Here is a 60,948-nt window from a genome sequence, read left to right on the forward strand (position 1 = left end):
CTGTCCACAGCCCAATTTTTGCATCCTCAGCATAAACTGCTGGCATGTTTGTATTCACCACTTTCTCTATTCTCTTCCCGTTTCCCCTTACATCTTCTCTGATAAGGGTTCAGTCTCTACAATGTCACTGAAACTTCATCAGGGTCACCAATGACTACCTCATGGCCAAACCAAAGATGGTCAGTTCTCACCTTGCTCGCCCAGTAATATTTGGTACTGCCGATCACTGTGCTTTTCTGCATTTTCTGAGATGATCATGTTTTTTCTCCTTTAGTCACTTAATATGGTGAATTTCATTAATTTTTCAAATGTGAAACTATCTTACATTCCTGAAACAATTCTCACCTGGTCATGAAATATGATCCTTTCCACATAACTGGATTCTGTTTGATATATTTTGTTTACAGTTTTTACATCTGTATTCATGAAAAAGACTGGCCTATAATTTTCCCTTCTTTTAATATTCTTGTCAGGTTTTGATACCAAGTTTATACTACATTTAGTAAAAAAAAGAGTTGGGAAATGTATCAAAACGCAATCAGAGAAGCAGAACTACTCACATACATATACACATAAACACATCCACAATTTGTTACAGGGATTTGATCACAGGCAGTTGTGGAAGCCAATTGAGTCTCCCTAAGACTGTTCCCTCTGATGCTGGAGCCCACGGGTCAGGGACTTGGGACGTAAAGATGGGTGCAAAGCAGGGGCGAGCAAGGACCACGGGAATCCACAAGCGTCAGTTGAAACCAATGAGGACAAACTCATAACCCATCTTCTGCATCTCATACTGATGGAATGGATGTCCTGCAGTACAGCTAATTCCCTTTATCAGAGAACAACGCACACGCACATGCCCTGGTAGCGAGAAAGATCGAAAGTGGATCCAAGGGAAAGTAGGGCAAGTGTAAGCCTGACTGCTGCCCGAAACCGCGCCGGGAAGCCAGCAAGTAAGTAATATCATGTGTGAGCTACAACATGGCTGCTGTTCCACACATCTGTCCTCCAATCTCATGCAAGAATGTCTCTTACAGTACACTCCAGCTGGAAACATACAGATAAAGAGAAGGAAATTTCAGAAAATGTCATTCAGCCCAGGCAAGTTGATATGTTACAAAGCTACCATAGAAACTGTTTCTTCTTTTTCTATTTTCTGATAAGAATTTTTGTAAGATTGGCATCAGTGCCTGAAAGAAATTACCAATGTAGCCAGTTGGGCCTGGAGTTTTCTTTGTGACAAAGGGTTTTAACTTACGGATTCAATTTCTTCAACAGATATAAAAATGTTTAGATTTCCTATTACTTCCTGCACTAGTCTTCCTGAGGCATTTTTTTTTTCTAAAACACTTCTCTGTCTCAGGGGTCAACAAACTATGACACCCAGGTTGTCCATAGTTGCAAGTAGTTTTATTGGGACAGAGCCATACCCAATCAATATAGAGGGTCTGTCCCAAATAATGAACATTTTACTACAAAATCATAAGCATATAATGTAACATAATATACTCAAGCACACCATATGACATTTTAGGTGAAATGTTCAAATGAAAACTATAAATTATTACACCCATATTATTACCCTGCCAACCACACTCAAGCAGGCCTTGCTTCTGCCAGACCCTGTACGTTCTGCATGGTTGCTCTTGTGCTGCGATGGTGGAGTTGAGTAGATGTGACTGTGTGATCCACAAAGCTTAAATTATTAACTATCTGGCCCTTTACAGAATAAGTTTGCCAATCCCTAATCCATCTCATCTACATTGTAAAATGTACGGACAAAAAGTTGTTCATAATATTCACTTATCTTTTTAATGTCTGTATCCATAGCAACGACCCCTTTTTACATTCCTGGTATTAGTAACTTGTGTTTTTTGGTCTTTCTTTCTCATCAGTCTTATTATAAGTCGTTAATTTATTAATCTGGCTTTGCAAAATTGTTTTATTGCATGGTTTCTTTCTATTTTATGTGTTCTTGTTCTCCCTCATATTTAGTAATTCCTTCCATTTTCTTTGCTGTTCTTTTACTAATTCCTTAAGATGTAAGCCAGAGCACTGATTTTTCAATCTTCTTCAATTTCTAAAATATGCATTTTAAAGCTATATAATTCCCTATGAGCACGACATTAAACCTACAAGATACATCATGTTTTCATTATCTTCACTTCAAAATATCTTCCAATTTCTATTGTGTTTGTTTTCTTCAACCACACATTATTCAAAAGTGTGTTGCTTAATCCCTAAACATTTATAATAGCCTTACCTATTTTTGTTATTAATTTCTAGTTTAATTCTCATGTGTAAGAAAATATACTCTTATGATTTCAAACATGAAATTTGTTGAGGTGGAGTATTGAAAGCCATCTTAAAAATGAACTACGTTGAGCCATTTACACTTTTGATTACAATATTATTATAAAACTACAGTAATCAAGATAATGTGGTACTGAGATAAGAATCAACAATTAGATTAGTTGAACAAAAGTAGGTCACTTAATTTTTGAAAAAGGCAACATTGAGGGAAGGGAAATCTTTTCAGGATATATAAAGAATTCCGACAACTTACTAATAAAAAGAAACAATCCTCTCTGCAAAAGAGCAAAAGATTTAAACAGATAATTCACAAAAGAAAATACATGAATAGCTAATAAACACATGAAAAAAGTGGTCAACATCATTAGTTATCATGGACATGCGCATTAAAACCACAATGAGATATCACTACTCATCTACCAAAAATGGCTAAATTAAGAAGACTTGACATCAAATATTTGTGAGGAGGACATAGAGCAACCAGAGCTCTAATACATTCAAATGGTATATCACTTTGAACAATAATCTGGCAATTTCTTATAAAATTAAAGATAAATCTACCTTATGACTCTGCAATTCCATTCCTAGGTATTTACCCAAGAGAAATAAAAACACAGGTCCATGAAAACACTGTATAAAAATGTTCATGGCAGCCTTATTCATAACAGCAAAACCTGAATAAAACTCAAGAGCTCATCAATAGAATGGATAAGAATGGAATAGCATGGAATAGAATGCAATGGAATTGTGATACATTTATACAAGGGCAAAAAAAAATGATAGAAACTATTGATTCATGCAATATCTCAGGTGACTGTCAAGCACGCTGAGTGAAAGAAGCCTTACACTAAAAGACTACAGACTGCATGATGCCAGGACAGGCAAAACTAATTCACGGTGGGAAAAAAACCAGAAGAGTGACTGCCTCAGAGCACAGGGTTGGGGCGAGGACTGGATGTGGGCAAGTGATGACAATCAACTATGAAGAGGCAAAAGATAACTGTCTGGGGCGATGGCAAAATCCGATCTTAAAAGAAATCTGGGTTACATAGGTGAGCATGTCTGTCAAAACTCAGCACATGTACTCTCATGATTTGTACATTTTTTAAATAACTTTTACCTTAAAAGAAAAAATCATATTAAATTCTGGTTAATTACATGCATGTTAAAGTATTTAGTGGAAAGTGTAGATGTATATATTTTGAAATGTATTAAAAGAACGTGATTAAAGGAAGGACAGAAAGATGGATAGATAATAAAAAAGTGTAGAAAAATGTGAAAAGCAGAATCTAGGTAAAGGTACGTGGGTTATTTATGGTATAAATTAGGGAAAAATTTCTGTATTTTCTTAGATCTTTTGATAGATAATATAAGTGAGCAATCATGGCTTATAGACTCATAAAATTAGCCATTAAGAAATTCAGATTTCTCGGTAAAACAAAAACCAATCCTATTTGATTTGCACTGAATTTGCTGGTATCACACTGCAAAGATATGTTATTTGGAAGACAGAATTTCAATTAAGTTATTTACAAATATGTGGTGTTGGTAGTGGGTCTTCAGAAAATGACGATCACATTTCTTATAAACCTTTTGCCTCTCCAAGGTTTTCTGGACCACCCAAGCCCATCTGGCAATAGTTTTTCTTCTTCCACCACTTGGGGACTCAATTTTCAGCATCAGTGAAAAAGAAATCTATGCTCCACTGCACATCAGAGTAACCAACATTAAAAAAAAAAAAGTTATCATTAAGAAAAACTGGAAAATATTTCTATAATTAAATGATTATGGGGGAACCTCATAATGTCCAGAGACTATGACAATTTAAGCAAAATAATAACAAAAATTAGCTAACTTTTTTAAACTGTCAAACTGATTGGGATTTGGTCCAAATTTTTGGTGAAAATCAGCCAAATTAGTTCATCCAGTGAAAGTTTAAAACAAAATACATAATTATTGATATTTATTATACTTTCAGACCAGCAGCTAAGGAAAAAAGCCACCATTGAAAAGCACGTTCATAAATTAAACAACCACCTCCAAAGCAGGCTCAAACCCTGGGAAACAAACCAGGGCACAACTAACAGCATTAAAAGGGCTTTTAAAAAGCCCTAAGAAAGAACAAAGAAGTCAGAGAGTTTCAAAGTCTTATAAGTACATTCTCAGAAAACATATGCCTAGTAAGATTTAAATAGTCCCCAAGAGAATCAACAGCCAACTACGCCCATCTCTGAAAATATACTTAAAGAAATCAGAAAATTAAACTACCATTTCAGGACTTAAAATATAGCGCTATAACATGAATTAAAAAGGAAATACTGTAATACGCAATACATACACATTTTGTAAAAATGGGTTGGAATTCCCTTACAGACAGAATTTTCCACTAAAGGATGAACTGAGACATCCATTTCCAGCAACATGGCCGACTCGTTGTGCAGGGAACACTTCTCAGTAAAAAACACTTTAAATGCTAGATGAAAACATATTTCATAGAGAGTATAGCTGAACTGGTAGTAAAATAAGGAAAACCACAAGAGGCCAGAAAAGAGAAAGTAGGATATTTCACAGGGGTTAACTAGGATTAGAAATAGCATGTGTTATTTCTATGAATTCCTGGTGACCTAGTGCCTGGTTTTAATGACCCACATGTGCTGGGACTAAAGGTAAAGCATAGGACCCATCTAAAATGAGAGATCAGATCAGAAACTCTTACATAAAGCTGGGAACCCCCATAAGGAAGTAAAATAGGAAAAATCCAGCTAGTCAAAGGAAACATGCCTGTGTCGAACTGGCTCTGGGAAGAAGGGGGAGAGTGGGGAAAAAAAGATATACTATATTGTCCTGAAAATTCCTAATGACAAAAGCATACTCACATAGCTGCTATTTGCATTAATTGTGGCCTGAAAGGCCTCAAGTACAAGTGTTAGTTTAAAGGGCCCCAGAGCAGCCGTGCCCCGGGTGCCCAGCTGAAGCAGACACAGGCATTTTAAGACTTCCTTTGGATACAGCGATCGTACATTAGTGAACTGGAACATAATTCTGAAGAAATAATTTTAAAATGCAGCACAGAATGAGAGAAAACAGAAAAGAGAGACTATAAGACAACGGAGAATAGCGGGAGCAGGCAAGCCCAGTGTATACCTATTGGGAATTCCAGAAGGAGGCATAGACCTGGAAAGAGGCCATAATCAGAGAAACAATAACTAATAATTTTCCAGAATTCAAGAGAAACACCAACCCTCAGATTCAAGAATCTAAGCTAGCTTACATTAAAAGAAATCTAGACACGTCACGTGAAACATCAAAGGCAAAGAAAGATTTTAAAAGCAGCTAGACGGAATACAGAGACTACCTATGAAGGAATCACTATTAAAACTGACCCTGAATTCTCAGCAGTAACAATGAAAGCCAGAAGAAATTGGAATAATAATAAAGTACTAAAGAAAAATTAATTGTAGACTGAAAAATTGTAGACACGAAAATATTTTTCAATAACAACAGCAAAATACATTTAATTAAAACAAAACAAAGTTTATTACTAACAGACCCTCACTAACCAAGTTAGCTTCTAACTTGGTGTACTTCAGAAAGACATACTTCAGAAAGTAGATAAATGTCTGTTAAAGAAAGATCTCAAATGTAAAAAAGGAATGATGAGAAAAAGATAGTAAACGTGTAGGTCAATCTAAAAAAGGTAACTGTATAAAACAAAATAACCTCTAATTTGTTTTATTAAACAATCAAGATAAAACTGAAATCTTAGAAAATAACACCATGTAAACTAGAAATAGTGGTGACTGGAATTAGGGATTCTGAGATCTTTACATTATTTGGGAGGAGGGCAAAAATACTGATTAATTTTAAATGTAAAAAACTGAAGATGTTAAAATGTTTAGGATACCCTTTAAAAGAATGAGAAGTAGGTTAAATGTAAACTAGAAGAAGGGAGGGGGGAACATATTAGAACAAATAAAATTCACAGAAATTCACTACTGTCCAGTAGTACTGAATCTCAGCATTTCAGTAGAGAATATAAATGGACAAAACTCTTAAAGATTGTCACACTAAAAATTACAGATTCAGCTATGTAATATTTATATTAGGCACATCTAAAACATAAAGACACAGAAAAAGTGATAGTAATAGACACATTATTAAAGCAAGAGAGTCATGATTCATAGTTTGGTTTATGTGGAAGCTGAAATAATTTCTGATATGAATATCCTAATAACATAAGCTCAAAATAAATAAAGAAAATAGTGCAAATTACAAAAAGAAAAAGATTTTAAGACAATATCATAGTGAAAGACAAGCAAATATCTCTCTCAGTAATTGATAATTCACAAGACAAAAAATCATCAAGACATATAAGTATGTTTTATTAAGGACACACACAGAACCCTGCTCTCAACAATAATGTATCCATATTTTTTCAAAAAATAAATAGAACTTTTTATGCAAAGTTAAGAAATAATAGGCCACAAGGCAAATTTCCATATGATGAGCCATAGGAAATAACTATTTGTAAATCAAAAACAGTTGAAAATCATCAATTACATATTATTCAATCTAATGCAGATTTCAAATACTTTATAGACTAAGATTTCTCACAACAATCCAATTTAATTGGAACTCAGTACCCTCTCTCACAAAATTTCAATACCCATTTCTTGGAAATGTTAAAAATACCTCTCTAAGTAACTGAAGGGTCAAAGAAGAAATTATAAGGAAAACTGTAAAACTTAAGACTAAACTTTGACTATTCTACCTAACAAAATTGTAGGACCTAGCAAAAATGATGTATAAAAGAAAACATATAGCCTTAAATGCTAATTTGTAAAAAAGCCTAAATATTAATGACTTATCTCTCCAACTTAAGTAGTTAGAAAAATAGAAAAATAAACCTCAAAAAGTAAGGTAATGAAAAGCAGAAATTGGTGAAAGAAAAATTATATAGTGAAGAATAACAAAGCCAAAAGTTAGTCATTTTTAACAAACCTGATAACCACAGGCAAGCCTGATCAAAAGACATATGTAGAGCCCTGGCCAGGTGGTTCAGTTGGTTACAGCATCGTCTCATACACCAAGATCGTAGGTTTGATTCCCAGTCAGGACACATACCCAGGTTGCCATTCGATTCCTGGTTGGGGTGTGTACGGGAGGCAATCCATCGATGTTTGTCTCACGTTGATGTTTCTCTCTCTCTCTTTCTCCTCCCCCCCTCCCCAAAGTCAATGAACATATTCTCGAGTGAGGATTAAAAAAGCAAAGACAGATAAAACAAGAGAGATAGACAGACAGACACACAGAGAAATGAAGAGGTCACAGATTTTAATTAGATTTTAATTAGTTACAGGTATAATTAGAACGAAATACAACTACAGATGTAGTAAGGCTTAAAATATTTAGAAGACAATATCATTAATAACTTTATACTGACAAATTGGAAAACAAATGAAATGGACACATTCTACAATAATTTAAATTCTTAAACTAAAATAAACAAACAAGAACAACAACAAAAACCCCAGAAGCTGAACATTTCTACAGCTACTCAAGAAAATGAATCAACCATTTGGGGAAAAATCTCACCAAGAAAACACCAAGCCCAAATAATTTTACAGGAGAGAAAAGGAATAAACCTTGATCCCCAGTTCATTTTATGAAGTTAGTACAATCTTAATGCCAAACCAGACGAAGGCAATATAATAAAGGGAAATTACAGATCAATCTCACTCATGATAATAAATACAAAATGTACTACATCACATAATACCAAACTGAATCCAGTAACATTTTTAAAAGGTTTCTGTCATAAACACATGGTTAGTTTAACATGAGAAAAATCTGTTCATTTCATTTACTAAATTAAAGAGTAAAGGAGGAAAATGGTATCATCATCACAATAGATGGAGAAAAAGTATTCAATAACATTCAACAACAATTCATGAGAAAAACTAATAATAAGCCAGAAATAGAAGAGAACATCCTGTAAGTTATAAAGAATGCCTATAAAAAACCTAGAGCCAACATCATACTCAATGGTGAAACAGTAAAAGCATTCTCTATAAAATCAGTCAATCTGCAAAGCTGTCTGTTATCTCCATTTCCAACACTTACTGGAAGTTTGGTCAGCTTGTATGTACGCATGGATAGACAAAGATAAACACACACATAAACATACAGGACTTGCAAGAAGGAAGTAAAATTCCATTACTCTATTATTTATATCAATTGTCTTCATGGAATACCCCAAAGAATCAATACAATTATAAACTACTTGGAATTAGAAAGAGTTTAGAAAGTTTTTATATAAGAGCACTGCGCAGAAGCCAACTACATGTGTACAAAGCCAGCAATAATGTTAGAAAAGGTAAATTTTTTTGAGATATCATTTACAACCCTGGCTGGTGTGACTCAGTTTGTTCAAGCATCGTCCCATAAACTGAAAGGTAGCAGGTTTGATTCCTGGTCAGGGCACATACCAGGGTTGCGGGTTCAGTCACAGGTTGGGCGCACAGTGGACAACCGATCGATGTTTCTCTCCCTCCCTTCCCCCTCTCTCTAAAATCACTAAGTTTGTCCTTGGGAAAGGATAAAAAAAAGATACCATTTACAGTAACTAAAAATAAGAAATTTAACTATAATTAAATTATAAATAATTAAAATACTTCCAACAAAAGATATATGACCTTTATGAAAAAAAAACCCAGTATATTATTAAAAGATTGAAGATCTAAATAAATATGGAAAAGTACCACATTTATGGATGAGAAAATTATCCTAAGGGCATTAATTCCCCTCGGGATTCAATCTGTTGAACCAAACAATTCCCTTCATAAGCCCATCAAGGTTGCTCAAAAAAACTTGAAAAGCTGATATTAATATTTATATGGGAAAGAAATGGACAATAGCCAAGTTACTGCTGTAGAAGAAAAACTGATGGATGAGTTGGGGGCTGAGAAACTTGCCCTACCAAATATCAAAATTATTTAAAAGTTATAATTATTAAGGCCATCAATGTGGCATTGTAATAAAGAGTTTGGAAAGGAACCCACACGTATATAGACACCGGATATACTGTAGAGATGGCAGTTAAGACTAGTGGGGATGGGATAAATTATTCAAGGAATGTAAGGACTTTTAGATAAAATAAAATTGCATATCTTGTGTCATAAACAAAATTCCAGATAAATTAAGAATTTAAATGTGAAAGTAACATTTAAACTTTTAGAATATATAGACATATATTAATGATCTGAGGATACATATAACTAACAAAGAATTAATATCCAGGATATATGTATAAAGAATTCCCATGAATCAATAAGAAAAATACAAACCACCCATCAGAAAATGGACACATTTTTTTTTTTAAAGGCATCTTATGTACGAGAAAAGATAAATGGCTCCTAAACATATGAAAAGACATTCAACCTCTTTGGTAATTAGGGAAATACAAATTAAAAGGAAAATAAAATACCCAAGTGTTGGCTAGGACATAGAGAAATGGGGACTCTGATAGTCTGCTGGTGGTAGCTTATTGGTTGCTGCTATTCTGTAAACACGGTGCCATCAGTAAAGCGGACCATGCCCATACTCCATAACCTGGCAATTCAATACCTAGAAATATACCCTAGAAAAACTCTTGCACATATGTACCAGAAGACATGTACAAAAATGTGTTCTCTTACTTGGTATGATCAAAATTAGACATCATAAAATGTTTAATTCAAAATCATACAATATATTCCTCATCCAAAATTAATATTTAAAGAGCACATAAATATTCTCTTCACGAACTTCTTATTCACTAATTGCTAAATTCACTAACAAATATCGAGTAATATCCTTTTGCAAATGTGGAGATAAAACATACCTGACAGGCCAATTCTAGGTATAGCATGAATGACTTTGTTCACACTGACAGGCATATGCACTTTAATCATCAAAGACTGTATCAAGCATTTATGAAAGAAAATCCTTTTTGAAGTTTATTTCAATTTAATTAGGATTAAAAGTAAGTAAAACTTTTATCCTTATAATCACTGAGTGAAATAACTTTGATTTTAATACCTTACTTAATCAGAAAATATACAGAATGAAACAATAAGACTGTGGAGAGCCTGATGTCCTGTGGTCTTCTTTAATAACCACCCATTTTCAAGAGACTATAATCTGCTCCACGGGAAGCATTCTACCAAGGATCTTAATCAGATTCTGAGAAAATTCACACTCGAAGTAAACAATATGCCATAAAACCAAAACAATGTAGGTATTAGCAGCTATACAAAATGTTAAGCTCTACCTGATGAGTCATTTCTAAAGTGATGAAAGTCTGTGTTTGAAGTGCTTTCTATTCAAGCTGGAAAATATATAAAGGTAGGAATCATTTACATAGCAGGTTGAGACATTTTCTTCCTCTTATACATCCTTGTTTGACTCTATGCAAACATCGAACTAATGGCAAAAATGAGTCTTTCTTCCTACATATTAATACTAACTTTTTCTTTGCTTTCTCAAGGCATTAAACTTTCAGCATCCAAGTCCATAAGAAATTTAGAAGATGACATGGTATTTAATACACTGAGGCTGGGGAAAGCCTTTCAGAAGGAAGATACTGCAGAAAAATCAGTCATTGCTCCTTCCCTGGAACAATACAAAAATGATGAGAGCGGTTTCATGAATGATGAGGAAAACAAAAATTCAAAGGTAAGTGGCAATACGACTTGTCCTTTATTTCAATGGATACATGAATGATGTTTATGAATCTTTTAAAAGTCGATACTTTATTTTATAATCAGAAGTATATGCAAATAGGCACAATATGCATTAGGACAACTGATGAAATTTTATACATACAAGATTGTTCTTTCATCCTGAACAATTCTTATCCAAAAGATATTTTTTCCATAAAACCTTGCATGTAAGATACTGCATCTTTGAATTAATCAGTAAGAATATTATGCAATTGTATTATATTGCCATTCCCAATAAGACAGCTAAAATGCAAATCAACCTTTTCTTTGCAGAACTCAGGCTCCAAACATAATTTCTTAAATCATGGTCTGCCACTGAATCTGGCTATAAAACCTTACCTTGCACTAAAAGGATCTGTAGCTTTTCCAGCTGAGAATGGAGTTCAGAATACTGAATCAACACAAGAAAAGAGAGAAATTGGGGATGAAGAAAATGCAGCTAAATTTCCTATAGGAAGGAGAGATTTTGACAGTGAGTAGTCCTTTAAAATTCAGTTCTTATATCTTAGTACTATAAAATAGAACTCTGAGTTTAACTAAATTTGCATCCAACCATACCAAAATTAAATAAGACCATGGTTCAATTACATTTGATATTAAGTGACCCCTGCAAAATACATGGAATTATAAAGCATTTAATTAGTTATTATAATTTTGACTTACACAGATTTAGCTATACTTGATCCAATGTTTTTATTTCTAATAAATTTTGTGTGATAATAAGTCTTGTAAACAATTTGAACTTTTTTTTTCCCTTCAGTGCTCAGATGTATGCTGGGAAGAGTCTATCGCCCATGTTGGCAAGTCTAATACCTGTTGGGCCACATCAGCTTTTCAGAAGAAAACAAAATCATTTCATTGCCTGTGGAGGAAAAGCCCTTAATGTTACTATGACTTATATTATTTTAAATGCCTGCTGTAAAAGAAAGTAGTATTAAGAGATATCAGTAACCTAAATGATATGCTTTATCTGTGCATTAAACTTTGTGAATATTCTGCATTATTATGACTTATAGTATTTTTTTTAAACAATGCTTCATATACTAACCTTACATACACTTCACACCAAAATAATAACGCATCATAATTTACACCCTGATCTCTTAAAAAATAAGTAAATGCTTTCGAATGGTTTTATATATACATAAATCTAAAGCACATAAAAGACAGATTCACAGTCTAAAAAACTGAGTTAACTTTGTCTGGCCAGTAATCAATTTGTCCTTGGCAGTACACTTGTTGCTTTTTGCTACTCTGGCTGGTTTGCCATGCAATTTATTCTGCAAATCGTTTGATGTCTTAGGTATCTTCACATTTTTATGTTGGGGTGGTTCATTTCCATTATCACAGAGAATGTTTTCATCATCTAAATCCACCTGTTTCCTTTTTGAGCTTTTATTTCCTGTCTGACTACTTGATTTTCTCTCTACTTTTTCATTTTTACTTCTGTCCAGATGAACATTTCCAGAACTTGTTCCAATTGTTGGTCTTCCAACAGATGAATTTACACCTTCTGTTATGCAAGATGAAAAGAGGAAAGGAATTATATAATACTTAGTATTATTACATATGAGAATTTTACAATAAATTTTAAAAATGGCTAAAGAATATTAAAAAGTTTATGATTTACAATCAAATAATGCTATAAATTACGTGATTAACAAATACGACTATAACTCTGGCTGGTATGGCTCAGTGGATTGAATGCTGGCCTGCACACCAAAGGGTTACTGGTTCGATTCCCAGTTAGGGCCCATGCCTAGGTTGCGGGCCAGGTACCCAGTAGGTGGCACGCAAGAGACAACTATACACTGATGTTTCTCTCCCTCTCTTTCTCCCTCCCCTCCCCCTCTCTAAAAATAAATAAATAAATAAATTTAAAAAATAAAAAAATACAACTATATTATCACATTACTTTTAATTTTACCATATCACTTTTCATCCTACAAACAACAAATATCTGCTTTGTTTTAGTGCATGATATGTAATCTTTAAATGCTACAAGTTATTCCTTAAATAAATTTAGTTAAATCAAACTATATCCTATTCATATCCATAAATTTGTACTTAGATTTCATTTCTTAAATAAACCTAAGTCTTTAAAAAAAATACACCATTATGTTTCACATTTTATACTTTGCAAAACAAAAATCTACTTTTACTTAAAACCAATTAGTGCACTGGAATGAAACTGTTATTTAATTGATCAAATAAGGTCAATTACCAGAAAGGTCATTTTCCATGTGAAGAACACAGGATGGCTTTGATGCTGAGTTAACGTTATTCCATGTATTCCTGCTTATCAGGCAGTCATCTTTATAAGTACAAGAAAACTGGGATCTAATTAAGGTTTGCTTCATCTGGTAATGGGAAAAAGGAAGAAAATATGCAATTTATTCTTTATTTCTATTCATTTTTGTCATCTAGACTGAAATATACTTAATGGTAATCAAGGATCATAAATTTTCCCTTAAAAATTCCATTATTCATTGAGAACTTTTAACACTTGATGTTTCATAGTTTGCAAATTCATTCATTGTTATAACTAGCATTTTTATGCATATAATTACCAGTTTTATGTATTCTTTTCATACTTTTTTAACAGTTTAGGAAGATTAATTTTAGATTCCTCAGAGGTCTTTCTTACACATTCCTGTGTCTGAGCTGCTTTGGAAAGTAAATTTTATGGTAAGTTTAATAATAATATACATGATAAATATAATCCTAGAAAAATACAAGTTCTTCATCCTAAGAATTGCAGCATACAACTTTTTTAGGGAAAAAAACCAGCATATGTAATTCAATAAATTGAGAAACTGAGGAAGGGAGAAATGCTCAGATGAAAAAGAACTAAGAGAGTGAAAGAAACAAATAGAACTAACAAAACTAAACAAATAGAGAACTAACAAAGAAAAACACTTTAAGAAAACAAAAATAGTGACTGAGAGGCATTATTTCTTGATTAAAAACTTGAATATTTAAGAAAGCAAGAAAGATGATTCAAATATATCATTCTAGGAAAATCTGATCAAGTAATTCACTGGTTGAATATTCAAAATACACTCTTGCATTTATCTTCAAATGTCATAAATGAAAAAATTAGAAAGCTAAATTTAATTCTTAGTCACTAAAAAGGATTCCAGGAAAGTAGTTTTGGAAATGTATTCTGCAAACATAAAACCAGTGGCTGCGTTAGGGATAGAAATAAACTGCAGAACAATGTAATATATACAGATAATGCAAATTTCAACAATTACATCTGATGCCACTTAGTTATGAAGCGATTTCTCCAAACCCAAAATCATCCCAAATCCTTTTCAGAAATAAACAGTTTCAATTTCAAATAAATGATTAAATAAAGAGTACTGCACTTCAAAGTATAACTACATTATGCTGAGGGTTACTTACAGAACATTTATTGATACAGTTCTTAAAGTCTAAAACAGTACATCTTTGCACTATGTACTCAGTAGTTATATAGTATGTTATATATTCAGAGAGATCACTGACTTAACCCGCTCAGATGTTTGCAAAGGTAATGGCAGTGAAATCCACTGACTATGGTTCAGAAGTTAGAATAGTGACCGGTCCAGCTGCTTCACAAAATCAAGTTTTCTCAAAGTGACAAATTTTGTATCTTTTTTACTAATGGCATCTATGAGAGCTGACAGCTCCTAGATTACTAAAAGTTATAATTAAGATTTAGACCATTGGAATTTATCTTCCATTTAAGCACAAAAACACACAAAATTGAAAAAAATGTGAAAATGTAAAAGGTCAAAACTATTTTTTTAATCTTAAATAGAACTAATAGAACTACAAGGCATATCTTCATGAATCCACATGAATGCAACTACCATTATATAGTTTCCCCCATGAGATGCCCTAAGATATAAGTAAAGATTTTAACTAGGCCTTTCTGGACTTTATTAATTCCATAAATACAGAATTAAAGCAACTGACAAAGCTATTAAATGAATTTTGTTAATTAAATAAACTTTATATTATATCACATCATTATTATAGCATCATTATTTAAAAACTTATTTCCATCCGTAAAACTAGTACTGTTGACGTTATCTTTTTACACAACTTTCCTTTCATTTCACCAGAGTTATTGCTTATAGAGAATGGTAAACTTACTGCTTATAGAGAGTTACAGAGTATGGTAAGCCCATGAAGGCAAATGAGTGCTAAGTGACTGGCTCAGGTCACTCCCATAGTACCCAGATGTGATGAGTAGGTTGGGAGGCTTCAGCCTCCCACCACAAAGTCTTCATCAGCACCATCCACTCTTAACAAAAATATAATTATATTATTTAGTACAGCCTAAATAAAAATTTCTTTAGAAAGCTGTTATTTTTATTTTTATTAATTTTTAACATACATTGAAGTAAAAAATCTTTCTTTGCTATGTAAATACAGTCCCAAATAAGTGCCACAGACCTCCTTACTATAACTAGACTTCCTCTCCTCAGGCCCCCCACTGAGAAATTCTGGAGCCCTTAGTAACATCAGGGCAATTTCAGAAAACTAGAGTTGCAAGGCAGCAGATTCTTAAAATCCTGAGAATGGGTTCAAGTATGAAAGGAAACTAGTTAACCCCTTTTTCTGCAATGAAAAATATTTATAAACATATCAAAACACAGGAGAAAACCACAATAGTTCGACAGTAATCCAGTAATCCTTGAGTACTTATGTCCAAAAGAAATAACCTAGAGAAGTATCTTGAGGGTCATTTTTTCTTTTTATAAAAGATTACATATATGTTTTCTTTTCTCTCTCTTATACAAAAAAATCTTTTTTATTAATTACTACTCATTAAGTTCCAACTATATGATAGGTACATAGTATATTAAAAGAGAGTACTAAGATGGCTTCTATAATCACACAGACATTCTACTTATAAAATTTGCTGTTGACACACAGCTGGAAGGAATAATAAATAAATTGGATAACAAAATCAAGATTGAAAAGATCTCAGACGACTAGAACCATAAGTAGAAAATAATAAGATGAAAATGAATGAGGATAAACAAAGTTCTGTATTTAAGTTCAAAATATCAATTACAGATGTACAGGATGAGGAGAGCCTAACTTAAAAACAACATATGAAAAAGATCTAGAAATTTTAATTGATCATGAACTTGATTGGAGCCAACAATGTTAAGGTCCAGCTAAGAAATCAGCACGAAAAGCAATGATGTGATGGGAAAGGCACCAGATTTGCAGTCAAAACACCTGGCTTCTAATACTGGCTCTATCACTTATTAACTAGAGGATGTTGCGTACACGAAACTTCTCACTTATCCACATATTTAACTCACAAAATTGTCAGATTAAATGAAGTTAAAAAATATGAAAGGGCTACACAACTCTAGAGAGCTACATAGATACTATGCAGTTATTAATGTAATATCATATATGAAGACAGTATTTCTACAGAGTGATCAATCTGTTGAATTAGATTTCTTAGGACCAGGCCAACTCTAAAATGATTCTAGGAATGCAGCTCAAAAAATGAGCCTACAATCAGCGTCTTCATTTTAGTTATTAAAACAATACAAGCTACATTGGCTTGTATTTATAACTTAAAAGAGAATGCTTTTCCTTTGTTCATAAAAGTTGAATTTTTCTGCACAAGATTAGTGGCTACATAGAATTGAGATTACTTCCTGTTGCAAATCTTCCAAATCTCCCTGTGTATTTGATTTGGAATCACAAATAAGCAAAACAATTCCCCCTTGAAAGTGCTTTTGAAGTACTAAACAACTAAGAATAATGTCCAGATTCATACATGGCTGTTAAAACCATTTTATGTTCAAGTCACATGAGAGAAAAGGATTGTGAGTTTTCCTTTGTAGAGTGATTTCCCCCCTTTGGAAAGATTTCTATCCACAGTAAAATTGCAATGAACTTCAAACTTGCCAAGAATTGGAAAAGTCCTTTTGCCACAAGCTCTTTTTAAATTGAAATTATTAGTAGGTTCCCAGTTTGAGGAAAATAGTACTTCACATAGGAAAGCCTGACTCCAGTTGAAACGAATGAGTCAAAATATTGAAAAGTTGCAGACACTCTCAGAGTATTATTAAGAAAAATAAAGCTCTAAGCCATTACACCGATAAATAGATCAACAAGTTTGAAAAAGGAAATTATTCTCAACATACCTTTTAAATATGTAACTAAAAATAAATACTCTAAATTTATCTTTTTATTCTTACATTATCACATTTTCAAAAGAACAGATTTGCTACCCTTATGGCATATGAATTTATAAATATAGGGAATGATCCATTTATTCTTCAGTGAAATTTCATTTACTTTGCTAAATAGAAGAAAGATAATATTTTCAACCCAAGTAGAAGCATTATCTTTTTATGACTCCTCATTATAATTACTATGCCTTTATTTACTCTTTAGGAATAGCATAAACTTTGAAGCCTTATACCTGAATACAAACCCTTGCTCTGTTACTTACTAGCTGTGTGGCCTGGAAAATGATGCCTCCTAGAGATGAGCAAGGATTAATTAGGTCGAAAGATAAAAAATGTCTAGTATAGCATTTGACACTTAGCAGGTACTCAGTAAATCCCACCTTCATTACTTCAGCCAAAGCAAATTCCATTTCTAATTGAATTTCTAGTTCAGTCCAATACAAAAATTCCACCTTCAAGCTAATGAAAAATGCTGCTCACTCCCTTAATGGCTTTGCTTAATGTCGCCTTCTCAAAGGGACCTGTACTAATCATCCTACTTAAAACCAAATCACACAGAAAGGAACACAATTCTCCTTACTCTCCTCCTCCAGCTATATTTCACTCTGTAACACTGATAACCTCCTAACATACTGTATAATTCACTGGCTTGTTTTGCTTATTGTCTGCCTGTCCCAACTAAAATGTAAAGGTCCATGAACAAAACCCTTAGTCTGGCAATTAACTGGTGGCCCACTCTGGCCCTCCCCTCCCCAAAGGGAAAGGGGGCAATGGGCCCTCAGATACGCCCACCAGGAGACCACGACTCCCTTTTTAGATCTTGTTGCAAGGACCTGGGACCCCAGAATTCCCTGCTCAAACTGTCCTAGGCACTGGGCTGCCATTGGCCTCTTCCCCTGGGCTCAAGGACTGACTGTTTATGGCAAAGGTGACGGGGCCTGGGGTGTGTATACTTCTTGGCGGAGTGTCCCTAAGAATATGGAATAGAGCCAGGGATGAAGGGGTGGAGGGGTAGGTCAGGGGCTTCCTTTTAAATTCTTACACCCCAGACCCACACATATCTGAGGAAGACTTGTCCATAGAAGCTTTTTTCTGTTTTGTTCGTTGATGTTTCTCCAGTGTCTAGGACAGAGCCTGGTATCCAGGAAGCATTTAATGCATTAGTTAAATGAATTAAGTAAAATTTTAACAGACTTGCAAACAGGTGTATGCAAGTGGAAGGTATGAGGAAACAGAAACATGAGTAAGCCAAAGCTTGGACGTACAAAAAGATGTGCAGAATAGATTCTACTCTTTAAAAGAGAGTAAAGAAACCACATGATAGAGAAATGGGAAAAGTAGACTGGCAAAGAACAGCCAAATCACCCTAAAGACAAAAGCTTTGAGATAGAAAAATATGTACTGAGTAAACTCCCCTCTGTTCAATAAAGTAATGAAACCGTTTGGTACAGAAACAAGAGAGAAGTAACATGCAAAGAAAAGCTAAATCACATTTCAGCACCGAGAACCGTGCAGCTGAAGTCCTTAAACTCCATTATATCAACCATCCCTTTCAAGTTATTAAAATATTCCGCCTTTCTCTGGTTCTCATGCACATATCCTTACAGTAAGCCCCACAAAAAAATAGCTTCCTTAAAACCACAAAAGCCAAACTTTCCTTAACCTTGTCCCACATTATTTATTTACTTATTTTGTACAACTACCCAATGCAGTCACTTTACACCTGTAAGGCGATCTAATGCTTTCCTCAGGTTGTTTGCTCAGCCTGTAATGCTCTCTTACATTCTCTCTGCCTATTTAAATCCTACTTATTCTAATTTCCCATGCTCAGAGCACCATTTCCTCTACTTATTCTGGGTTTCTATTTATTGCATTCAGAGGTATCTCTAATCTACTAGAACCACAATTGTTTTAATATGCTAGCAACATGTATTTAATTAACTTAAATAAAATTAAAAATCCAGTTCCTCAATTGCAGTAGCCCCACTTCAAGCACTCAGTAGACAAATGTGGCTACCTCCTACAGTATTAGCACAAATACAGAACATTTCCATAGAAAGTTCTATTGAAAAGCATTGCTCTAGAAAAAAGCTTTACAATCTAAGCCCTGTGGCACTGTCACATGCTGCAAATGGATTCCCACGGGACCCTGGGACATTTTTGCTTGCTGGATGCATAATACTAGAACCCCTCTGCAACTCTGTATTAGTAAAGGGAACCTGACGTGTGTTGCCCATGTTTTCTAAGTGCTACCTGGTGTGAAGCCAATTAAGCTTTGGGAAAAATCACAATGATTATATCTTCAAACATTGCTTCCATTTTCTCCTCTTGTTCTGGAGCTCCAAATAGGCAAATGGCAGACTTTTTCTCTGTGTCCAGCTCTTCTCTTTTGCTTTTTCATTCTGTATGCTCTCTTTGCTTTAGTTTGAAGGTTTTTCTGATGACCTATTTTTAAGTCCACTTACGCTACCTAATGTTATGTCCAATCTACTATTAAACTCATCTAATGAGTTCCTAATTTTAGATGTTTTTATAGTTCTGAAATGACTATATGGTTATATCTTATGGATTTTAATTCTGTTAGAATTCCCCAATTTGACAACCATTCTGTCCATCTTTTACATGTTGAAAAATTTTTAACTACTTGTCTGTTAATTCTAATATCTGCACCATTTGTTAGTTTTTTCTCCTAAGAGACAAACCTTCCTTCTTTTCATGTCCAGTATGTTTTATTTCAGCTGGATATTGTTTACAAAGGAACTGTACAGGCTCCAGGTGAAGAGTCTTCTTCTATCAAGAAGGGTTTCCCTCGTAACCTGCGGGGCGGACACAGCGCAGGACTGACAACCTCAGAGCAGTCAGGGCTGTGCCGGGTTGAGCTCTGGCTCTCATGGCTTCCTCGGGAATGTCCCTCCCAGGCTTTCAGCTGGGAGCCTTGTGTATCTCTGTGACCTCTGACCTGAAAGTCTGGAGGCTTCCGTCTGCCCTTCTGAGGTTTTTAACGTTGGGCTCTTTGGCCCTCCACCTGGCCTTCCTGTCTAAATGTGGTAAGTATCTTGGGGAGACAGCCGCGTGTTTCAGGCAGGCCTTGCTCTTCAAGCACAGTGCTGTCTTCTAGCTGCCTCAAGGCCACAGCCAACGTTAGGAACTGGGTTGAGGCTCCGTAGCCTTACTCTCAGCTCCAGAAATTTGGCATATGAGTGCTAAGTAAAAATAAGTGTGCATTTAGGGCTCCTGAAGTTTCCAAATTGCCAGCCCTCCAAGACACTCAAGATCTTTGTTGATTCCTCTTTTCCTCTAGATCTCCCTTATGTGGGCCAACACCAGTCCGTGGGCCACACCCAAAACTGGCAAATAATCCCCGGGGAAGAAACAGTTGATACCAGTCGGCTACTCTCAGAACTATACTCTCCCCAGATTTTTAGTTTATTTAAACTGCTTTGATTACACAGCTTTCCTATGTCTTTAAAATATACTCCCCCATTTTTCTACCTTTTATTGTTATTGCAGCAGAAATGGTATACTGCTATGACCTACTCTATCCTCACTAGAAACAGAAGACTCCAAGTCTGTGATTTCTTGATTCTGTTCCTTCCTTATCTGAGGGCATTATATTTTCTCCTGTTACATTTTGAAGGGGGCATAGCTTGTTGTCCCTCACTTTTCTCTGGCCTGAGGAATTATAGAGACAGGGTTCAGCTGAGAAGAGACACAGTTTGAAAAAAAAAGGTCTGGGTTCTGCACTCTCTTCTAAGAGTTTGTTACACATTGTATGTACTCTAAGAAGGCCTGTTCCTCCTACTCAGGGGCTGTTTTTCATTCAAATGAAAGGGGATCATTTAGATATTTTCCTGAATTCAGTATGTCACACGAGAGTATGTGTGTGTGTCCCAGGATTCATTTTCCACATTTTATCCACATTACTATCCAGTTACCACTTCTACTACTTCTCTGACAGAAAAGGAAAGCAAAACAAAACAGGAACACACACACACACACTTAGTTGGCTCATCAGATGTGGATATAACAGTGATAATTCTCAGGAGTTTGTCAACTCATTAGTATGATATCTGGGTACTGAAGCTAGACTAAGCCACTAAGCCATGCTGTGCCCCTTCACTCTGCAATCTTCAGTTTCTTTCCTTGGCCATAGTTATTGAAGGTTATTATATCTAAACACATTATTCTTTGTTGTTTGTTCTTGGTGAATATTTTTGCTAGGTCTCACTAGTCTTTATTCACTTTAAGTATCATTTTAAGGGGAGGGAAATTCTATGAGTTAAACTAAGTCCACCATTTTAATTTGGAAATACTCAAGAGTTTTCTAATACCCTAAAGGTTAAACTCAGATATCTAATAAACAATTTCCTAACACTGTGAGCATTGGCCTGCCTGGCAGCTTGAAAGTACCAGTTATAGCAGTCAATTTTTTCACATTACCTGAGTTCAAATTTTCACTCTCCTGATTACTTCATGGTTTAAAGATCCAGTATTTTCTTGATCAGCTCACTTAAGTTATTAAGTCAGCTAACACTGACGATTATTTTGACATACATATAATATAGGGGAATAAGGAAAAGACCTGTATATACGACCTTTCAATTTTGCCTGATGTGCACAATACCGCTAAACCCAGCTGGAAGGAATGAAATAAATTTATTCACAGAGATATAAGGAAGTTAAGTATCTCCCTGAAAAGTCTTTTAATAAAAAGGTATAAGGGTACTTGTATAAATTGCTTGGAAATTGGGGGTAAAAATAGGAAGAAAACATTTGCTAAAGATTTCTATCAAAACCATGAAGATTCTGGAAGAACCTTCTGATTTCCTTCACAGGAAAATTTGTTTGACCATAAAAGACAAGTTTCCTAATAAGCTACAGTAGGACATAAAACTTGAGGACTTAAAATGAATATGTTCATAAATATTTTCCATAATGGTTTCATAGGGTTTTGTGTTCAGAAGAGTATCCATTTCTATTTATGAATGAGGAAACAAAAATCTAAAAAAAGTTAATTTGCTCTCTATGATAATGACATGGATAGTTCATAATCCAGTATCAACTACAACATCATCATTCTAAGTTCCCTAATATTTTCTCCCTTTGCAGTGCTCTTTTCAAGACACTATTTCAAGTGTAGATCATATATTCTTTCCATGACTAAAAAAGAAAAAAATTGTATGCCAAAAAAGCAAAAGTAACAGGATAATAGTGTAATTAGATATTAAACTACTTTTCCATAGTTACTTATTTGCAAATATTAGCAACAATCTTTCATTATTCCAACAAGTACTTTAGCTGGCCATGGTTCAGCTATATACCTGGCTAAATCAATTATTTTCACACTTTGCTTTTATAAAGAATACTGTACTATAAAACATAATCATAAACACCAATTCTTTCATTTCTCTATTGCTATTTAGAGCTATGTAGACTAAGCCAGCTCCACTGTTAAGTAAAAAAACAATGCAGTTATAATCTCATTAGTAGTTAACCATGGCTTTGCACACTGGCATAAAATATTTCATGACAGTTATGAGATCTTGGATAATGTGATTTCTCAGAATTTTGGTCTCCTCATCGGTAAATGAGGCTGGATTAGACAATCTCTCTTCTGCTTCCCAAAACTTTCTAAATTTCTCTATATATTAAGTTTGTCTATACTATACATTTTATAGTGATTAGTTGACTCTAACAAGTTTCTAAAAGAAAGTCCTTTCTCATTCTTCAGATAGGTGTTTTCATTTTCATTTACTTAGTTCTAACAAAATACCTCAAAAATCTTTAAATGAAAATACTAAAGTCTATCATTATCCATAGCAGGAAAATACTAAAGAATTTACATGTTACATTTCTTTCTCTAATCAAATCCAGAGAATAGATGTTTTCTTTAAAAACCTCATGCCTTAACTGCAAGTACTAATGGTTAATAACAAAGAGTTGACATTTTATTATGAGGAAAATTGTATAAAACTCAATGATATATTTCACAGGTATTAGTTATTAGCAACTACTAATAATCAATAGAAAGATGACTTATTAAAACATATAAATAAACTAAATGGGGTTGGGATATGTAGGTAAAATAGATGATAACTAAAAGCTTTGCTAATTGGAACTAACTTTCCAAATGGGAATATAAAGACCATACAAATTAGAGTTCCCAAAGTTGTATCAAGATGAATAATTATTAAATAATTTAAGAATAATTGTAAATTTTTACATGAACATTTTGTTAAACAAAAGAATGAATTCCCCACCATGGAAGAGTATATGGCACATAGTAGATATTCAATAAATATGTGTTGAATAAATGAATGAGTTAAGATCAAGCTTCATTTTGAAAAATTAAAACAAAAATTTAAACACTTGAAAACCACATTATTGACTGCTTATAAGCACAAATGTTTCAAGTGAGAACACAAAAACTTAGTTTAAACCAAATGAAAATATAAAGAACAGCTCCAGTCAACGAACAATGTCAAATGTTCTCATCTCAATCTACAATTAATTATATTCTGCCATTATGTCTTTAGACAGAAACAAAACTAAAGTTATGCACTCTCTCAAGGTTCAGTTTAAGATACAGAAAAATACAGAAATGGAACGAGAAAACATGTTCCTTTATTTTCCTCTTCATTCACCAAACAGATATTTCTTAAACATTTATAGCAGGTGCTTATTCCTTTTCTTTTTAGATCCAGTGGAATGAATAAGCCAGAAACAGATTAGCCAAGATTGTACTAAAAGAAAAATTTCTGTGTCAACAGTCATAACTCATTTTCCATTTAATTCCTATTGTTCCATGCACAATTTATATTTACCACACCCAGCTCTGCAGTATATATTTCTTCTAAAAATAAAACAATTTCTACCATTTTCATAACAATACATCAAACTGTACCTTAATTTTTTTCTCTTCCATTGACCTATGGAGGCGTTCTCTTAGTGGTTTCACCAATGAATTATTCACTTGAATGGGAGATCTATGTCCAAATAAAGCAAAAATTAATAAGCCAAAGTAGCTTTTTAAGTCTAGTTTTCACCCCTCCCCTACACAAAAGCAGTTATAAACTAAAAGACAGCTGAATCTCGTTGTTTATAATACTATATAAAAATATCAGTAACCCTATTCTGACAGTTCTCAATATTAATAATTTGCCTAATTAATCCAGTCACTAGACATTTGAGCTTCAACCATATGTAAGGCACTGTATATGATGTAAAGAAGAGAAAGTTCATTCGTTCACTGGTCCTGAACTCAGGCATCATGAAGTCTATGTAAAAAAATAAGACATCCACTTAACTAAAATTCAAAATAAAAAGGACAAGTGCCATAGCAGAGGAATTCAAAAGAGAAAAAGACAGTTTCTCACAGTGGTAAAGATGAATCTGAACTTTTGCTCAATAAATTCATTTTTTGGCTCCTTTGCCAGAATAACCCCTTCGACTCAAAAAACCATTACATAAGAAGAAAGGACGGTCTATTCTAAGAAAGAATAGTTTATAACCTTATATTGACTTATATTCATACACCACATAGTCCTTAATTTTATCATTTCAATGAAGACCATTAAAAATTTACTTTACCATGGACAGATACCTGTCTGCACAGTGACGACTGGAAGTGCCAAGGTAACTATAAACAATTTAAATGTGTTTGGCCATGTGACTGAATACAGAAAAACATCTCTCTAAAATGGATATGGGGATTAATTTTGCTTTAAAAGATTCTATTAACACAAAATAACTTTCTCTAAAAAAATGTTACAATTCAGTGAGAGAATATTTAAATGATTCATATTTCTACGAAAAAGCAAACTTTGTTGAACAGAAGGTAATTGGAGAAAAAAACAAAGATTTATTTTCTTTTTGCTCATTTCTGGAATTCTAACACAAGGTATAAGTTAATCATTGATAAAATAAATTTCCACTATTAGGAAAACATTGAGGCATTTTTAAGGTAGAATGAGAAAGAACTCTATTATGCCCAGATGTAAAAGAATAAACATGGGAAGCTGGTGAAGAGAACAAGATTTAAAGGAATTACAAGATAAAACTGAATTATAGATCATTAACATTTCTCTTTAAAGAGAAAAGACAATGAGGCGCAGGAGAGAGGCTGCGTGAAGCAATCCTGCGGGGATGTGGATGAACAATTTAGACTAGAATTAGATTTCTAAAAAGTAGCTCAAGCAGAAAATAAAAAAAGGTCAAATGGGAGGACGATTTTGTAAAAATTCTCCTCGATGTACTCAATACAATTTAAATGTTTGTTCTACAATTTTTAATGTTTCTATAAGTGAATATACATTAATTAAAAATATCATCAAGCTACTCAGTTTTGACCTAATTGTTGTTAAAACTGGACAGTATCAATGTCCTGAACGGAATACCAATGCTAATTGAGTATTTTTCTTCATAATATGAGGAAAAACCAGCAAATGTTGATTCCAATGGAAGCTCAGTGTTATGCTCTTCCCTTTTCTCAGGCAGAATAGCACAGTCCTCGGAGCAGAGACCTCAGGCTTTAGAAAAGGACACATTTGCTGCACGATAACTTAGCTCTGTTAGGCAAATTACTTAGTATCTCTCTGAAGCCACTAATTCTTCACTTATAAAGTGAGGATACTACTGCCCTGACTGGTGTGGCTCAGCTGGTTGGAGCACTGTCCTGTAACCAAAAGGTTGCGGGTTCAGTCCCGAGTCTGGGGGGCATATAGAAGGCAACCAGTTGATGTCTCCCTCTCTCCCTTCTTCTCTCTCTAAAAGCAATGCAAAAAAATGTCTTTGGGTAAGGATAAAAATAAACAAACAAACAAAGTGATGATACTATTAAAAGAGGTTGCTATGAGGGCTGAGATAATACAAGTGAAAGCATTTAGCAAAGTTCTTGACACACATAGCAAAGCAAACACAGTAAATATTTCCAAAGGAAAGAAAAACAAAAACAAGAACAAAAAAACAAAACTAACATTTTAAAAAAACACCTGTCATATTCTCACAAAATGCTACCTTTTTATACATAAATCCCTCACATTAAAGTGTTCAATCTCCTTTTAACTAACTTTTGTTTTCTCTTTTATACTTTTCTATAGACTCCAAGTTTCCTTACTACAGTAGGAGACTAGAAAAAAATAGTATGGATTTGTTTTATAATCAATGAAGTGCTTTTTTCACAAATTCCCTTTATAGACTAGAGTTAACATTCACATACATACAACTTCCACGTTACTTACCTAAAAAGTGTAAGAATTGAATTTCCATTATGATGAATGGTGTTTTCATCGTCATATAAAAGCTCTGCTTTGTTTTTGGTAGGAGCACTGGCTGCTTCTTCATCCAAAAGAACTAGTAAAATTTTCACAGTATCTCTGCCACAGTATGCAGTGCCATGATTTATGGCATAAGATTTTGGCTGGTGTAGAAAATAATTTTAAGTAAACATTATAATCACCCAAGCTGGGTCAATGTCAATCAGCTACTCTTTTCCATTTCACGTGCCACTGTTCTCCTTCCTCCTTGTTGTTTAATAAAAGATCGACCATGAGAAGAGACTTTAAGGCATATGAATATTTCTCCCTTCAGCCATACTAAAATCAATCTTTTCAACTTCCAGAAGCACAAAAGAATACAAAACGTAGTATCATAAAAGACGAAGACATTAGGTTGTGGTCAAAATAACATTAGGCTTTAAGTCAGAAAATTTAGCTACTACCTAGCTGTGTGACCTCAGCCTCATGACTTAACCCCTCTGAGTGTTTTTCCTCCCTTACACCAAAGAGAGACGGAATGCAGGTGATCTAAATACCAACCCCACGGATGGCTGTAAAGACCTCCTCAAATGCAAAAATGAAAAAGTAGTGGACATTCATTCACTCAGTAATCATTGATAACTACATACTAAGCCCCAAGCACTGTGTGTGAAGCTAAGAGTACCAAGGTAAAAACCACTGCCACAGGGAACCCACAGCCTCCTTGATAAAGTAAACAAGCAAGCAAAAATTACATTGCACAGTGCTCAGTGTTATTTCTACCATAATGTATACATGGTGCAGTGGGACCACACCCAAGGTGGTGATCAATTTACCCTGGAATCAAGGATGGCTTCATGGAAGAGGAGACACACAGGAGGAGAGAGCAAGGCACTTTCAGGGACCAGGTAGTGTGATATGGCCGAAAAACAGGGTAACAGAGAGGGAGCTATGTGAGATGAGCCTAGGAAAGCTTTGCGTATCAGGCCAAGAGGTCATAAATCAGTTTGTTACGAAGTTAAAAATCTCTTGATTTATTAAGCAAGGAAATAAAACAATACTATTTAGATTTTAGAAAAGTGATGGCAATGTGTAAAATACATTCCATGGTAAGAATGTTAAAAATCTGACACAATGACAAATGAAGAGACTGTTAATAGTCCAGATTAGAACTGAAGAAGAAGGTAGCAGTGGAGATAAGGAAAAAACAGATTAAAAGAGAACTGGAAAACCTTAGTGACTAGATAGAAGAATAAGCAAAAATATATAGAGATACATGTAAGCACAAACTCTGAAGGCGTTTGTGCCTAATTTTGATAGCAACTTAGCAGTTGTATGTGCTGTATAAGTCTGGGAAAGTTGCTTAACCTCAAGGTGCTTCAATTAAATCACTGGTAAAATAGGCATAATTATAATGCCTAACCAATAGAGCTGTTGGACATTGTGCCCCGGTCTCAAAGTTGCCTTATCCGGGACATTCTTCAGCTTTCACCAACGTGGTCTTGGACTCCTTTCTCTACTTGGCTGACTGAGGCTCAGGCCACTGGGAAACTATAATGTATACCTACAATGGAATTTTAACCAATTAACTGTCACAATCAATGCTTGAATTATATAATTTTCATTAGCACCACCTAAGTCCATATTGTTTAATACTAACTTAACTGACAATTATTGAATTGTGCTTTTCAAAGATTACTATGCAGCAGAAAGAAAGAACTCCTACCCTTCACAACAGCATGGATAGAACTGGAGAGCATTGTGTTAAGTGAAATAAGCCAGGTGGTGAAAGACAAATACCATATGATCTCACTTATAAGTTAAACCTAATCAACAAAACAAACAAATGAGCAAAATAGAACCAGAGACTTGGAAAAAAGAACAAACTGACAGTGACCAGAAGGGAGGGGGAGGGGGATAACAGAGGAAAGAAGGGGAAGGATCAAACAAAGGAACAGCAACAGAGGGCTCCTGGGCACGGACAAGGGGACAGACTGACGGCGGGGGCGGGGGCGGGGGCGGGGGGGGGGGACGGGGTAGGGGAGAGCAAGGGGGAAAAAGGCAAGACAGCTGTAACTGACCAACAATGGGGAAAAAAAAAGGAAAAAAGACCAGGTTGTCTGCATTTTTATTTCTTGTGACTGGAAGTGAAGAGACTGATGCTCTTACTTACCTGAGTTGTAAAAATTCCTTATTTATACTGACAGTAATAACCTGGTTGTCATTTGAGCCAAGTTAGTCACAGGAAGTGTTGATACACATGGGATATATGAGGAACAACCCAGAATCTCCCCCATCAAATTAATCTAAAAACATGCATTGTTCTAAAAAAGTATCTAAAAATACTCCCCGAGGGGTATTTATTATTACTTAATAAATAAGTAATACAAATTAAGGAAAAGTTTTTCTTCATACAATGGCTGTCACAATCGCACCTAATGAAAAGGGGCTTTTATTATCTGCAACAAATGGGTTTTAGCACATACTCCAAAATTGTGCTCTAGAGCTAAAACCATGGCAGTGAACTTTTCCTATAATAGTATAATGTTCAAAAATCTATGTAAAAATAAAAGAGAGGTGAATGTTCAGGAAATATATACTTAAAAGATTTCTAAATACAGGAGAAATTCCTAATGTTCACAGTAGGCTGACAATGGATAGAGAATAAGAGATCACAACGATGGAAAAATTCTATAAAAGAAAAATAAACTGCTGAACAGAAACCATTCCTGTGCTGTTACATAGAGTGCCTAGTACTGAGGTCAAATCAGAGAAAACAAGTTCTCATTTTATATCTGAGTAGATGGGAAAATGTATCATAAGAATAACTATTGAAAAATTGACACAATACCCTAGTATCCATCAAAAATTATAAATTTTAGTGATCCAAGGGATATTGAAAAGTATCCAATGCCCTGCTTTAACAAATACAATTTGGTCTGAAGATGTTATGATTTAACCAAGTTGAACATAATCCTACATAATCCTATTGAGAAACTTGAACTTTCAATAACATAACACAGGAAACACATTCTTCTGACTTAAATAGCAATAGCAAACCATCTCTACAACAAAGAGAAGAGAAAATGTTTGGATAAAAAGATAATAAAAAATAAAAAGCCGTTACCCGTGCAGGACTGATGTCAGTGGTGCTAACAGCTTCGTCTCCTTCTTGAGAATTGATAATATTTTTAATCCTCAGATCCAAATCCTGAGCAACTTCCTCCACTGCTTTATAAAAAGGGTCCCTGCTGTCCTGGCCCTTAATCAGCTGCATCTTTATCACTGAAAGTATCCGGCCCCCTGCAATGCTGAAAACAGAAATAAGATTGCCTTTATAATAGTATTAGAAATGACAATATGCTCAGGAGCTGGAAAATATAATTGTCAGAGTTCGTCACTTTTCAAAGAATATGGCTTTGATCTTGAAAATCAAAGAGTAACACATTTAAGAAAAGTATGAGAACCATTAGAAGCAAAATTAAAAAGTTTTTCTAAAAGCGAGTCATTTCAACAAGGTAAGTTACTTCTTCCTTGATTTGAAAGGTAAAGGGAAATAATTCAGTTATACATGAGAACAGATTCAGATGCAGTTATATACATACAATATACTTATAACATGCACCTTTAGATACAACTAAGGTAACAAAAGCTACCTCTCATTGAATACCTAGAATCCTACATCACTTTACTCTTAAAGCCAATTCTTTATTATTACCCTTAAGTCACAGATGAGAAAATTGGGTCTCAAAATGGTTAAACAGCTTATCCAAGAATACATACTGCCCTGGACTAGGAAGGAGGTTGGTAAGGAAGGAGACTGGCCTTAAACACATGATATTGCACTATCATATGAAAAGAGTTATTACATGAAAGAGGAAAGTAAGCTAGTTAATACTGATCTAAAGTAAACCAGAGACTGGACCAACTATGACCAACAGATACATGTTTTTAAAAACCTAGACTCAGCCCTGGCTCGGGTGGCTCAATGGATTGAGTGCCAGCCTGCGAACCAAACGGTTGCCAGTTAGATTCCCAGTCAGGGCACATGCCTGGGTTGCAGGCCAGGTCCCCCGTGGGGCATATGTGAGGGGCAATCACACATTGATGTTTCTCTCCCTCTCTTTCTCCCTCCCTTCCTCTCTGTCTAAAAATAAATAAAATCTTTAAAAAAATAAAAAATAAAAACCTAGATTCAATTGTTTCTTCTATATTAAGCCTGAATCTGAGTGCATTTGGGTTACAGTTCCTGCTCTAGAAAGCAGACCTAAAACCAATGTGAGAACATACAGAGGGAAGGATTTTGGTCCATTACAAGAGATGAGACGTGTCCAACAACAGAAGGGGGCCTTTCTGAGGCTGGGAGTCTCCATCCCCAGTGGAAAGGCGGCACTGTGCCAGATGAGAAGGGGTGTGGTCTCAGCGTGGAGTCAGGCGGCCCGAGCAAGAATCACAGCTCCTCCGTTTTCTACCTTGGATCTGCTATTTAACCTCTCTGTGAGTTTTACAGTGCCAGAAAGGAAATGATGAATTAAAGTTTTTATCCTCACTGCCCCATTGCCAGACTTTATGTTTTAGGGAACAAGCCAGGTTTCCTAACAATCATTGGAAATAGAATTGTTCGCATTTAAATAGCTGGTCCAAATAGAGAAGGAAAGTTAGGGAAAAAAATGCAGAGAGACTTAATGTATAATAGTGCACTAGACAATGTCTCCCAAATTTGCCTGATTATCATTATCACACTCGGCATTAGTTTAAAAGATTAACACGAGATCCCACCCCACTGAATCACAAATTCCAGAGAAGGACATTAAATAGTTGCATTGTTTTAAAAGTACCACAGGTGAGTCTTATGATTAAACAAGCTTGGGAAACATTTCAGGAAAAAAATTAGCTCCTTGAGAAAGGGCCGTATTTTACTAATCTTCATATTACCAGTTTACACTTGGCACACAGAAATGATTGATGTTTGTTGAATAAACTGACCACTGTCACACAAAACAATCTTAAGTTTTTAATACTTAAGACAAAAGATATATGTTTTACTATGATCCATATTATTATTATTATTATTATTATTATTTGCAATGCGAAAGCATTTGGGGGTATCCACTGGATACTAGATACTCTAAGGGAACATATTACTGAGCTTGGCAGAAATAAGGAGAAATCTCCAAGTACCACCCAATCTCTCCCCCAAAAAAGGAACAAACAAGAGCTGGAGTGGAAAGTTGGAAGCCCTGAGTGGTAAGCAAGCAGGATGAATGGGGTTTTCATGAGGACAAAAATCTCTAGTAGCACCATGATCAGGACACAAAACCCTGGTTGACTTTCAAATTGCGTCTCAACCTTCTGAGGGGAAGGAAGCAAGTATGGCTTTTATTAGATGTACTCTATACACTTTATATTTTTGATGCCTTTTAACATTTTCTATTTGTTTTTTGTTTATTGATCTTATGCCTGGCAACACTGATAAACTACTATTAATTTCTATACTTTTTCTTTTGATTCTTGGAGTTTCCTACATATATAATCATATCATCATCAATTAAGAGTTGTAGTTCTTCCTTTTCAATTATTTTATCTCCTATTTCTTTTTTTTTTTTTTTTGCCTTACTTCAGTAAATTGGACACCTAATACTACGTTAAAAAAATGATGAGAGCAAGAACTCTTGTTCTAAATCTTAAATAGAATGCTAAAGCATTCTACCATTTAAGTAGGTTTTTATAAGAATCCTTTATCAGGTTAAAACACATATTCTTAATTCATTTTACAGCAAGGGGGTAGCCTTGCAGGGTAGGTATGTCTTAACAGACTCCTCACTTCAGGAAGTCTTGGGTTTTGTCCTCTGTCGCCTCAGACTTTGGTAATTATAAGAACAGACTCTCCAAATTATCAAATTCAGCAAATACTCTCAAAATAAAAACTAGTTTTCCTTCTTGACTTCCCTTCCTGGCTTTCTTCCTTCTCATAATTTTTGTCTGTATTTTCACTGCTTTTGCTTGCTCTTCAATGCATTTGAAAAGAATTTAAAAATATGTTATCCAGCATTATTAAGTATTGCCAAAGGAAGGGTTAATCAGCTAACCTAGTCCCCTATGCATCCAAGAATGCTCAGTAGACTCTAAGAATTCTTTTATGTATACAGGAACTTTCTTTTTCAGCTAGTTTTTTAATTTTCAATTAAAAGCAGAGAAAGTAATTGAGTAAAATAAAGCCAAAATGAAAACACAATTAACATTATGTGCTTTTTCTGGGAATTCACCTCTAAAGGAAAAGTTTCAGAAAAGATTCAAAAGGATAATATGAAAGAGTATCTTGGTTATTTATAAGAACCTCCCAAAAAAGTCATCTTTGCCTTTCTTTTCTCAAATTTTATAAATAATTCACTGATTGTATTTCATTTAGAAAAAAATTTATAAGACTTGTACAATATTTAAGATACTTGTCAAGGTCAATATTTTGACCCCTAGCAAAATACCCCAAGCACTAGTATTATGGCCAGTCTGTTGCTCCACATTCACTATGTACTAGCTAACCATTAACTCTTCAAATATCTGCTCAGCAACATAGTGGCTTAATTCAAACACTTACTTCTAAAGCCTCGAAACTCCTGAAGTTTTAACTCAAATGATGCCAGGACATCTGTTCTAGGCACTAGAAATAATAAATGAATAAACCTTTTTCTTTAAAAGGTCACACAATTCATCATATGATACAATGAGGCACTGAAGGTATAGAGATAGTTTGAGTGGGGAGAGAAGAGGAGAAGGTATTCAGCAAGACTTCCCAGAAGATACATTATGACTACGCTGGATAAACATTAATAGAATTTAGGCGAGAAAGGTAAATTGTAGCTGCTGACTACTACTAAATGACTACCACATTAGAGCCCTGTAGCAGAAAGAAAAAACTGAGGCTAGTGAGGAAAACACAGTTAAATCCCCAAGCTTGTATCAAAATACAGTGCCTGAAAGAGAACAGTAAGCAATAATAAAGACAAATGATTGGTAATACTTTAATGCAATTACCAACGATCTTGACCATATAGAAAAACTGGCTTTTCCTCACCATCTTCATGATGTTAATAACTGCTTGCTAAAATAAGTTATATCTCTAATAATTAAATATAATTAAAGGTGCTACATAAAGTGTATCAACGTTTCCGAAACATTTTTAAATGAGAAAAATGTGACATTAGAATTCTATACTGGATAATTTCAAGAAGATTCAATATTTTATAAATGCATAATATTTAGTCCAATACATACAAACAAGGTATGCCCTTCAAGATGTGTTGTGTAATAAACTTGAAATACAGAATTGTAAACATTTGAACAACAGGGAACTATATAACCTGTGACCTTTCTCTCTCCCTCTGGCGATAGTATGCATTTTATGGTGGCACCTACTGGCAAAGGGTAGAAATGCAGCCAAACAATGGCTAAAATGGCCAAGCGAAAATCTGGCCATGGGGAGGTAAGGGTGAGACTGGATTCTTTGATTTCTACCCTGTCAGTCTGTTTTCCATCCTTCTTTGGACTCAAGAGATTACTGCGATTCCCTATCACCACCTTCCTATTATAAGACAAGTAATACAAACTTATCCTCAGCTACAAGCGTTAAATACATTTTTAACTCTTAAGTTTTAACATTGAGAGACAGTAGTTAGAGTACACAGAATTCGTATACCATATTGAGATATCTGGAGTTTTACCCTTTACCTTACATGGACTCTTTAAAGGCTGTTAGTCATGGAAGAAATCTTTGCTGTTTCAGAAAGATCACTGGCAGCAGTGAGGGCAACTCAAGACTGGGGGCAGAATGAACAACTCCGCAAGAAGTGAAAAAAATCCAGGCAGAAAGAATGAAGATCAAGGCAGTGTAAAACATGGAAATAAGGCAGTCATTACAGGAATAGAGATGAGAAAGAATATTAATAATGTTGAGTAAGAAGAATCGATGGATCTTGGTGACTGAAGGGACAGAGAAAGAGCAAAATGGAGTGTTAAGACATGTTCCAGGTTACTGCCTGGCTGACTCGGGGAAGAGAAGCTTCGTCAAGCCAGGCGAAGAAGCAGGTGTTCAAGAAGCAGGTGTTCAAGAAGAGTTGAAGATTTAACTTAGGACATGATAAGTTTGAGTTGCCTTTGAGGTTACAGTCTATGGGGAGTTAAAGCTATAGTTTTGAAATTCAGGAAAGAGGTTTGAATTTCCTTGAAATAGAGGTTTAGAATTTGCAAATATGAAGTTAGGGAGGTAGGTGGAAAAAAAAATGGAATCTAAGAGGTTAAGGGGGAAAGGGAGGAAATGACCAGATTTGAGGACTCAAAAGAGAGCTAAGACTATGACAACTTGAAGATCAAAAGTGATCTTTGCAGAATTAACTTCAATAGAGTGGAAAAGTGTGAAACAGCTAAGTACAGACACCTTAGTAAGCACTGAGTGTCTAATCTGTGCCAGGAGCTGTACGAGGGCTGGGGGATATGAGTGAGGGAAACCGATAAAGCTCTCAGCGTTTACGGCTCAGTGACAAATGCTTAATAAACAATTAGGGACTGGGAAGTGGAATAAAGAGTTGTTTGTTTGTTTTTTCCAAATAAAGAATTTGAGCTATAGGAGGAAGAAGAAGGCACTGAGAATGTTGATGGTCTGAGAAGATGGTTTGTTGTTTTTCCTTAAAACCTTTACAGTCTGTGGCTAAAGTCTGAGTAAAAGAGGAAGTTGAACCTATAAGACAAAATGAATGAATGATGAAACAATGTCCTACCAGGTTACCTACACTGTGCCGCCTTCTTCAGTGTCTTCCTAGAACATAAGGTAATTACTGATTATGACCAGACAGAATATTCAAAATAACTGGCTGTTAAGTTACTGAAGAATTTAAGAGTTTACAAGAAGACCTTAAGTCTCTCTCTCACCCTAGATGCCTCTAAAATGTACTTCTAGCCTTCTGCACAAATGTACATTACAAATGAACTTCAACCTTGTTGATAACTTACCCCAAACAGAGATTCCTCCTTTTGGAATTATAACAAATTACACTGAATTGAATACATGCATTTATATCTGCTCCCTCTCAAAACCCCACTAAAATGACAAAAGTCAAGAAAGTTTTTAAATACATAAAGAAAAAGAGAATGGGAGAAGAGCCATATCATGATAGCAGAGACATATCATGAAAGTATAGAAAAATGAAAAGCAAATGGACAAATGGTAACTGACTACACAGAATAGAAAATGCTAAAAACTAAGTAACTGCTGAAAGAAACCTCAATAAGAAGCAAGCTCAGAAATTCTTAGAAATTGAAGGCAGTACTGACTATGACAAAGGTGGAGTTGAAAATAAGAGAGATGGTTGAAAATATCCACAACATTTAAACCCTAAATCTTCTCTCCTCTTCAGACAAACCAGGCTAGTGCACTTCTCTCAGCTCGGCCTGAAAAGCAGGGGCACTCTGCAGAAACTGAACCAGAGAGACTGCAGACCCAGAGGCACCAGAAATCGAAATCAGAGGGACTGAATAAAAGTCTCCATTCTAAACTGGAAGACTCAGCATCAACCTACCTCAAATACCAGGATATTACTAGTCAGATTTACAAGTTTCAGAAAGAGACTAAAGGAGGCTTCCTCTGTAGAAATTTTTGGGAAAGTCCCAAAGAAAAGATGTATAGTTATTGACTTTTGGAGAATCCCAAATTAAAGAGCCAACTGGCTACCAAGCTGTAATGAAGTCCACTGTACAGAGCTGCTAATTAGCTTTATAAGACCTTGTTCTTAAATATGAAAGGACAGTCCAGAATCACCATACATTTTAGGAACTCCTCTAACATGAAAGAAGGCAAAACAAACAAAAACATTCAACTTAGATAAAAACAATGATCATCCAGGAAGCAAATAATAATAATATTAAAGTTAATAATCTTACAGAGATAAATGAAACATGGTCAGATGACCTACAGTGAAAGGTGAGAACAGAATAAAGATACTTGTCATAAATGAACAAACAAAACTGAAACAGACTCAGGTATAGCAAACCAACTGACAGTTGCCAGAGGGGAGGGGTGTTAGGGGCCTGGGTAAAAAAGGTGAAGGGACTGAAAAGTACAAATTGGTAGTTACAAGACAATCATGGGGATGTAAAGTGAATGAATATAGTCAGTGATATTGTATTAACTATGTACAGTGCCAAGGAGGTACTTAAAACATTGGGAAAACCACTTTGTAAAGTATATGATTGTCTAAACACTATGTTATACACCTAACACTAAAATATTGAAAGTAACCTGTAATTAAATTAAAAAAATTTTTATGGAATAAATATATTTATCTCCCATTTACTTTCTCTTAGAAAGTTATTTGAGCAAAATATTTACCAGTTAAAGTTATGAGCTCCAGAAAGGAAGGCAGAGGCAAAGAAAATTCACAAAGTGTGAACGAAGCTTCATGGCTACCACTCTGCAACAGGCCTACCAAGCAAAGTACAGGTTGAATGAATATGACTGAAGAATCTCCAGAAAGAATATCTTCAAGGGCAAGAATCAGAGCCAACAGATGACCTGATACTAAGAAGAAATGATATAGTTTTGTGGACAAACGATAAAGAATTGATGATAGATATAAAGAAAAATGTAAACAATTAAAACAAAAGTAGATGAAAAACAAAAAATTGTATAAAAAAAGTAAAATCATGGTATATGACACAGCTTAGATATAGACAATATTTATAGAGTCATAATATTATAAACTAATGATTTAACCTGACATTGTGGTATAACTATATTAGAAGGATGAAGAAAGAGAAGTATTGTTTGTGTCTGGCAGGAAAGAGTACTGGAAGGCTGGTGAGTGGCTGCAAATTCTCAGCTTCCATGGTAGAAAGTTAATACATAACACCTACAACTGAAAAAAAAATCACAAATCGCTGCATTAAAATTTCATTAAAATGAGGCAAATATAAAACAAACACACAAAAAAGATTTGTACTCTTTTATGAGTCTGCAGTATCACCTGACTTTACCAAAATATATGTATATTGCTTTGCTAAAAATAAAATATTTTTAAGAATTAATTATGTGCCACCTCGGAAGGAATAATCAGGCAATATATTATCTGGGAGTTCAGAAGATGTCGCTGATATTTACTTCCTAATAATGGATATCCATGTAAAAAGGAAGAAGGATGCAATTCAGCATAAAATCCTGAAAAAAAATTCTTCCTAAAATCTTGAAATGGTAAGAAGTTTCATGGAATAAGATACAGTGATTAAGGGAATGGTTCCAGGGTTAGAGCTGGCTGAGTTCAGATCCTAGCACTACTACTTAATAACCACGTGACTAGGGTGAATTACTTACTCCCAGTGTGCCTGCTTCTAAATTGGATACCTAGATAGTGTCTATCATGTAAAGCTGTAATAATCAAATCATAATCCCCTTAAAAAACTTAGCACAATGTCTGACATAATAAATATTCAATAAATATCAGCTATTTCTAAATTGACAATATTACTACAACACAATTGCTGTTATACACAACTTGCCTCCATCCCTGCCAAATTAATCTAAAAATTACTCACCGTCCAATATACCTATACTATAAACGAATCAGTAAAGTTATAATAAAAATCTCTTACTTCCACCATCACATAAATACTAATTTCCAATGAAGTAAAGATTTATGTATAAGAAAATGAAAAAAACTAGCCGAAAATAGAAGAGAATTCATATCTTCAATTTCTTTAAATCAATTCTTTTTTAAAAAAATTTATGTTTTTTATTTATTTATTTATTTTTATTGTTCAAATACATTGTCTCCATTTTCCCGCCACCACTTTCCCCTGACCCCACCAATTTTATTGTATTTTTTTTCCATTACTATTTATTCCCCTTACACTATCTTCCACCTATATGGGATTCCTTTATTGCTAAGTTAAAAGCTGAAAGAAATGATCTGTTAAGTCATTTCTGGTCTTAAAAATTCCATTTCTTCCAGTTAAAGACAAACTGGTAAACCCTTTTCTCTAAACAAATTTAATTGGAACATCTCTCTTGACTTTGGCAAAAATTTTGGAATCACAAAGGAGCAGAAAGTTAGGGAGAAAAGGTCACATGATTATATTTCATTAATCTAGATATTTTCCTTCTCCCTACTATTTGGTCTGATGATTGCTCATTTCAATAGCTCCTATATTCCTACCTTTGAATCTGTGAAGTTTTAGAGACAGAGTAATAACAAACATTTGTAATTTACGAAAACTTATTACCTTGGATTTGATATTTCTCCAAGAATCTCATCTAATTTGTCAATGAAATTAATAAAATTAGACAATCCTTTTATATGTGTCCTTAGAGGATCAGATGGTGATGGTGCATATCCTTTCCCTCCAAGCTGTATTGTTCTAACAAATGATGTGGCCACCTATGAATTAAAACAAATGATTTAGTTATGTTTAATGATTTAATAAGCTAAAACTACAATTCACTTTATGAAGCTGGGTACATTTATACAATTCTGGTTATATACAAGTGAAGCACTTTCATGACTCAAAATACACTGATTGAGAAGCAAATAAAGAAAGGGGTGCCATGCAGAATTCATGCCAGCAAAGGTTAAGGGACAAATTTAGGACATAGTATGTTCATAAGAGTATATCATTGACTATAAAGAACTAATTTATGAATATATTCTTATATAGACTGACTACTAGCTACTGGAATTGTTGCATGGAACAAAGGGGTTTTCAGGGGCAGCCGTGTAGATTTATTCAAGGTTGGGCAATTAATTCAATGCTTCCAAGCCATTGCTTCTCTGTACGTATAATAAAAATTTAGACTAGATAATCACTAAGTCCCATCTAGTTTCACATCCTAAGATTACAGTATTTGATCATGTGTAGTTCAAAAGGCTTTGCTTTTACAATGATAAAAATACACATACGATAGTTATAAAGTATCTCTGCCAAAGAAATATTCTAAAGCAGTATTTTCTAGAGTGTATCCTTAGAAAGACAAATGCTATGAAATTTCAATAATATGAGAAAAAGTCCCACAGTAAAATAACTTAAAAAATAACAGATTAAATAACAAGGTTAATTTAAGCAGATTTTTATAGAGCAGGACTCTCAAAGATTTTGTTATAGAAACTTGAATTTATGTATATTTAATAAAGGTATATATTATTTCCAAGTGTTTTGCTCTTGGATACATTTATTCAAGAAGCATGTACCAGGGGCCTTTTGCCTTTGGCTAGCACTGTACAGAATACATGTAGGAAAACACTCTGCAGAAACTCCACCTTGCCAAATTTAAAGGATATGACAAAAAATAAAAATACTATGGACTTTCAAATACAGAGGTAGGATATAGAGTAACAATTTAAAAGTTATCTTATCAAAATTACAAGAGTTTCCACTAAGGTACCTGGATCCATTGTTCAAAGAATCTTTATTTAAAAAATCTTGAAAATGTAACATAGCCATACCAAAAAGATAGACATCTGTTTCTCCTGAGCAGCATGCTTCAAATCAGTGAAGGCTTCTCTTCCAAGTCCTCTATCAGGAACATTGAGAATATGAGCCAGAGCCAGGTCATCCTTGGAATTCACTAGCAGATTTAAATATGAGTAGATAATTTTCTTTGCTAGGAACTTCACCTACACAATGAAATATTATTTTTTAATTGAAGTTGTCCTAAATCCATAATTTTTTTTACATGCAATAAAAAAAAATGATCATTCAATGACAATTATCTCACTCAGATCTTTAGTGAAAAGAATTGCCAAATAAATTGAAAATTTAGGTTGAACAATTAACATAGCCTTGCTCATATAACCAACTTGCTGTAATGAAAAGCTGTGAGTAAATACCAACTATCATAATTACTGGAAAATGACTCTTAGAAAATGATATAAAAGATACAGTCCAAAGTCTGCCTGCATTTTTGATGAGGCCCGATCTCATTCCCCCACATACATTTGCCATTAAACAATAGCCAATCATGAGGCCCCCTGAAGCCTAGGGCATGGGTTAACTGGTACCATTTGGTCCAATGTCCTTTACGGGGCTAAGATTACAGGGGTAAACTTTTGGAGAACTATGGCGATATGGAAATTGACAACACTAAATAACCAACTAAGTATTAAAAGATTCAACCAGGCACTGGCCTGCGAACCAAAAGATTCAACCAAATGCTAAGCAAATAATAGCAAATAGTCGATGTGGATGTTAACTTGGACAAAACAGAACTATAGACCATTCAAGCACAAGACACATAATATTTGAGAGCACTTGATATGGGCATTGTTTCTTTCATATACATTGTACTTGTCCTTCACAGTCAAATGATAAAACAGGATAGAAAGGCAGTAAAACAACAGTAAAAAATTATGAACCATTAAGAAGTCTCTTAGATAATTATTATGGACATCTCAAGTTCATATACATCTTAAAAGTACTTTTAAAGATGATACCCTTTTAAATTATTTAAATTTTATGTGAAAAACAGTTCTTGAAGTATGGGAGAAAGTCAGGTCCACTTTTGAAAAACCTCATTAGACAGGATAAGGTTACCTTAAATACAGGCTTAAAATATAATTTAAGCAAAATTGATTAAAAGAAGAAGTCTAAATATTAACTCTATAAAACTTTTTTCTTAAATATTAAAGGTACTAGCATGTATTACCTTGGCAGAGAGGCTCCCTCATTCCCCTATACAAAGTGGACAGACACACACATACTCCTTGTCACCCTATTATAACTCTGCATAGAAGTCAGTCATATAATTCTCTGCATAAATATTTGACACTTTCTGATACTTTATTTATTTTCTTTAATATTCTTATTACTATATGAGTACCATGAGAGCAAATGATATACCCTTAGGGCAAAAAGAATGATTGGCATTATATTAGGAAATCAATCCATTTTGTTAATAGGTTCTCAATCAGTTTTTTGTTCAATGGTGAATGAAAGAAAAATTAATACATGCATTTGGCACTTTTAGATATTTCAGAATTGAAGGTATGGATAAAAACTTATGTGGGATCAAATAAATGTTAATATATTTTTATTACATTGCCTTAAAAAGAAAAGTACTATACGGTACAATTAAAATCATCTTCAAGATCTGTCTTCAACTTTTATAAACTAAGATGTAACATAGTTATCTGCTTATATTTCAAATGTCCTTTTATCTTTCACAGTAAATCACAATACTTCATGTGAATTTATAATACAAAAATTTCCATTTAACTTCGCAGTGCAATCGTACATCTAAAACATATCTTCTTTATCCCCTGGACAGTGGGAAGAGGACCACAATTTGCCAAAATTCAAGACAGAGAAACAGTGATATTCACACTGTACTCAGAAATTTTTTTACTTTGTCTACATTTAATTTCATAACACTACATTTACTTTCACTGTCCCAAAATAATGAGGATTTACCAGTTCATATATATCTGGATCCTTACTGGGTACAAAATCAGGTCTTAAACTCTCATATCTGCAACTTGCTCTTTAAGGCTAGCAAATTCTGTCCTTCTGATGCTAGGCAAATAGGGAAAAAGAGCTTGGAGTCCTCACAGTGCGAGTTTCTTTTAACTCATGGCTGCAATTAGAAATCTGTCCCTATCATTATGGTCAGATAACATGGCAGTTACGGTTTCCCTGCTCTTGTATTTGCAAGTGGGTTTTAAAGAGGTTCTCTGGAAAAGCATTCCACATAAGTACAGTTATGATGTCCAGAGGCATGGGCCTAAATTGAAAAAATCCACAAGATTGAAGCTTTCACCGAGATACCAAAAATAAAGATACTGTTCTGTTTATTTGTTTAATAAACTGATTCTATCCATACCACAAAGTATTTGCAACGTTTGTTTAGAAGGTGAACAATTTCAAGCTTTCTGAACATTCCAAGTTTCTTTTCCTGTCCTTTAATTATTACTGAAGTGCAGATATTCAATTTCATTTTGAAGTCAGTTTTTCTCAATTAAGATTAACAATTTATACAGGTATTTTTTTTACTTTCTTTGCCAACACATAAATTTTGTCATTACATATAATGACAAAAAAAAAAAAATGGGTGGACTAAAGCTAATGTACTGGTAAAATTTGTTATTAACTGATGATTTCTTTGGGGGCCTTTATTTTATTTTTCCCTTCATTACTTCAGAATTTCTAAAACAATAGTTTAGTACCTCAAGAAAAATAAAATGAAGGAAAATAAAAGAAGGAAACAAAAACATTGTTTCTCAAATTCATTCCATTCATCTACATGAAGACTCTTATGTGGCATTAGTAAGCACATTTGGTGATAAAAATAAATCTTTGCAAGACTGCAACCCAAAAAGTTACTTTGGAACTTTAAAAGAAATATACTGCCTTCCAAAAATACTTTGTAAAAAGAAAAATTAGAAGTCTGCAAGTACAGAAATATGGCTTAGAGGATGGCTGCTACTTTAATAGCCCTCATAAAACCTAATCCATCAGCGAACTAGTAGATAAAATACTCCTAGAAAATACAACCCAAGAAGTCAAAAAATAATAAGTAGAGGATTAACACAATGAAACTATTATTGCTTTTTAAATGGGAAAAGTATATGCTTATAACAAAGACCCACTGGTTTCTCAAACTGTAACCCCTTTTCACAGGTATATCTGTAAAATAATGTTTTACATCTGTGAGCTGAAACTCTAAAAATTTAGGTCATTTTACATGTATAAATTGGTTCACTACTCTTAATTAAAAGGCATAACAACAATTATTGTTTCCTCCCTGCAGAGCTTATAAGATAGATCAAAAAGAACACATCTGTAAACTATCTACCCTCTCAATGTATGAATGTACTCCTTTAGTACCGCTGAGAAGAAACCAGGTGATATTGTACATGTTCTGTCAATATTTAGGGCAAGAGAAAAAAACAAGCAGAATTTAAATGAAAAATTAATTTAAAAATTAATTTCAAGCAAGAGAAAATAGGACTTGGGGTATTCTCTTGTACCAAAAAGGGGGAAAGTGCTCAAAAGTCTAACAGAGCATGTAAAAAACATACAGAAGGCAGCTTGAAGGGGATCCTTCTATTTTAGCAACAAAGATTAATGACTGTAATTAATTTTAAAAATTCTAAATATATAAGACTCCATGAGTTCTTAGCAATACATACACACATAAAAAAGAAGAAAGATACATAGAAAAAAAATACCTGATTTGCCTCCTATAACTGGTAATAAAAGAGAAAGAATTAAGTAGTGACCCTGTCATTTTTAGGAAACTGTACTTCATCCCAGTTGATAAAATAAATGTCTTCTTTACTGAGAAGCGGCAGCTAATTAATGTTAAGGCAGGACAGAGTTAGAAATTTGCCATTCTGCAAACTCTAAAGAAATGACTGATTTAGACAAACATGATCAATGAATGCATACTTAAAACCATTTGATGAAAGGTTGTCAGCACACAGGACGTTACACAGTATCGAAGTATCAACCCAAAGACCTTTGCTGACAACAAAGGGAGAACCACTTCTCTATATAGGAGAGACCAGACAATTCAGGACAACTTAAGTTTGTGTCCTGATATGGTACAAAATGAGATACTCAGCCATCAGCGATGAAGTATTTGCTAAGAAATGTTAAACCTTAATCTAAACAAGCTTTCAGATGTAACTCCTCCAAGTTTATTGGAAATAGAGAAACAAGTTGAATAATACCAGTAGGAATTAATCCAATAAATAAGGTGTAAAAAAAAAACAAAACTGAGGGGAATTCCAGATTAAGAATCTAAAATGTATATAACTCATTTGGGGGACAAATGGAGAAATGTGAATAGGGAAGGTAGCAAACAAACTCAGGAAATACTTAAGTGTTCTTATATATGATAATGATACTGTGGTTATGCCCTTATTTTTAGGAAATTATACCCTGAAGAAATTTTTAACTCAGCATCTGTTAGCAAAGATTAAGTGTTGTGATGTCAGCAACTTAACTTTCATACAAAACAGAAACAATATCAGATGCAGATATAAAGTGAATTACTAAGTCAAGGAAGTAGGTATACAGGTACCTATTTGAGGGCAGTGATAAAATATATTTTTAAAAGTGTTATCTGTGTAGCATGGAGATATGAGAGAATTTGTTTAACAGTGTTTCCTGAAAAATGAAGAAGGTGATTCATCAAATGTGTTAACTTACTAGAGCAATTGGATTTGGATGTAGGCATATTCTAAACCTTTTGTTCTGTATTTTTAGATATGTTGAATGTAATTTTACACTTTTTTCAATACTCATAAACTTTCATCTTGCCAATGATTTTATTAACCATAGAAACTTTCATAAACGTAACTCCCATGGTTAGTGAGGGGTTACTACATTTAATTTGGCGCCTACCATTACCAGCTGAAGGTAAATTATATTAGACTAGACCTGTACTTGGCACTACTTTTCTGGGGTGTGCTGGCACAACAAACCCTGTTTCAGAACTCATGATTCATCAGTTACTCTACTGCAATGGGCACAGATTTTCCAATTGTATGTGTCTTCTTAAGAAGCAACCATATAAAACAGTAACTGTGAAGTTTACCAAATACAGTCAGCTCTCTGAATCCATGGGTTCTGCATATCTGTGGATTCAACCAACCACAGATGGAAAATACTGGAAACAAAAAAACTATGTAGTTAGGCCTATGATGACTGTATCTGTACTGAACGTATACATGTATGTGGATTTTTTTTTCTTGTCATTGTTCCCTAAACAATATAGTGTAACAAATATTTATATAACATTTACATTGAATTAAGGATTACAAGTAATCTAGAGATATTTAAAGTATACAGGAAGATGTCCATAGGGTATTTCCAAATACTATGTACATTATTTTATATAAGGGACTTAAGCTTCCATAGATTTTTAATATCGGGGGCGGATCCCAGACACAGTCCCCCAGTTACCAAGGGACACCATATAAAAATTCAAAGAACTCTGGCAATCTGGCCCTTCAACCACTTTTCTGATACTTACAGTGATACCTATTCTCGTACAGCCCCCGTTAGCTTGGCCCAAAACCATGAAGTAATTGACTGATCTGCTTTCACCAGTCTCCAAAGTATCACTCTTTGCAAACAGTTTTATTTAAACAAATTAAAAACCTTAAAAAATTTAAAAAACAGTAACTGTAAATACAATCAAATTCATAGTAATTTGAAGCGGATCATATCAGGCTTTAATTTACTCACAATTTACCTTTTCATTATCCTGACTCCAGTGTTCACTCACTGGTGATGGTGGTACACAAAGATCAGTTTCATCATCTACTGCAGACTGCCTGCCAGACAGAAAATCCCGCAGTTGACTCTGCAGGAAATATAGGATATTTTACAAATACAATGTTATACCAACTATAAAAGATATTTCACACTCAATGTCACTGATGTCCCAGTGCACAGCATATTACCTGACCTTCATTGGCAGTCAATAGCACGTAGACATGGACTTAAACTTCCTGATAAAATGCTTCAATTAATTTCTATTGGCACCTGTACTCATAGAGTTTTACAAGTTTACAGTTAAAAGATAACCTTAGAAATTTACTCTTAGCCTTTTAGTTTTTTATGGAAGAAGGAAAAAAGAAAGAAAAGTCTTGCCTAAGGCTCACAGTCAACATTTCATTTTGGAATATATAAGTAAATCTAGTGTCCTAAGCAGTACAATATTCAAACAAAATAGCTTCCCATGAAAAATCTATAAAGAGATAGTAGCTTTCACCCTGTCATACTACTCAATATCTCCATATTATTTCGTTTATTCTAAAGAAACTTACATACACACACACGCACCATTCCTGATGAATAAACCAGGAGCAAATGCACAAACTGAATTAACATAGCTTAACGAGATTGCAAACCACTTTTTCTCTCACATACTGCAGTTATGACTAAAATAACTCACCAATACATATTTCTTAAAAATAGCATTTGCCACAGTTTTATTGATATGATGAGCTAGTACTCATAAGAGTTCATCATAAAAGAAAAATTAGAAAGCCTAAGATTTTGTTGTTCATAATATATACAATTTTTAATCTCAAAATTCAAGATCACTAAAAAAATTAATTTATAATTTAACAAATTTTGAATAGAGGTAGTCCTTGTACATGTGGTTCTGATGTTTTAAAAAGAGATGTTGAAAGCAAAGATTTACTTTTATATAAACAAAAAATTATGCTTTTAAATAGAATATTACCTTTTGTCAAAAGCTGTTTTCATATTTAATAACATGTAAAGTCCATTATTCTATCAGGTCTCTGGCTCCAAAATATGGTCCAAACTGAGGTCCCTAAGACCATCCAGGAAGTCCTCCTTTTTCTAACTATGTATTAATGTTAATCTGAATTTACTTGATATACTTGAGTCAAAATGATATATCGAAAAGAAGTTGATATAAGAATCCAGCCATTTCTATCATACATGACATTAAAGATATTTGTAAAAGCATAAAACAGTGTCACTATACTCACAACTTTTTAATTTTTGGAAAATAGTTATTCTTCATAAAATGTTACTTATATTAGCATTAATAGGTTTATTATCAAACTTTTAAATAACTGGTATATATTTTAAACACATCTCTATTTTAATTTTTAATATGGCAAATACCAATAGATATAACCCACATAAACAAAACATCCTTGTAGTTTTAAATAATTTTTTAAGAGTGTAAAAAGTTGCCCAGGCTGGTGTGGCTCAACGGACTGAGTGCCAGCCCGCTAACCAGAGGGTCACTGGTTCAATTCCCAGTCAGGGTACATGCCTGGGTTGCGGGCCAGGTACCCAGCAGGGGGCACCTAAGAGGCAACCACACATTGATGTTTCTCTACCTCTCTTCCTCTCTCCCCCCTCTCTAGAAATAAATAAAATATTTTTTAGAAAGTGTAAAAATTTTCATAGACTTTAACATTTGACAAGGACTCAATTATATACCATAAAGCTTTCTGAGGTAAGCATTAAAATCACAATATATTTGTTTGCTGTAATATCTATTAATTTTACTAATTTTGTACCTTTGCTGATTTGATAAGTTGCTACTCATTCTACTTTTATCCTATTAACTTAGAAAGTGTACTTTATAAATGAGTGGATAAAAAACTGTGGTCCATTACACAATGGAATATTATGCATTATAGAGAAGGAACTCCTACCCTTCACGACAGCATGGATGGAACTGCAGAGCATTATGTTAAGTGAAATAATCTAGGCAGTGAAAGACAAACACCATATGATCTCACCTCTAAGTGGAACCTCATCGACAAAACAAACAAGCCAGCAAAATAGAACCAGAGACAGGGAAATAAAGAGCAAACTGACAGTGACCAGAGGGGAGGGGCGGAGGGGAATGGGAGAAAGAAGGGGGAGGGTCATTTCAAGGAACAGGTATAAAGGACCCGTGGACAAGGACAAGGGGGTAGGGGGAAGACTGAATGTGGGAGGGGGCAGTGGGTAGGGCAGGGGAGAGCAATGGGAGAAAAATGGGGACAGCTATAATTGAACAACTTATATTTCTCTTCTTAAACGTTCAGAAATGTTACCAAATTAGGCCTAGGTATGGGTCTTTTCACAGACTGAAACTTCATAAGCATTCAATTGGCAGACTCAGGGAAATATTTATTTCAGCACATGTAGTTATAATAAAATATTATTTATTTAAGCATGGCCTCTTGTGCATCTCTTCCTTTTTCTCCTTCTGGGACTCCTATCATTTGCATGTTAAGTTCTCTAAACTTCAAGTTTCTTAACTTTTTCCTCATTATTTCTTTATCTTCATACTTTTTTCCCCTGTGTTTTAAATATTTACCATATTTGCCATATATAATGTACACTTTTTGCCCAAATTTCTGAGGGAAACATTAGGGTGCACATTATACATTCGTAGTACCTGAAATACCTTGTAACTGTTCTACTGTTCTGTAATTATTTGTTACATAAACTTTCTTGTAACATAATATGTTCAAAAATAAATGCTAAAATTTCTTTATAATGCAATAAACAAGTATTTAAATATAAGTAAATAATTGAATCCAAAAAATTAAAATGAAAGATTTTTTTTCCTGAAAGTTTGGGCCAAAACTGTGGGTGTGCATTATACATGGGGAAATATGGTATATTGTGCTTGTTCAGGATACTAATTGGGGCCTGAACTTATGTATTGCTTTGGAAAATTTTTTTCTCTTCTTTCTCTCTAACATATAGAAAGTCTTAAAGTTTAGGTGTACCCTTGAATTTCCTTGTGTATTTATTATTTGTTGTTGACATTCTCCTCTAGTAGCTCCATCTTGTCGGGCATGCGTGTCCTCAGCCGACTGATCTTTCACCGGCTGCTGAAACTCCTTAAGGAGCTCTTGCTTTTTTCCATTGGCTCTTTGGGGCTCGGCTCTGACTGTTGAAGTACCTTAAGTGTAAGACAGTTCTACAAGTAATGCAAGTTGAAATAGTCTCTACTCCTTATCGAGCAGCAGTGGAGAAATAAACAGGCTCACAGCCACCTGCATGGGCCAAGGAAAACGCCCTCCTGTGCTCTCTCAAGCCTCATAAACAGTAAGCCCATCCACTCAGCTACTTGTTGGCTTCCTGAGAGTCAGGGAATCCTGGTACTTTCTCAGAGGACATTTGTTGACCTTTCCCAGAAGTCCCCAGATACCTGATGGCTCCTAACTCTTCTTATGATCTACCATATATGCCCAAATTTTTGATGCTGTCCTCCAGATAACTGCTCAGTTCAAGAGAAAGCAAGCTCTTGCTTAGGCATGTTATGGGCCCTGCACCCATGACCCTCAGGAGAGGAATTATCAAGTAAGGAAATAAAGGAGAAAGAGCATTGTTCAAATTACCATGTTCTCAGAGCTTCCTTATTTTACCTTTATCTTAATTCCTCAGTAATTCCTGCCTTATTGAGGTTGCAAAAAATAAGAAACAAAGAAACCTCATCAGGATTATGAAACTTCAGGACTCTGAAATTCAGAATTGCTTAGAATTTTCTGATACATATCTTTAAACTCTTTCAGCATAAATTTGGATTGTATTTAGCGCCTTTTTGAGAACTCAATCTAGGGATTCTTTTTTGCTGCTCATTTTTTCCTCACTGGAAATTTCCCTAGAGCAAACATAAGTATCAGATCAAGTTATTAGTTTTACCAGGTTTAAATACAGAAAATTTTCTACTTTATATACTACCACCTTAGCAGCTTCCACTTCATTCTTGATATTCTGCTGATGTTTGGAGACACAAAACTCCCTCAAATGTAGACACTTATATATCTCATAGTATAAGTTGGCTCACTTAAATGAAGAGACTTACTAGGAGACTTAGGGGCAAAGGATAAGATAAAAACAATGTGCCCAAAGACTCAGGCAGATTATAATCTCACTGGCCAATCAAATCTTTCTTGTTGGTCCTACAATCCAATACTTAATGTTTGATTAGCTTCTCTAAATTAACTATGTGAAAAGCAGTAAAAAAAAAAAATCACCTATATAAGGAAGCAAACAAAATACAGCTAGGGAGGAATAAAAAAACTACCTTCACTCACAAGTTCCTTACCATACTGTGGGTGTGCATGTGTGAGTATGTTTGTATGCATGTGTGTTTTGAGAAAGTTACAAACGAGCAAAGGCTTCCACCATAGCTCAACAAGGCAAAGGCAGCAAACTACCCACCAAATCCATTCTCCATTTCTTCCTTAGTAAGAGAGGTTTCGTTTTTATTCTGGCATGTGATTACTCAGAATAACAACTGTATTCTCCACTCTCCCTAGCATCTTTATGTGGCCATATGATTAAGCTTTAAGCAATGAGATGGAAGAAAAAAAGCATGTTTCTTTAAAAGGAGAGTGCTGTGCTCCCTGACTACTTCCTGCTACAGGGAATGCTGCTGTGATGTCTGGAGCTGTAACAGCTATCTTGGACTACAAATAGTCTTGAGAGTAGAGATCAAGAAATAAGATGGGAGAACAGAATGAGAAAACTGCTAGGTATCTGATAACCACAGAGCTATCATATCAGTCCCAGATGCTTACCTTTAGACATCATTTGTAAAAAAGTGAAATAAACGTCAACTTTCTTAAACCACTGTTGTTGTGAAGCTTCCTACTATAAGCAGCCAAAATACTATTCCCAAGTATCAGATATAAATATTTATGAAATATTTAATATCTTAGAAAATACAATAAACATTATCTTCTAATTATAGCTAAAATTATTTAGTGATTACCGCTATGTAATTACTACTTGATGGACATTCAGGAACTGGTAAGATAAAGAAAAATATGTTCAATACTTTAAAACAAACTAAATATATCCAAATATATTCTACAACAGTTTAGTAATTCTAATGTAGACAAAAGCAAATGCCAAGGGTTGTTACCCCATTAATTTTAAAATTTATACTCCGTAAAAATGTAAGATAATAAATATGTGTGCACAAAAAAGAGAACTGTTATATGATCTTGTCCTCACAAAATGATATCCCATCTCAGTAAAATAATGTTATCAATCCACAGAAAGAGTCATAGCAGTCATTTATACAACATATGCTAAATAAAGAGATGCATATTAAACCAAGAAAATAAAACAGAAATGCAATCCTTGACATAATTCAAAAAGAAATCATGCTTGGGACTGATTTCTTTGTTAAAAATTTTCTTATCTAATAAAAAGTTATTCTTATATTTCAACCAATTAATAAAGTAAGTTCAACAAAATTTACCACCAAACATTTCTTTCAAGTAATTACTAGCTTGCAGGTAGCTAAGTTTTTCATTCTTAACATGATCCAAAAAGCAAATGCATTATCAAGTTACTATAAATGCTAATACGAGGGTTAAAAATAAATCTAGTCAAATTTTAATTTGACTAAGATAGAAGTGTTTTTAAAAATACTTACGGCAGATATGTTGGCATTATTTTCACAATTAGAAGTCAAAACACTACACTTTTTATAAACATCGATCAGATCTAACATATTACTACTCTTTAAGAAATTATCATAAGTCCTCCTAATGTCCTCGTAATGGTCAATCGCTTCCATATTTTCAACTGGTAAGTTCAGTTTCTCATGTAGTAGGTGTTTCCATGTCAATAAGACTTCACTGAGAGAGACTGTAAATTCTCCACTGCGCTGAAAGAGATAATGCCGAAAATAAAAAGATAAAGTTAGGTGCCAGAATATTGATGAACTTATACTTGAGATGTGAAATATAAATTGAATTTTGTATTAAACTCTTCAGAATTTGAAGAGAACGTCCAAGTTGAGCTATGAAATGATTTTAAAACCAGATATAAAAAAAGATTTTGATGATTTTATAAAATTTGAACTATGACAAGTTTGCACATGACAAAATTGGCAAATATATAGACATTGACCTGAACTTCACTAAATTTTTTCTACCCAAATTGGGGAGATAGGAGGACAATGAGCTGCACTTAAGTACTATTGATTGGGGAAACATTCGATTCTGTTCATTTTTAGTTCCTATTAGTTCTTTTAGCTAGTGTAGTTTAAAACTTATTTAAAAACTGTCAGTGCCATAGTGAATTCCCACATACCACACACACTATTCCAAGTGTTAGTCTTAAAATATGATCATAAAGTTTAAAGTTTTAAAAATTATGTTTCATTTCATTACTCTTCCAGGGAAAGCAAAATACCAGTGCTAAAAACCTTGGGTCAGAGAAGAGTTTTTATTCTTCCCTGCTCAGGGGACACACTAAACCGTAGGCAATCAAGAGCTAAAAAGCCATAGTCAGGTTTTTTCTATTAATATAAGTTGTTAGATGTTACTAATCAAACAAAATTGTTCTTTTTTTCCCCCTCTTCTTCAACATCTACATAGTGCTGTGGCTGGGGGCAGGGGAAGTGGCGGGGGAGTAGAGATTGAGTAAAAAAGAAAAAATAAGGAAAAACTCATGGGCACGCTCAACCGTGTGGTGATCGCGGGGGGGGGGGGGGGGGGGGGGAGTGTGGTGAGTGGAGGGAGGTAGAGGATGGCAATGGGAGAATAAATGATGATTAAAAATATGTATCTTCATGTAAATTATTTTGAAGGTATTTTTTTAATTGATTGCATTCTGATCCCACTCTATGTCCCAAATGTTAATAATGGTGTCCTCCACAAAATGCCAGCCTCCATTCAATAGAAAACTCTAACTGGTCCTTTCCCATGCTTCTTCATGAATAACAAATATTTTTAAGTACCTCTTTGTGGTACAGTCAAATGTATCAATGTTGCTTTCTTCTACAGTTAAGCTCCATTAATATATTAGTAGTTTCTGTAACTACTAATTACACCTACATCTTTCCATTAATTGCATTTAAAGATGGGTGGATATTTAAATAGAACTATAATTCACTGGAACTATATTGTAACATCATATTTAGCCAATGAAGAATAACAGAAAGAAATCAAATGGAATCACATAATGTAATACTATTTCTACATATCCTACTCTTTCAAATGTAAATCTTTATCTTTTATAAAGAACAGCCACATTTTCTAGTTACTATCCAAATTTAAGATAAAGTATACAAACTGCCTTAAAATAATTAATTCTCTCCTCAACTATATGATAGCAACCAAGAAAATTATCCTTACTGACCTTACTATCCTTAGAGTAGGGACCTGTTATATCATAGTTATAAAAATTATATTTCATGAAACTAGTTCAGTAAACAACCAAAACAATCATTAACTCTCAAACCTTATATCTATAACCCAAACATAGGATGATTTGTAATTTCTCCGCATTGAATCAAAAATACTATACTTTACTTCCCAGTCCCACTAAGGTTACATACTATAAAATCTCCAAATGGCATTTAAATTAAATAAATCCAGTTATTTAGCATTTCAACACTAAACTGTTTTATCTCAAAAATTCTTAAAACTATTTTGGTATAACATCCTTCACAGGAAAAATAAATTAAGATTTTGCTTAATGTAAATGTATGATTTATTCTCAATCTGTTGACTGTAACTAGTTAAAGTGAAACTATGCAAGTTCTTGATCTTGTGAGAAAAGGCTCTGACAAGATTAACAGTGTTTATACTTGGATTGCAAAAACATTTTAAATCCAAATAAAAATGTACTCCAGCTATCAGTTTTCATGATCAGGTGCCCACCATGACAGCACATTCTATTATTTAAACCAGTAACAACTGACTGAGAGAGAGTCTGTGGTCAAATCAGAAAATGTTTTGCTAGGAAAACATGCCAGCTGGCTGATACTTGAAGGAAGTTCAAAATGTTCAATGATTTAATTCTGTGATGGACATAAAAAGGATTATATTTCACAAGAAGAAAATGAGAAAAAGCAAGAGTTACACTTTTTCAGAACACTTGAACTTTGTATATTTTATCAATGTTATTTTTATAATTATTCAAAATTTTAAATAAACTTTACATTTTTAACTAACTGGAATTTTTATTAGTAAAAGAGAAAAGAGAGCAGGTCTACTTAAGAGCATTAATTGGCTCTTTGAACTTGAGTAAGATGCTGAAATCCCTTTGAGTCAGTTTCCTTGGTTATAAAATAAGATTGTACTGATTAAACAACACTTTATAAAGGGTAGATAGTCAAAAATATCGGTGGCCTTTCCCTTATTATTCAAAGTAAAATAATTAGTTTGTTTGCTGGGGGAGGAGTGGTATATACATGTAATTCAATTTTAAAATCTGTTTCTTCTTGTGTGTCTCTGTTAGTTAATTTTCAAATCTGACAGTCAACAACAGGTACAGTGATTGCCTTCCATAAAGTTATAATATTAATATCTTTGTTTTATCCAATGGAATACTTGTAATGTTTTTACGGCTTTTCAAGGTGAAAAATAGCCTTTATAACATAATTGCCAGACACAGTGAAACTATGAAGCCAATTCCAAAGAAAAGGTTAAAATATTATTTGCAACCTACTGAAGCCATATATATTCACCATATAATGAAGTCAATAGTGAATGAACCTGTAATAGGTTAAATCTTTAGCAGTATAGAACTGTAGAGAGGTGTTACATGACTTAAGCTAAAAAACCTTTCTCCTCTGAAAACATGCCCAAACCTTAAAACTCAAAGATTATATTAATATTAATTATATTAAAACAAAGATTAAATTTGTTTTTCCTACTAAAGCAGTTAAGGAAACAAACATGCCAATAGACAGACTAACAATTCCACTAGGTATTCAAAAGTTTTGCTGTAGTCAAATTCAGTTATAAGGACTGTATTTTATGGACCCATGTTCTCAAACTTAAGAGAATTTAAAACCTAACTAGACCACAAACACGGGGTGAAAAATATAGGTAAAGGATATAAATAACCAACTCCACCCTTTCATTTCTGTATGCCACTAATTAATGCACCTGCAGGCACATGTGTACGTTGTTTCACACGTGGAGTGACTTGGAAGTCTGAGCACAGCTTGGAATGCCAAAGCCAAGTCTGTACACAGAGAGTTAAAGTAAAACGGAAGTGCAACCCACCGTCTCCACTGCACACGTATGCACACCTATGCAAACTGTGAAAAGCTCAGGTGCAAATCACCACTCTCCCTTTCCCACCCAGAGATTGAAGTTTCACAAGGAATAAAGTGAATTAGCAAGTAGAGAATTAACAAGCAGAAAGAAACACTGAATGAATGCTACATAGACCCAACCAGAAGAAAAACTTGACTTGGATTGAATATTTTATAATATGTCAAAATTTTTACAGTTGAGAACTAAAATTTTTTTCAGATTACATTCTACTTAGCTTGTTGATATACTTATTTTTAATTATTTATACACAAGTTAACAAACGATAGGCGGTGACTTGAACATGCTCTGTTTGCTTCCAGAAAAATAGCACAAAATCATTAAATGATAGTGATTTTTAATATTGCCTCAATCTCTCTCTCCTCATTTCCCGGTGTACAGTCACCAAGGCTTAACCTTCAGCTAGCCCATTCCCTGTATATAACATCCTCAGGATCTACTATCTACCTTAATACCATATCTGTAGATTATTAAAGAAAGTCGGATGTTTTCAAATGCCCAGGCAGTGATACCGGCAAGACTTATATATAGATTGCAATGGGGAACAAAGGAAAGAAACTCTATGATGACCTGTAGGTGTCTAGCTCTAGTGACTGAATGAACAATGATACATATCATTGAGATTAAGAGTATGAAGAGAAAGGTAAATTGAGGGAGCAAACAATGTGCTCTACTTTTAAAAACTGATGAGACAGTCTTGGCATGCCAGGGTAAGATGTCCCATGATGCTTAATCGTACCAAAGCAAGACTCAGTAGTGAGGTCTGGAATATGAATGCTGATGAAACAGCATAAGGGATGTGTATCCAGTGAAAGAGGGTGAAATGGAGAGCATTGGAAGGAAGATACCAACAAAGTACAAAACAAAGAGTATACGTCTTTCAGAGAGTAATAAAGAGAAAAAAGCAATTCAGCAGCAAAATAAGTAAAGAATATAAACAGACGGTTTAAGAAGAAGACACCTAAATGGTCAAATAAGCATTTTAAAAGAAGTTTAAATGCTCTAGTTATCAGAAAAATTAAAATGAAGTGCCACTTTTTCTCTTTTCTAATGAAGTTTGACAACACCTAATATGGAGAGAGAGATAAGGGAATGGTACCCTCCTACACTGTTAACATAAATGTAAATTCTGGCAGCCAGGCTGAAGAGCAGTATGAGAGTGTCAAGTCAAATTACAGTTCACATCTATCATATGACCTGCTGGGCACAGGGCCTAGAGAGCCTCTTGCTCAGTGCACAAACATCTCATTTCAGTGCAGAAATGCTTGTAATGCCAAAAACTTCCAACAACCCAAAGGTCCAAATATGAATAAAATGTATCAGCCATACAAAGGATGACTAATACAACGAATGAATTAGATAAACTTTTCTATCAGTACCTGAAGAGGTCTTCAAAACAATGTTGGACGATAAAAACAAGGTGCAGAAAGAATGTATACCATCTGTTACCATTTTATAGTAGATACATTACATATGTGTCTGTATTTGCAGAGAAACCCCTCCTGGTATAAAATACCTAAAACTATAGGAGAAAGCAGGAAAACATTTTTTAAGCATGACTGAGTTGTCCATAAGACAAATTACAGAAGGTCAAAAGTGGTAAGAAAGTGCCAATACAGGGGGGTAAGCAAATGGTGGGGCCTGTGTTTGCCTGGAATCTTCCACTCACTGGCACTCAAAAAAACCTCATTTTTATGAACCCTGAGCACAAAGTGTAGGAGACAAAGCTGAGCACAAGACAGGTGAGAAGCTGGATCACGACCCTCCCTGCCCACCCTGCCATACAAAGCCAAAGACTGTATTAGTATGTCCATTGGGAAAAAAAAATATCGGCCCAGCAGAAATCTCTTCACAGGAAACACTTGCTGTGAAGAGATTTTTTTGAAGCAGCTTCAGTATTGTGCTTACCTCTCTGGGTAACTTAGATTTTTCACCCAATAGCTCATTTCTGCTGAGATAGGGGAAAGCAGTCATCTATCGTGGCAGAAAATTGGAGGTTTATGTCCTGGAGAGGGGAAAACAGTCTCTGGACTGAAGAGTGCAGTTGAGGAGGAGAGTTCCCCAATGAAAATCACAGGAATGACATGGCCGTGCATGTTCTAAATTTTGACACGCCTTTCAGGCTCCCAACACATTGGCAGCTCAACTTTACATCTTTTGTGCAGGAGGAAAGAAGACCCTTTTCTGAGAAAACTGTTCCAAAAGGGGTATCCTAAAGGTATTGACATCAAAAGCCCCCTAACCAAATTGCCCAGTCTGATCAGGCTGACAAGGCCTAACCCTGTACCCAGCGCTTCCAATAAGCTGTTAGTGCTCCACTTAAATACAAGGGCATGGCCAAGGATCATCATGAAGAACGTCTCTAATAGGAAGAAAGGAAATCTTTCCTGAATAAAAATAACAAAACGGGAACTTAGAGGAAACATATTATGCAAAAAAACCCAACAAAATACTATTAATAATCTCAAAGGAGAAAAATATTATATCCTTGAAGTAAGAGAAAGAACAAAAAAAAAAGCCCTTGGAAATAAAGGGGATGAGAGCAGAAAAAGGGAGAAATCTGTGGAGCAGAGGGAGAAAGGGAAGAAGTTAACATTGCTGTAAACTGCTGGAACTGGCCTCCTTGGTGTATCTTGAACATGCCAGGCACCTGACCCTTGCACCTCAAGGCTCTTGCGTCTGCTGTTCCCTTTGCCTGGTAGTCTTTTCCCATCTAAATCCCCATGACTAGCTCCTCCTTTCACTCATGCAAATCTTTGCTCAAATGGTAACTCCTAGATAAGGCTTTCTTTGACCGCCCTATTTCAAATTGCAAGAATTCCTCCATCACAAACTCCATATGCTCTTTACTTGGATCTCTGTTTTGTTCTTATATGTAGCACTGATTATTACTTAAAGCACTAAATATCTTTTTTATTAGAGTATTATCTATCATTCTTGACAAGAAGATTATTCCATGACAGCAGGGATTTCCTTTGGTACCATATCCCTAATGCTTAGAATAATGTCTAGCACATAGTAAAAATTTAGTATTTGTTGAAAGAATGACTACATAAGATAGAATTCTGTCCAAATTTTTCTATGTTCAAAAATTATCTTAATGTACATAGCTTTAAATATGCAAAACTGCCAACTGTTCAGGAACAGGAAAGACTACCTCTTATTTTAAGATCATACAACTCCTAATTTTTAGGTGTCAAAATAGTCTTCCTTTTTCAAAATGATGGTTCTGGTAATTATTTTTTCTCAATGTAGCCTTATTTGCCAACATGAGAAATGTTCAAATCTGTCAATGTCTAATTCTTTTGGAAAGTTTACTGGAATATGAAATCTAAAATTCTGGGAACTACTGACATACAGCATTAAAATAATTCATCAGAATGTCATTTCACTATCTAGCCCAAGGGACCCATGGAAACCAACTCCACCCTTCAAAAATCTTCTCTAGCCAAGACAGTCTCCCTACCATCTTCAAACCACCATGATTTTGATCGCCCCCCCGGCCGCTGACTGCTTCTTCTGACCTTTCCTCTTCTTTCAACTCTTCTTTAAACCCTTTCCATCCAAAGACTGCCATTCCCCTAAGTATACTAACTAAAATTCCTTACGGCTCCAGCCTACAGTCTTCCGCCTCTCATCTAAACACCTCTAGCCCTCTAGGTAGAGCTCATTTTAAGCAGTAGTTGGCCCAAGCCAATTAGGTAAGAATCACTTCAGGGAAATTATCAAAAGACAATTTTGAGGTCACAATGCAGATTAAAGGAACCAAAATTTCCAGGTTTGGGGCACACAGAAGACAACATATTTAAAAACCCTTGCTAATGATTCTGATTTATAGCCTGGCTTAGGAACAATTAGTTTATACTGTAGTGTCTTAAGTTCACCATAAAATACTTTGATAATATTTAAATAAACATTATCTATGTGTGTCTTCCAGATCTTTTTTGAGAAGGAAGTCTTACAAAATAAAAACAATTTTTAACCACAATAATCATGATAGTTGCATGTTTATCTTAAGACTTCAAATTAAACACCAAATGTGTATGTTCTACATGTGAAGGCCTTATTTTTGAAACAAATCATTTCAAAACCAATCGTAATTGTCAACACAGATATGCTGAAGCATTTGCGAAAACAGTATATTAGTATTTATCCTAGGAGGGCATCTATTACAAAGAAATTAATGTAATAAAGTTTCTTCAAATAGGAAGCCACCAAAATTCACTCGTTACAAACAGTTAACCTAAAGGTGGTCTACTAACCTGTTTGTTGTTCTCTGCCATGGAGAGCTGCAACACCAAGAGCATGGCATCTGCGCCACATAGAGTAGTTCTCTCAGAGGCACAAAGAGTGTGCCAGTTCCTTCTGAACTCCTTAATCATGGCCAAGACAGACTCCTGATGAAGCACAGCCATCGTCTTAGAGTAGAGCAGAATGCAATGTTAGAAAGCCTTATTTTATTTTTTTAAAAAAGCCTTATTTTAATTGAAAATTAATATTTAACATGTGCAAGCACACAAGAGTAAGAGAAAAATAAGTAATGAACGAGAGGTTTTTTCATATTTATTAAGGTTGCTCTAATTAAATTTAGGAAGACAGACTCAAACAATTTCTACCCAATCCTATTTTCTTCTCCTTTAGTTTTCTTGAGCCAAATCTTTTGAAATAACAAAATCCAACCTTCAATTTGAAAATTCAGACAAAACAGATACACCAATTCTGCAAACTTATAATTACGGACACAGAGGTAATTAAAACTGTGTTTAAAAATATTTGTGTTGAGATCGATAATAATATCTACAGTAGATTTGGCTGGGCAGAGCATGGGGGAAGGCCAGTTTCCTCCCATTGTCCCAAAAGAGATGGTCTATTTTCCCACTGTTCGTATCTAGGTCAGACCTGTGACTTGATTTGACCAATAGAATGTAGCAAGAATGGCATCGTGGGAGTTCGGAGTCTGCACCTCAAAAGGCCAGTGAAGAAAAAATACAGCAGGTCTGGTTGCTATGCTTTGAAAAGCCCTTGGCTGGCATCTGGGAACTCAGATTTCAGGAGGGTTTCCAAGAAGGGTGGCTCACTGATCCTAAACTGTTTGTACGAACAATATAGTTTATATTAAACACATGGTTCCTTCTGAGTTTGGAATTTTGGAACAAATACAGAATGCCTACATGTTTGGCTCCAGTAAAAATGCTGGGCACTGAGTCAGTAAAGAATTTCCCTGACTGACAACATTTTACATATGTTGTCGCAACTTGTTGCTGGAGGAATTAAGTACTACCTGTGAGGCTCCACTAAGAGCACTTCTGGAAGCTTGTTCCTGGTCTCCCCTGGACTTTGCACCACGGCCTTTTTATCTTTGCTTATTTTGCTTAGTATTTTTTTTGCTGTTACAACTTATAGCTGTGAATACAACTATATACTGAGTCCTCTGAGTAAACCATCCAACCAGAAGCTGGCCTTGAGGGCTGTCGGACTTAAAACCTTGAAACTTTAGCTCTTACTCGCTTGCTACTCTCAGACCACCATATAAAGAAGTCCAAGCTAGGCTGCTGGAGAGGCCTTATGAAGAACCAAGGTACTCCAGCTGACAACCAATACCAAATAACAGACATGTCAGAGAGGCTATCTTAAGACTATCTGGGCCCAGTTAACCTGCCTGGCTATATAATGAACACAAGAATATATAAGGCAGCCAATTCCTTTCTCTGAGTTTACAGACATGCCTGCTAAAAGTTTGTGCTGTTTTTTTCCCCCCACTTTAAGTACCCCAGTCTCCGACATAAAGGCCATTATCTTATTTTGGGTGTTTTACTGTACTCATACCATTTACTTACTC

General features: G+C 34.5%; 2 protein-coding genes across 22 annotated transcripts; one reads left to right on the forward strand and one right to left on the reverse strand.

Moving 5' to 3' along the window:
• Positions 1-10,779: 10,779 nt before the first annotated feature.
• Positions 10,780-11,885, forward strand: PMCH (pro-melanin concentrating hormone). Its single transcript, XM_054574444.1, has 3 exons — positions 10,780-11,028; positions 11,349-11,547; positions 11,836-11,885. Exons 1-3 carry the CDS (start codon positions 10,780-10,782, stop codon positions 11,883-11,885), a joined length of 498 nt encoding a protein of 165 aa, XP_054430419.1.
• A 362-nt stretch (positions 11,886-12,247) lies between these two features.
• Positions 12,248-59,524, reverse strand: PARPBP (PARP1 binding protein). Of its 21 annotated transcripts, none has more exons than XM_054574446.1 (10): positions 59,372-59,524; positions 51,470-51,703; positions 45,779-45,889; positions 40,026-40,190; positions 38,809-38,963; positions 29,672-29,855; positions 26,530-26,708; positions 24,195-24,276; positions 13,300-13,435; positions 12,248-12,588 (listed from the first exon to the last, which is right to left on the reverse strand). In XM_054574446.1, the coding sequence occupies exons 1-10, from the start codon at positions 59,522-59,524 to the stop codon at positions 12,248-12,250; spliced, it is 1,740 nt and encodes a 579-aa protein (XP_054430421.1). The 21 variants fall into 21 exon arrangements, with proteins under 21 accessions (XP_054430421.1, XP_054430420.1, XP_054430425.1 ...); XM_054574445.1 differs by having other exon boundaries at positions 40,026-40,196; XM_054574450.1 differs by lacking the exon at positions 51,470-51,703 and having other exon boundaries at positions 40,026-40,196.
• Between the last annotated feature and the right edge of the window lie 1,424 nt (positions 59,525-60,948).

This window comes from Pteronotus mesoamericanus, unplaced genomic scaffold (assembly GCF_021234165.1).
Source record: "Pteronotus mesoamericanus isolate MK-2021 breed Mesoamerican mustached bat unplaced genomic scaffold, CSHL_Meso_final contig_263, whole genome shotgun sequence".
Classification (NCBI taxonomy): Eukaryota; Metazoa; Chordata; class Mammalia; order Chiroptera; family Mormoopidae; genus Pteronotus; species Pteronotus mesoamericanus.

Excerpts from the sequence above, each read along its gene's own strand:
- PMCH (XM_054574444.1), top strand. The coding sequence starts at position 10,780 with ATGGCAAAAATGAGTCTTTCTTCCTACATATTAATACTAACTTTTTCT. Across the intron at positions 11,029-11,348 it reads AGGAAAACAAAAATTCAAAG|AACTCAGGCTCCAAACATAA; the intron begins GTAAGTGGCAAT and ends TTTTCTTTGCAG. Across the intron at positions 11,548-11,835 it reads AGGAAGGAGAGATTTTGACA|TGCTCAGATGTATGCTGGGA; the intron begins GTGAGTAGTCCT and ends TTTTCCCTTCAG.
- PARPBP (XM_054574445.1), bottom strand. The coding sequence starts at position 59,524 with ATGGCTGTGCTTCATCAGGAGTCTGTCTTGGCCATGATTAAGGAGTTC. Across the intron at positions 51,704-59,371 it reads TGGCAGAGAACAACAAACAG|CGCAGTGGAGAATTTACAGT; the intron begins GTTAGTAGACCA and ends TATCTCTTTCAG. Across the intron at positions 12,589-13,299 it reads CATGGAAAATGACCTTTCTG|AAGGTGTAAATTCATCTGTT; the intron begins GTAATTGACCTT and ends CTTGCATAACAG.